Consider the following 52,913-nt stretch of genomic DNA (forward strand, 5'->3'; position numbering starts at 1 on the left):
TCTCATTGGAGTCCCCTCTGCTAGGCCAACAGGCAACTCTAACTGCCTGGGGGTACCAGAGGGAACCCCAGGAGCCTCCTCTCTCCCAGTGCTGTGACACCAAGGCTTCCCTCTGTGGACTTCAGAGCCTTGCCAGAGTTGCCAAACTCTTTCTTTTTGTTTGATTTATCGCTTTGCTGAAGTGGAAAGCAGTTACAGCTGAGACCATGGCAGAGCTGGAACAAGTTAAGCGGAGGCAGAACATGGTTTTGGAGATGTAGCAGATAGATATGGCCCTTGAGGATTTAACTCCTTGTAGACAGGGAGAAAAAGGGCTAGTGTGAAGAATAGCCTATGGAGATGCTGCTTTCTAAATGTACAGGGGAAAAATGTCCATACAAACTTGCAAGCATCCATACATTGACAATAAAGAGCAGATATGGTCCTGTTTCAACTTTCTCTGCTATGCAGAGCACCTGCTGAGTTGTTTTGGTCTTACAACTAACTTTGACTGTAAACCATGACTGTTTGCATCATGTCTGGCTTTCGCTTTGAAGACACACAAAAAGCCTATCCAAATGATTGTTCTGAGGAGCAGACTTGAACCCTGGAAAGCTTACAAGCCTGAACGGTGCATTTGAAATGCTCCGAAAAGGTGCTGAGCTCGGGAGGCAGCCGTCCATACTCTTCCCCTGGGGCCACCAGCCACGGCTGAACAGTGATGGCACCGTGTCGCTGGGTGCAGCTACAATGGACACTTGCGCTGCTTCCTCAAGGAAAGCAACAGCAGCACCCAGATGGCTCATGTCCCAAGAAAGAGCTCTTCCAGCCTGAAGCCCTGTCAGGTTCTTCTGCATTTCAAGCAGAGGGACAGGAGCAAAACCCAGGCAGCTGTGACCTTCACCGCACTGTCAGTCGTGTGCCATGGAGCTGGGAGCTGTATTGTTCAGGCTGTATCCTTCAGAAAGCCTCGTTAGGGCTGGGCGGTGAGCAGGGATGGAGCCCCTGGGTCCCACTGGAGCTCTCTGATGCAGAGCTGCTCTGCGGCTCAGCAGCGCGACATGCACCATAGCCATGACTGCACTGAACCCTGCTGGACATTTTTTCCCCCCCTTCTCTTAATTTCTCCTCCAAAACTCTCCTCTTGTCTTTTCTGTCAGCTGGGTGGAAGTGCATCCCTGCTGCAGCAGCATCCCGTTCCTCCTGTGCTCTCCTGCAGCAGAGCTGCCGCCTGCTCAGAGCCCACCGGGCAGCTTTTGGTGCAGGTGCGGGCTGATCACATGCACACATGACCCTTCACAGAAATAATTTCTGTGCCTCACTTCTGAAAGAAAACCCAGCAGAGGGAGCCTCATCCCTTAATGTCACTGTCCTGGAGAGGTGCAAGGAGACAACCAGCTCTGGTGGCTTTCCAGCCACCAGTGGGAGATGCATTTATTCTTCATTAAAAAGGTGGGGAGGTAAAAATTACTGAGAGACAGAGAGAGAGAGAGAGAAGCTATGTCTAGGGATGAAAATGTTTCAGCCCAGGGGCTGGTGAAGGGAAGAGATGCAGAAAGCTGAAGGCTTGCACACTTTCTGCAAGCAAAAGGAGTGCGGCCCAAACAGGTATTAAAAGTGAAGAGAAACATTTATCCCCACATTAGAAATAACACTGAAGGGATAAAGGCATTGAAACAGCTTAGTGCCTTAGTGCTCACTCGTGCCTTGGTGACCACATAGGGGTTCCTGAGCCATTTGTTAGCCTCCCCTCGCTCCAGCTGCCCTGCGGGGACGATGCTCTCCTGCCCTGGAGAGGTGACAGAGGCTCAGCCAGGTCTCCTGGGGAGGTGTCCTCCTCCCCGGGGACGGGTGACGTGCACACAAGCCGCTCGGATCCGCCTGTTTCAGCATGTACCTGAGTTACACCCATCTACTCAAGAGTGCATCGCCAAGGCTGTGCTGCTTGTGGGGTTGGCTCCAACAATAGCAGTAAGACCCAAGAAAGTGGGCAGGAAGCCATCGGCTGGGCGATCGCATCCCTTCCCTCCTGGGCTCATCCAGGCAGGAGGAACAGCTGCACAGCTGCACACCAACAAGCTGCCATTTAAAATGCTGAAAGAAGAAACTCCATTCCTTCCTCCTTCCCTGCTTTTCCTCCACTCTCCCTCCCTCGTGCTGCTCACAAGAGCTGAAGCTGGCGGGTACATTTGCACCAGCACCACCCCTCTCTCCGCACCACTGCGGCTGAGCACCCCTCGGGGCAGTGCGGTGTTGGGGACACCAGACACCGAGATGTGCGGGGATGGTGCAAGAGGTGCACGGGTGCAGGGACACAGAAGCAGATGTTGTGAGTGAGGGGAGGAGAAATGCAGCCTGCCTTGCAGGGAGCATGGACAAAAGACCCAAGGAAACCACCCAGCATTGCGCTTTGCTCTCAGGTCAGTTGAATACCTGAGCATTAGGGAATGAGACCCATTTCATCCATCCCTTGTCCCATAGGAAAGGCGCTGCCTTCTGGAAGCTGGTTTGCAAACACTTCTTGACACATACGTCTCTTTACCTTGCTGGGTGCTGCGGTCAAGGCTGGTGCTGAGTCAAACACAAAGGATAATCGATACTTTTGCAGTGTGCCGGTGGTCTGTGTTTGGCCATGGCTGTGTCCTTCCTTTCTGTCCGTTGCTGTGCTCATCTCACGTGCTGCACACGCATTCACGCCTTGATGTCAAGTTTTCTTCTGGAGCTCTATTCAGAACAAGCCATTTATTTCTATCACCTCGCTCCCCCGTGAGAGCCAGCGCCGCTGTGCTCAGGGCAGGATGGGGAGCAAGGGGCTCGGTCTGTCCTTGCAAGACTCATGAAGGAAGGGGGGCAGGCAGGGAAGAAAATGGCACCTGCCATTTTCAGACAGGCACCTGGGCACCCTCCTCCTCCTCTCCCCCTGGCACCGCTCTTTGGAGTGGGGGGACATTGGCTGCCTTCCCACCAGGGCTGGTGGCCAATTTACCTTGTTCCTGGGCTCCCCTCAGACAGGGCTTCCCACTGCCATGCAGGGCACAGCCAAAGTCTCCCTGACAAGGGTGTTTGGCCTTGTCTCTCCCCTGCACACGAGGTGCCAGCAGCCTGTGCCACTGCCGTCACTGATGCCGGCTGACATCTCGTCTCCTCTGGCCAGTGCTTCCCCCGTAGGAAGAGCCTGGGGTGGAGCTCGGTGAGCTGCAAGCAGAGGTGCCCTTTGGCATCTCCGGCTGGGGACAAAGCCTGACCCCAGGAAGGCTTGTGAAGCCACCCGTGCCGTGGGTCCAGGGAGCAGGGGTGGCTCCGAGGGTGCTTTGTGCTGCTGTATCTGCACCAGCCAGCGCAGGCACCGGAGAATGTCCTGCCACAGGCTCTGTGCAAATGCCACAGGCAGCCTGTCCTCTCTCTCGCTCAGGCTCGGTGAAACGCCCCCCCCGAGCACGACGTCTGTGGTGTGAGCGTCCCAGGTGTCACCCTCAGTCCCAGCTACCGTGCAGGGTGGCTTGTGAGCCTCTCTCCCTGCTGCATTGGGAGATGCCTGGGCATTTCACAGCTCCCCAGCAGTCTCGGTGCTGCTGGGGCTGCTTGTTCTTTGTGCTTGGGCAGCCTGTCATCTCTAGGAGATGAGAGGTACAGAACTGCCTAAGGGGCCAAATTCCTGTGTACGATTGCTGTACTTGATACATGCCTGTTAGTGTGTGTTGCATATTTGCTGGGTGCTGGTCCAATAGTTATCTGCTACTGTTAACTTAGAAATGGATAACGGAGTTATTGCTTCAGCACGGCTTTAGTCATGAAGTCAAGAGAACCTACTGACGTGTACGTTTTTAACCAAATTGTGCTTGAGTTCATTTTAGTTGGTGGCAATAAGCCACAGCCTCTCACTGGCCCAGGAATACAGCGCTGTCATGGCTTAACCCTAGCCAGCAACTAAACACCACACAGCAGCACAGTAGGTGGGATCCTTCTGGTGGGATGGGGGAGAGAATCAGAAGAGTAAAAGTGAGGAAACTCGTGGGTTGAGATAAGAACAGCTTAAAAATTGAAATAAAATAAAGTAAAATAGTAGTAATAATAATAATAGTAGTAATAAAAGAATATACAAAGCAAGTGATGCACAATGCAATTGCTCACCACCGCCAACTGACACCCAGCCAGTCCCTGAGCAGCAGTCACTGCGCCCCTGCCAACTCCCCCCAGCTTATATACTGAGCTTGACGTCATATGGTATGGAATATCCCTTTGGCCAGTTTGGGTCAGCTGTCCTGGCTAGGCTCCCTCCCAGCTTCTTGTCCACTTCCTTGCTGGCAATGCTTGGGAAGCTGAAAAGTCCTTGACTATGTAAGCACTACTTAGCAACAACTAAACCATCAGTGTGTTATCAACATTATTCTCATACTAAATCCAAAACACAGCACTATACCAGCTACTAGGAAGAAAATTAACTCTATCCCAGCCGAAACCAGGACAAGCGCACTGTATCCATCCCCTGCTGCTGAGAAAGACACACATTTTCTGAAGATCCCAAATGAAATCTCCTCTCATCCTCTGTGGTGTGTTAGAATTCATCAAGGATTTGCATCCAGTCTGGCAGCATCCATCCCAGAGGCAGGCGTCAGATGTGCCCCTTCAACATGCAGAAAGCTCCAGCATCATGTGGCCTTCCTGAAGGACTGAAACCTGCCTAGACAGACACAAATATATCTGCTGGTCCACCAAATCCTGCACAACCCTTGCCCTGGGCTGGGTGCTGGGTGAAGAGATAGGTACTAAAATGGGTATTTCCCTTTGGATCATGATTCATCTCCTTTTTTCTGAAACAGCCTCCGTAGTCATCTGTCAGTAAGTTCAGCATCACAGTTCAGGTTCAGGAATGAGTCAAGCTGAGGCTGTTCCTCCATGGCAGAGAGAACCACGGTGTCTTTGAAAGAGAAGAGGAGCGTATGGACGTGCTGCTGAGCTGTTAGGAAATGGAGACATGAGCAGAAACCTTCTGATCCACTCTGTTTCTTGGTGTGCCCACTCCCTTTGGCAGAGCTGAAGCTCAGCCATGCTTTACTCCTGCAGATCATTTCTCATGTGCAACACACCCCTGGGCATTATGCTCATGTTTTCTAGAAAGATCACATTTATCTCCAAGCATGGGTCAGCAAACGGTCAGGGCTTTGAGGAATGATTGCCTTGCTGCACTTCATCGGTTAACAGCCTGGTTTGGGTTTTTTTTCTGTAGAAAAAGGAGAAAAAGATGAACTCCTGAAGGCATGATAGTCTTGTTCTCAAGCCCCTCCTGAACCTGTGCTACAGGATCCTCTAGGACAGGCAGCGTTATCTGGGCAGCTAATGGTGGACAGACGTGATGTGAAGACCTCAGCTGGTTGTGATGCTTGAGTGCCCTTTTCTTTCAAAACGTGAGTGCTTTACCTTCTCTAAACCCAAGCACGTGGAGGATTATGGAGACCGAACATCCTCAGAGAGTGCCAGCTGAAGAAAGTGATAAATGTCTTGGTGGTGCAGATGCGCATGCACGTGTCACACGTTCATTAATGTTAGTGGGAAGTCTGCCTGGATACCAGAGTATGGTGAGGAACACCAGTATTTACTGGGGTAACACAGCAGCCATTGCTGTTTGCTTGGTAGTACTCTTCTCTTGCATATATTTCATCCTACATGGTAAGTCTGACCCAGCTGCTGACGTCAGGGTTACACTGGCTGCACTGACTGCTGGAAAGCACATCGGACCTGCATGGACAGTCCCGGGCCAGCTGCAAGACGAGAGCAATGTTGGGTCGGGATAAGGTCCCAGCAGATGCATTCGACAGCAGAGGCTGTGAGAACCCAAATCACGCTACTGCTATTCTGAGGCGGGGATTTCTGTGATCTGGCTCTGTACATTTGGGCATTTCAGCCAAGTCAGCAGAAATACAGATTTATGCAGAAGAGCACGGACATACAGAAGCACACTGCTCAGAAGCCGTGCGTCAAAACTGGCGTAGTACAGCAGCAGCTTTGCTTTGCCCAGCACTATTTGCTACCTTTGAGGTACAAATATTAACGAAAAATGCATGCCAGCCCCACACGTTACAGTTAAAATTGACATATTCAGACTAAGAATATAATTCTCTTTCAATTTCCCAAACTTTTTTTACATCCGGACAGAATACTTAAAAGTCATGTTTATTTTTTTTCTGTTGTGATCCTTTATGGATCCTCTCCTGGCATAGTTAGTAATTTCCATGGTGCTTCATAACTGGTATACTAAATCATTGTTTTCAAGAGGCTGAAAATAAAGCAGGATTATCCTGGACACGATACAATTACCACGGGTTTTGGGAGTTTTGTGCATGCTAATGCAGGCCCATCCCTGCGCAGGAGCATCTTTCAGCCAAGAGAGGTGCGGAAGACAAATACCCTTCATTAACTTTTTGGGTTTTTTCCTTGTAAAACTTTTGACTGGTTCTGACCTCCGGGTGTGGCTGGATGTTACCACAGCAGATAGAGGCAGAGTTGCGCTGCTGGCTCGGAGGACTCCTTTGGAAAGGATCAAGTCAAAAGCTCCCATCCTCATCCCCAGACTGCATGCAATGGCCTGAACGAGTGACTTGAAAGCCAGAGATTCTGCCAAGGATTTAATTAGTGTTGTCTCCATATTGCCTCGGGAAGGAAGCTTCAGCGTAATCCCGGAAAAAGCCAGATATAGACTAGTTTCATACTCCGGGATGTCGTTTTGGAACAAGATGCTGAGACTGTCATTCCCTCTGCTAAAGTGGCAGTCCTGCGGCTCAGAGCTGAGAGGTGTGGAAGAATCTGCCAGGTCCCACTTCACGCTATTTCCCAAGGGATCTAGCAACACCGTAAGCTAGCATGTCCTCATATATCCCATTTTTTGCCGGTGTAGTTCAACAGCGCGGATCTTTAAACATACCCTTTCGCTCTCTACAAGTGCTGCACAGGTTTGCACAGTGCAGCAAGTGACATTTATGCAAGGTGAGCCCCACTGATGCCACTGCAACACTCCAGCCTGTCAAGGCCTTTCCATTCAAACATGCAGAGCATCATGTGTGGCATCAGACAAAGACTCCATCTTTCTAGCAGAGACCCTCTGTAGAAGGGACCCTCTGGTGCAAATAACACCAATAAATCAAAAGAAAATTAGTATGTATTTTAGGTTTAAGCTTGAATGCGGGTAACAATTACTCTGGTCTCTGTTTTAAAATGACATGCTAAAGCTAGAAAAAGAGAATATCTAACTATTTAATGTGCCAACGTCAACCTGAATCCTCTTTAACCTGCATCATCTCAGCAAAAAGAAAAAGCAAGATCAGGATATAAAGCTAAGTAGCAGATACGAGCAGGACCAATATAACAACTGTGGTGGATACTTTTTATGCAAGCAGCTGAACAGACATGGGGTCTGTGCAGCACGGTCTAGCCTCAGCAGCAGCTGGGTGCTTCTTGTGCTCCCAGCTCTTGGGATGACCCTAAAATTTGGCATTACCCTCAAGCTGCGCAGCAGCTTGCACAGACTCAGGAAGATGCCTCCTGATTTCCTGTGCTCTCAGTGCCCTCACAGACACTGGCAGGGCAGCAGACTGCTCCCAGGCTTGTCCCTTCAGAAAGGAAAGGAGCTCTGAGACCTGCAGGGGAGCTCCTGGCCACCCGCAGCGACACAGGGCAGGTCCTGCCAGCTGTGCAGCCTCCGGATGTGGGTCTCACCTTCTCCCTTTGCACAGGAAGGCAGCAGTAGCAGCTCAAAGCAGTTGGGCTGGGAGGAGAAGTTGTGGTCAGGTCCAGCTCGGACCTCCTGGTGTTGTTGCTGCTGCGATAGAGGAAGGCAGCTGCCTCTGGCAGGAAATTCTTTGAGCTGCAGAAAGCATCTCCCGCCTGCCTGCTGGAAGGGTTTGCAAGTGGTGCTGAGGCAGCAGCAGGGGGAAGATGCCCTTTAGACTCTAATGAGAACTAGAGAAGTGAAAGACTTTGCAAAGAAGGCTCTGCACGTTTATGCTACCCTGCACGTTTATGCTACCCTCATGCCGCAGGGTTACAGCCCTTGTGGGGAAGCCATGGGTCACAGCCTCACTCAAACAGCTACACAACAACAATCAATGAAACCTCTGAAAAGAGGGAGATATCCCCTAGCAGAGATGCTCAGCAGCACCAGGGAAGGCTATCCTCTTGCCACCTTGGGCAAATGGGCTCCAGCACCTGTCCCAAGGCATGCACACAAGGCCTGCAGGATGGGGCTGCAGAGCTGCAGAAATCGTTCCCATCTCTTGTGCATCAGCTGAGCGAGGTCTGATCTAGAGGGCTCATGCTGTGAATCTGCAGTGGAGATAGCTGGTGCTGTCCTCCTGCCCACCACCCTTTGGCTTTGTCCTGAATTTTTGTGAATCCCCTTCTAGAGCACCTAAGTGTTCGCATATACAAAAAAAGCCCGGTTGCCCAAGGGTGGTATGGCACCCGAAAGGCAGGAGCTGTACTGCTGTGCCTGGCTGCGATCCTGCTGCTGGGACCTAGGCAGCAGCTGAACCTTTTCCTCTGGTCACAGTCTTTGCTTTACAATTTGGAGAATGTGTGTCATGGCCCACATGAGGCAGCATATATTTCTTACACACCTCCTGTTACTGGCCCATTCTTGTGTAAGATTGCACCTTGCAGATTGCAAATAGGAGTGCACATTAAAATAGTAAATCCTATCCAAAGACGACTGGCAGTTTAAAAGAATTGTATTTTGTGTTTTGTTTTGCTCTACTCTAGGAAGTAAGCCCAAGGGCACTCAGTATGTGTGGAAACACTACAAGGGCAGAGTCTTACAGGAAATTAAATTTCTAGAATAAAAGATAATCTACTCTCCGCTTCTTTTTCCCAGGGAAGGAGGAAGAGGGAGGGAGAGAGAGGAGGGAGAGAAGAGGCAGCTGGGGTTTTGTAGAACTGCCCAGGACAAAAGAAAATGCACAAGCTAAAGAATTAATGATGAAATAGGTTCCTCAGGTGCAAGGATTGTGCAATTACACTGCATGCAGTATCTTTATTATAAAACTTCAAATATGGTGATATCTTGTAGGGAGAAACAGATCAGGACTAAAAGCTTCAGAACACCATTGCATTTATCTATCAATATTTGTATATATAAAAGATATATATATATATGCACGTATAGGTATGTGTATATATTTGTGTATATATACACATATGTGCATATATATATATATGTATGTATATGTACATCTATATGTATATGCGTGGGTAACCATTCACGTATTAATCAGTCATTCACAGTTACCAAGTAGGAACAGTAACTGGGAGGTCAACCCCAGTCGTATGCTCAACAGCAGCGACCATACTGGCATATCAGTTGCTTAAAGTGTTCAAAAAGTTCCCTCATGGGAAAGTGTGAGTGTTGTCTGGGTTTTAGGCATCTCTGGCCACTCAAACCAGCCAGTCCCATCCGCTTTAGATACCACCTGAGTTACAGGGCGCTTGGTGTATTTCCCGTTTGTGTCTCTCTCCAGCCTGTTTCAGGCATCCACAGAACAACCAGCCCCTCAGCCTGCGGGTCAGGGCTCTGCTGAGAGCCGCCACCATCCTGGCCCATGGCTTACCAGCCAGCGGGTTCACAGGAAGCTTTAACAGATGACTCTTACTGCTCTCTCAGCTCACACTCAGTATTTTTTCCACTCTTCAGCCTTTTTTTCCTGGTGACTATTTCTCCACTCATCCCTAGGGCACTTGTTCATTCACATAAGGGTTTTTTCTTGATACCCACAGTGTCATTTCTAGGCTACAACTTCCAAACCCTTCCAGCCCAGGAGCTGCAGGCCCTGGTAGCAGATGGGGAGTCAGGATCATACCTCCATATATTCCTCCACATTGACTTCAACAAAACACATGCATAGCATTTATTTCTTTGTTGCTTATCTAATTGCTTACTCACTAAGCTCTTTCTGGGCTGGAAGCCTCATTCAGATCTGTCAACTGGGAGCCAGGCCCCAGCATGATGCCTTAAACTTGGGCACCGTTTCCCTCCAAAGAGCGGGTTCCCACTCCTGCTGTGAGCCCCGTCCCTCCCTACGAAGCCAATCCACTCTGCTGAGACGAGGGAAGGAGTGGCCAAGTGTCCCGAGTTCAGAAGCATAAACAGTTCCTTTCAGTACTGAATCTGAGGCGGGGGAAGAAATGTTTCTAAGGCACCCCTCCGTGCTGCTCGGGCAGTGCAGGAGTCTGCTGGTAATTTCAGCCTCCCTTTCACAATGCAGGCAGGGCAGGACATGCCAAGGGAAAAGGAGGAAGATGCTAAAAAAGATGCTAAAAAGTAAGAACCCCCAAAGCATCCATGATAGAAGCAAGCTCAAGAAGCTGCTTCCACTTTTCCTGTCCTACAAGGTTGCCCAAACAGTGCATCCCTGTGGATGTCCTGCTGGGAGGATTTCTCAACTTCAGGTTACCTGTTCAGGATAAAAGTTTTTGACTTGTAGCTCTACAAGACAGTGCCAACAAAAGATGACTGTGAGGACGTCGCGTGCAGAGAGGAGTGCTTGTCCAGGCTGCGCCCATTGAAAGCACTGTAGTCTTTGCAGATCAACAGAAAACGTGCACATTTTCTGAAAGCTTCACGGAGATGCTTCTTGAACTTCTCACCCACGAAGGCGTAGATGACCGGGTTGAGGCAGCAGTGGATGAAGGAGAGTGCCTCAGCCAGCTCCATGGCTAGGTCTAGCCTTTGGCTTGTCTGGCAGTCATCGATGATGTACATATTCCTCAGAGAGTCCAGAAAAAGCACAATGTTGACGGGGGTCCAGAAGAGGAAGAACACAATGACGACAATAAAAACCAGTTTCATTGCTTTGTACTTGTTCTGAGTATGGCACTTCTGCAGGTTTTTCAAAATGCTGTGGTAGCAGAAAATGAGGACACCAACAGGGATCAGCCACCCCAGGACATTGACTTCAAAATTACTGAAAGTCTTCCAGCTATTGTTGCTGTCAGGATAGTGAGGGATGCACTTAGTCCGGTTATTGTCATTCATTTCCTGGAAAAAAATTAAGTCTGGCGCTGATGCTAAAATGGCGACTGCCCAAAGGACCAGGCTGGTGATAATGCCATGGGCAGTTGTCCGAACCTGTAGAGCATAGACAGACCGGACAATGGCCAAGTACCTGTCGACGCTCATGATGGTTATGAAGAAGACACTGCTGTAGAAACCAATGAAGTAAGCTGAGCTGATGATTTTACACATCGTATTTCCAAAAGTCCACTGGTTTACGATGGAGTACTGAACCAAGAAGGGAAGGGAGAAAACAAAGAGGAGGTCAGAGATGGCGAGGTTCAGCAGATACACGTCAGTCATGGCCCTGACTTTCTTGAAGACTGTTAGGACCCAAATGACCAAAGCATTTCCCACGAGGCCAGTCATAAACAGTAGGGAGTACAGCACTGGAAAAAAGGTAGATGCAAATGCTGGAATATTTTCAAGATCACAGCTGATGTCCAGTTCTGGGTAGAAGAAAGCATATTCATAGGCTCCAGAGGAGTTAGATGTTGGTGACGTGCAACCCACCTGTGCAAGGACAATGAAGTTCATGAGGCTCAAATCCCAGATTACCCTCTTAGTAAATATACGAGGCACAAGTCAGCTCATACCAAGCCTCATGAGGACAAAACAGCTGTGCCTCAGTTGTGTTGGAGGATGCAAACGAGGAATGAACATGAGTGACCAGTCCTCCCCTGGAAGATCTGGGATGAGGTTCTTGCACCAGAGGGGCAGAGGAGATCAAGGAAAATGCAGCTGTGGTGGTAAACCAGAGGTTACCAGTATCCCCTCGCCAGCTCCGTGTGGAGTGCCCAGCCCCATGCCTGCAACCCAAGTGGGGCACCAGCGCCAGAGACAGGGAGCATCCCCAAACCAGCAACCAAATGGGCATGGCCCAGGGGCTGAGAGGCCCCGACATAGGTTTTGGGGTCCTATTCCACATTTCCTTCAGAAAGGAGAAAGGGAGCAGGGTTCAGGGAGCAACTGACATGTAAATGCTCATCTCCTAAAAGCTGTGTTTCCGGTTAGCTGGGTGCCAGAAATAGCCCTTCATGAGACAAGTCACTTTTGCAGAGGATTCCCTGCACAATTCAAGCAGGTTTTCAGCGGTAAAGGCACCAGCACGTACAGGTCACCTGTGGGTGCTGCACGTGGCATGTTCTCTCCACCCCAGGTGAGATCAGCGGTGGCAGCTCTAGCCTGAGGGGCGACTACCCAAAGAGCAGACCCGGCTTTCTGTCCCTTCCTCCCTCCTCCCAAGCTTTGCCCTCTTGGCCTGTGCCAGCACAAACTGCTGCTGCCAGCAGCTCATGCCCACCAAGACTTCACTCTGCTAACAGGGATGGCTGTTTTTTCTTTCAACACCAGCGGCTCTGCTCTCCTGGCACCTCTCAGGATGCACCAGCAGCAGCAACTTCCCTGCTCCCTGGCCCCTCGCAGCCCCCCAGCAGTAACTACTGCATCCCTGGGCAGCACCTGTGACAGCAAACAGCTAAAGATGATGGGTGGCAGCACATCTCCCGGTCAGGATGGACACTCCTAGCACTACCCCTACCCTCAAAGACAGCCTTCTTCCACAAGCACAGTCTCATCAGCCAAAGGTATTTTCACTCAATGTCTTTTTTCAGAGAACAACAATCACACTGATTTCTTCTAAACCCCGTCGTCCCTACTAGCACTATGTGTCCCCATAGGCAAAACTGGACCTCTCAGATGTGCTACTGGCCTCAGCTTGCAGGGCAGCAGCCCAGCGGGGAATGACTCACCGACACGTCCTCGGAGCTGCCTCTGCCCAGCAGGTACGTCAAGTTCCCCTCCATAATCCAACACTGTGTCTGAAAGAGTGCCAAAAAAATGTCTTTATATCACAAGTTTTTAAGAAGCGGGCATACCTTCAAACATACATGCCATCAGTATTTACCTTAGCTTATGTTGCAATGCCAAGTCACAGGCAAGGTCCTCACCGTAGCAGTGCAGAGTCATAAAATGCCTTTTCCTCTGTGTGACATGTGTTACACTGAAGACATATAAAATGCCAAGCCAATGAGTTCAGCCTCTGTACTTGACACTTAGAGAAACGGAAACGTGTCAGGTTTATCTTCTGAATAATCAGTAACTTTTTTCACTTTGAGTATTTATACGAACGTCAGTGGAAGAGATTTGCAATTTTCCGTGTCTCTGAAGTGCTCCCGTCCCTCACCTGGGTGCCCCCGTCCCACCTGCTGCTCCTGCTCTGCAGTCCTCGTGGCTGGGAGAGAGGAAGCAGCGCTGTCTCTCCTCTGCTCCAAGGATTTTCAGTGAAGATGTCTGTGGGGATGGCCCAATGCTGCCAATAGCCAGCGATGGCAAAGGGCATCATGTTTGCTTTAACATTTTTCCGTGGAAGGCGCCTTCCCCCTGCACCCTCCCACACACAGACAGAAATACCCAAGGGAACTGGTCATAGAATCATAGAATCATTTACGTTGGAAAAGACCTTTAAGATCATCAAGTCCAACCGTAAACGCAACACTGCCAAATCCATATCACCCTTCTTTCCCCAAACATGCACCCTGCAGGACGCTTTCGCAGATTAACAGTGAAGTAAAGCCCTGAACAGCACTGGATTTCCACCAACTCTGCCAAGTACCTGCTGGGGCCTCATCCTGACCCAACACATCTTTCATCCCACAGCTGTCTCCAATCTCCCCCATAACACAAGATATATGGGAAAGAGCAGCACTACTGAGCAGCAGGCAGCATTTGAAGTGTGTGTTAACTCCTTAAATACTGCTGCTCCTCACTATAGCCTGGTGCTATTACTGTAATTCAGGCAAGTCACATCTCCTTTTTTTTTGTTTTTGAGCAAACAATACCTCACTGGGTATCAGTCCATAGATGTGCTGCTAGAGATCCCCATGTGGAATGGTCTATCGTCTCTCTCAAACCCTTTGAATGCCCACCTTCATTCAACATCGCTCCAAAGGCAGAGGGATAAATCTCCATGAACCGAGAAAATCTGCAACTATTCCACATGTGACAGTGGGTCGCTTTCTTTAGCCGTGATGGGCGGTGTGATATTGGGTCAAAGTTTTACACGTGAATCAAGCTATATGTATATGATAGTCTGACTGACAGTGAAGCTCTGCTGGGTATTAACTCTTGCAATAGGTGAAACCAGAAACTGAAGCCAGAAACAAACTCCTTTGTCATAGAAGTTACTGGCAGTGTTGAAGTGGGATTTCCATTATCCATTTGCAGGTTTAAAACGGCACTCACATCTCTGTCAGTGTTGGTGGCAGAGAAGATACCCACGAATTATGCAATGTGGAAAAAGGTGGCAACCAAACAGGAATTTGGTCCCTTAGGCAGTTCTGTACCTCCCATCTCCTAAATAGAGACGACAGGCTCCCCAAGCACAAAGAACAAGCAGCCCCAGCAGCACCGAGATGCCCAGGCATCTCCCAGTGCAGCTCACAAGCCACCCCATGCGGTAGCTGGGACTGAGGGTGACACCTGGGACGCTCACACCACAGACGTCGTGCTCAGGGGGGGGCGTTTCACCGAGCCTGAGCGAGAGAGAGGACAGGCTGCCTGTGGCATTTGCACAGAGCCTGTGGCAGGACATTCTCCGGTGCCTGCGCTGGCTGGTGCAGATACAGCAGCACAAAGCACCCTCGGAGCCACCCCTGCTCCCTGGACCCACGGCACGGGTGGCTTCACAAGCCTTCCTGGGGTCAGGCTTTGTCCCCAGCCGGAGATGCCAAAGGGCACCTCTGCTTGCAGCTCACCGAGCTCCACCCCAGGCTCTTCCTACGGGGGAAGCACTGGCCAGAGGAGACGAGATGTCAGCCGGCATCAGTGACGGCAGTGGCACAGGCTGCTGGCACCTCGTGTGCAGGGGAGAGACAAGGCCAAACACCCTTGTCAGGGAGACTTTGGCTGTGCCCTGCATGGCAGTGGGAAGCCCTGTCTGAGGGGAGCCCAGGAACAAGGTAAATTGGCCACCAGCCCTGGCGGGAAGGCAGCCAGTGTCCCCCCACTCCAAAGAGCAGTGTCAGGGGGAGAGGAGGAGGAGGAGGAGCAGGAGGAGGAGGAGGCAGATGCCCACAAGGAGCAGAGAGGGCTGCAGCTGTCCCTGGGTAGCCACCCTGCAGGCAGGACAGTGCCTGGGCTCTGGTGCTGCTCCTGCTGGCAGCGTGCTCAAGTGGCAGCGTGCCCCAGCCCTGGACAGGGTGCCCCACTCTTGCCTGCCCCCTCCTCGGCCTCACAGGCGCACTTACGGTGTTATGGCAGAGAGAAAATGTGAGTACCAGTATGAGATAAACATAACCTGTTTCTTCTGGACAGAGCCTCAGCAGAAAACTTCCTACAGGCACTGCAGAGCCAAACCCTCCTGGTTACAGCAGGGTCCTGGTCTGCAGCATGGCAGCACACGTCCCCCTGGGGATCCTTTTGGCTCAGGTCAAGAGCTGGAAAACGCATTTCTTAACTCGTAACCACAAATTTGGCACCTTCAGTAGCAGAGGGATGCTCGGCTGCAGCGGTGCAGGGAGGGGTGGTGCTGGGTGCAAACACACCTGCCAGCTTCAGCTCTGCCTCTCAGGGCTCGCCAGCAGCACCTTTCCTGCAGTGACGTCAAGGCCATTTGCTAATCTGCCCGACACACGTCATAACATCACCTTGCTCATGTGCTCTGGTGCGCCCACTGGGCCGTGCACCATGAGCCACGTCCGTGCCTCCGCCACGTGTGAGTGCGTGTGCGCAGTGTGCTGGGGTCTCCCTGTCTGTAACTGGGGTGAGGCTGGTCCTTGGTGCCGGATGGTCACGGTGACCTGCAGATCCCTCTAAATGGGCAGGGATCCTGTGGGATCCTCCTGTGAAAGATGCCCTCACGGCAAAACGCATGCAGGGCATGTGGTCCACCTCCCTGGTCACGGCCAGATTGACTGCGTCGGTGTCACCCCTGCATGATGCTTGTCAAACCACCAGAAACACCCGCTGTGGAGAGGTGTCCATTCCACGGCCCCAGACCCATTGGCTCTGACGTGGAGGTGGGTTTGTTGTCCAGTGCTGTCACTGGAAATGATCTTGCGGGAGGGGTCTCTCCTGCACTGGCAGTGCCTCAAAGCAGTGTTTGGCTCTGCAGAGAGGCTTGCATCCCTCAGCAGAGTCAGCGACAATTCGCTTTCCAGTTCCTGTCTCTCAGCAACTGGGGAAATTTGGGACCGTGGTGAGACCATAGTGTGAGGCATGGGGGCAGAAGGGACCATGGGTTCAGACAGAAGTATCCTACACCTTAAGCCAATAGTGTCTGGGCACCCCACCTGTAGCCACCCCTGAGCAGGGACCAGTCTGCACCCAGATCATGCAGATAATTTTTGCCTTCCCCCTTTTTTAATGAAGAATAAATGTGTCTCCCACTGAGTTGAGCTGTCTCCTTGCATCTCTCCAGGACAGTGACATGAAGGGCTGAGGCTGCTTCTGCTGGGTTTTCCTGCAGAAGTGAAGCACAGAAATCATCCCTGAAGACATGCGTGTGATCAGCGGTGCTGCTTCACCTCCTCATTCATCGTGAATCTTATTTTAAAGAAGCAAAACTCTTCCAGGTCCACAGCAAGACAAGAACCTGGAGACTGCCGTTACTGCCAGGGTTTCAGGCTGGAAGAGCTCTTTCTCAAGATGTGCACCGTTTGGTCACTATTCTTGCAAGTCCCTGCTTTGCTTCAGGAAACAACGCAAGTGCCCATTGCAGCTCCACCCAAAGACATGGAGGGAGAGGATCCAGCCACACCACCCTCAGCTCCGTACAAAAGCACAGCTCCATACAGAAACGTTTCAAATGCATCACTTGGGTTTGTCAGCCTTATTAGAGTTGTTAAGCTCGCTCCTCTAAACAACCATTTAAATGTGTTTTTACTGTGTCTTCAAAGCAAAAGTCAAACAAGATGCAAACTACTGTGGCTAAAGTCGGAATCAGTTCTGAGAACAAAACATCCCTGTAAGGGCTCGGGTACCTAACCAGTCCCACCCAGCACAGCAGAAACGCCAAAGGAAGCCAACCAAAGGAGCTTTTTCAAAATGACATGTATCTCCAAGCCAGCTTCCTTATATAATCAGTGATGATGTATTAGGTTTACATGGCAAGGTTTTGGTAGCAGGGGGGCTGCAGGGTTGGCTTCTGTGAGAAGATGCCAGAAGCTGCCCCCATGTTGGAAGTAACCAGTTCCAGCTGACTCCAAGGCAGACCTGCCACTGGCCAAAGCTGAGCGCATGAGCGACATTGGTAGCATCTCTGTGATAACATATTTAAGACAGGGTAAAAAATGCTGTGCAACAGCAGCTGTGGGAGAGGAGTGAGAACATGTGAGAGAAACAGCCCTGCAGACACCAAGGTCAGTGAAGGAGGGGGAGGAGGTGCCCCAGGCGCCGGAGCAGAGATTCTGCTGCAGCCCCTGAAGACAATGGTGATGCAGGTTGTCCCCCGTGGAGGTCCATGGTGGAGCAAGATGTTACCTAGGGAAAGGAGGGATGGGGGGTGAGCTGATCCTCTTTTCCATGAGTTAGCAGGCAGAGTCAGTTAATGAAATGTAAGACAACAGCCACTCCCCAGAGGAGGGAACTGCGTAATGAGAGAGGAGCTGGCAAAAGGGAAGAGGGAGTCCCTAATCAAGAGCTTTTGCTAGCCCGTGTATTAGATTTTCTCGGAGAAGTATATTCCCTCTTTCTTAAGAGGCTGCCATGTGACAAAACGAGCAAACACGTGGCTATTGCTGCGCCCAGGATTTTCTTTCAAAGAACAGCCCACCTTAGCTGGAGTGTGACATGTCTGTACCTGCCGCCCCTTACCCGGCCAGGGCACGGCAAGCTGGCACGCGAGTTTCTCAGAAAAGCAGCTCCTCGAAGCCGCTGCCCGCTCCTCCCAGCCTCCTCCGGCTTCACTGATAAGAAATGGCTGGCTCTGCGGGCGCAGCGAAGACACGCAGTCTGAGGGCTGACGCGGATCTAAAATAGAAGCGCCTCATTTTGGCGCCTCGCTCCTTCAATGCTGTGGAAGCCCAGCCCTCCTCAGCTCCGGGCCCAGGATGTGGAAGACCGAGTGGAAACACTAGTGGTAAGAAAGTGTCAGGATTTTGACCACCACAGTCTCCGCAACGAGACGGTTGGGGGGGGGGGGCGGGCAGAGGGAAGACATAAAAACTACCCGTTATAAACCGTCCCCTGCTCGCTGCCCGTGTCTGACAGAGCCCACTGGGACTCAGTGGCTGGATATTGAACAGCCATGAGATGTAACAAAAATGCGATCTCGGGGGCGAGGCGGCAAGCTGCGGCTGGCTGTTGCTCCCTCTCAGGCTCGGGCCCGGCGCTGGCCGGGCGCCTGCACGGCGGGGCCCGCCTGGGCGCGGCCGCGGAAGGCCACAGGCAGGGCCAGGCGCTGCCGGAGGGGGGGGGGGCGCGGGCGCGGCGGGCGCGGCACGCGAAGCGTTAAGGGGAGGCGCATGCGCCGTGCAGGGCTGCGCTCACACCCGCCCCCCCCCGCCCCCCCCCCCCCCGCCTCCCCGGTTTGGCTCGGGGCTGGCTGCTCGGATTGGCCAGCGGGGGCGGAGCGCCGTGGACGTCACTCGTGCCCGCCGCGCTCACTGGCTGCGGAGCGGCGCTGGGATGCCGGGGCGAGAGGCTGAGGTAGTGACGCGCGGCCGGGCCGGCCCGTTGGGACGTCGGTAACCGACCGTTGTCACCGGGCCCTCCTCGCTCGCTCTTCTGAGGAGAGCCCGGCGGCAGCGCCCGGGTGGGAGGCGGCGGGGGGCTCGCTGCGCCCCTTCTCCTCCTCCTCCGTCGTGTCCCGCGGCCGCCCGGCTCTTGGGAGGCGGGCCTCGGGGCAGCCTGAGGGACGTAAGGCGGCAACAAACTGTGGGGCTGCCCCGCCGGCGGGCCCGTGCGGTGGGGGCGTTGAGGGGCGGCCGCTGTCCCGCCCGTGCAGCGCGGCCCGAGGGTCCTAACGGGTTTTCGGAGGGGTGTGAAAGTCGGCGGTGGAAGGCAGCCATGTGCAGCTCGCTGCGAAAGACACATTCGTGGCTTTTGAGTGTGCCCCTCCAGAAACCACCGTGCTGCAAAAATCTTTTCTGACGTGATTCTGCTCTAAGGGATGTAGAAACTCATTCTTCATTAACAAAACACTATTATGTATTTTATTAAAAAAATCTCCACCTTGTGGTTTGTTCCTCCTGCCTTATCACCCGAGAAGTGCTGAGAGGTGGCAGCCAGTGTGGATAGGAAAGGCAGACCTTAGCTGAGCAGGCTGTGCTGTGCTTTAGGTGCATTTGAGCTGGGTTTGGGCGGTGGGCAGTTTTAAGGGGGAGCTCCGCTAGTGCCCGTGGCAGTGGGGGCCCCTTGGTGTGCAATGGGGAGAACGGGTTGGAGGCTCTGCCAGCAGGGTGCGAAGCAGAGGTGGATGGGATTGGGGCTAAGGCACTGGTAGTTGGTGAGATGGTGGGAAGGGGGCACCCATTTCCTTTAACATGGCAAATGGTTACCAAATGGCTGCTAATACATTTGACGTTCAGAAAACTCTTTCCAACTGAATTGCAAGGAGTTTCTGGAACAATCTCCCAGAAAAAGCAGAGGGACCAAAAACCACAAATAAAACTTGATCAGGCAGAGCATGATCTGAAAGGTCTGAAAAAGTTTTCTGTGCCCTGAGCAGCAGTCCTCAGTTAATCTCCCTTTCCTATAACAAGCGACATATCAGCTGCTATATTTCCTCTTGTGCCATTCTTAATTAAGCGGTAATTTAAAGTCCTCTTGTTCCAGATGCATCCAGTCCTAAAGGCCTTCGTGTGTGGCTCCATCAGTGGGACTTGCTCCACACTCCTCTTCCAACCCCTTGACCTGCTGAAAACACGCTTGCAAACTCTGCAGCCTGCTGTCAATGGGTGAGAGAGTGGGGATGTGTATGCATGGTGTGGGGGTGCTCCACCGTAGGCTTCTGCCTGATTTGCTGGCTGGGGCTTGGAGTTCAGGTTGTAATTCAGATACTGAGAGTCTTTCTGAAATAGGAGGTATGTTTTTATAGCATGGAGAAGGATTGATATTTTGCTCCAGGAGAGAGAAAATGGCTGCTCTTGTGAACACTACTTTAATAACATGTGACCAGAGCATTTGTCTGTATGCATCTGAGAGACTGGTGTTTCCTGGAGTGACCACCGTGCAGTTTCACAGGGTGTCCTCTGCCTGAAAATCATGTGTGGTTGCCACATAACCTGTCCACGTGTGCAGCTGCTCCCATTTGCCTGGTGTAGTCAACTGTGACTACATCTGCTGCTGCTAACAAAGGAGTGAGTAACTAAAGATGCTAATGAGAGAGGTCTCTAACGTGTGTTACAAGTGGTGGGAAAGCAGAAGGTGACAGAGAAGCCCTGGAACGAGTGACCAAGGAAAGCCTCCGAGGTGCCGGGGTAATGCTCAGAGATACAAGTGAAAGGGGGTGGCTGCAGAGTACGTCTGCCAGAGAGCATAAGCAGGTCACCTCTGCAGTTCCTGTCTTGTCTTTCTTTCAGGTCTGGTCGTGCTGGGATGGTAATGCTGCTCTTTAGGGTTGTTCGTACCGAGAGTCTTCTGGGGCTCTGGAAAGGTGTCTCTCCAGTAAGTGGCTGTTTTAACCCTGACTTCTAAAATTAAATACATAAATAAACCTACCATTTATTGCTAACTATGGACTGGATTTAAATAGCCAGCTCTTGTCCAATTATGAATGAAGCCATGTGATTTAGATGGTTAAATCCTATTTTAAGGAGTTAATGTTGTGAATTCCACTGATTAGGTCATAGCAGTCACTGTGGATTTGCAGTCCTCAGCAGCTGAACACTTGAATACTATTGCAAATGTGGGGTGGCAACTGCACCAACCTCATTTTGTTTTGGAATATCTTGTTCCTAGAAAACTGCAGTTGAGGAATGCATTAAATCTTGACATCATTTGAATCAATTGGCTCTCAATGCTGTAAATGATTTTTACCTTGTCTTCTTTCCTCAGTTAGCTGAGGAAAAATCACTAAAGTGATTTTTGTTTTGTTTTGGTGCAAAGCTTCTTGTCAAGTTTAACAGTCTCTGAAATGTTCTGTAGTACATTTTGTGTTATGTGTGCTTTTTCTTTCTTCATCTGCTTCTGTTTCTTCTGAAGTCCTTTGCAAGATGTATTCCTGGGGTTGGGATTTACTTCAGCACTTTGTACATGTTGAAGCAAAAGTTTCTAGTGGACCGTTCACCCACAGCCCTGGAGTCTGTCTTTCTGGGTGCCACCGCACGTGCAGTATCTGGGATTTGCATGTTGCCAGTGACTGTAGTGAAGACCCGATATGAGGTGAGTGTAACTTTCTAATTAGTTCCCTGTTAATGATGTCGCACCCCTTCCTCATGATGAAAAAGAAATTATTCCGTCTGGAGAAGGCTGCTGCCACTTGAGTACAGTCAGGGATGTAGTCCTGATTTCATCCTGGTTCACACATTGTGCAGGAAAAGCCATGCACTGATTTTTAGGCAACAAGTGCAAGATGAAACAGAATTAACCCTGAGATTTTTAAGTTTCAATTGTATACAATGTGTAATTTTAGCGTCTTTCTTATTTTACCTTCTTGAAGGATTGTTTTAAAGGCTGAGGTAGGTGGAACCCAGTTTTTGCCTTGGGCTGCCCTCTCTGCTGCCATCACTAACACTTGTTTGGACAGGGTGGCCTTGGGGCGTGTGTAGGGCTCCTTGGCCTGTTCCTGGCACATGGATGACTGACTGTTGTCTACCCTTGCAGAGTGGAAGATTTGGCTATGGGAGTGTATATGGAGCTCTGAAGGATATCTATCAGACGGAAGGGGCTCGTGGCATGTTCAGTGGGCTCACCGCAACGCTGCTGCGGGATGCACCCTTCTCTGGGATCTACCTGATGTTCTACACGCAGACCAAAAACTTCACACCTCAGGGTAAGGCTGCACATTGGAGGCTGTAATGGGAGATGTTTCTTTTCTCGCATCTTGCCCTGCAGTTGATTGCCTGCATCTTCTGCTTATTGCCCTTTACCTCAGTAGTTAAATTAGTCTCTTGTAGGGCGTTAGGTGGGACATTCGCATTTTCCTATGGAGAACTGTAGACCTGTAGCTCAGGTCAGTGTAGAAATGGAAATTGGCCCTAAATTGATTGATTGTCTTTATGGAGACTGATGCATAAGGTGGGTTAGTGAACAGTTGAAAGAGAAGATGTGTTCAGCCGTCCTTTCTCAGCTAGTTGTCTTGTATACTGACCAGTTTCCACTAACCCGGGGTTTCTCTGATGTTAGAACTGGCTGGGGCAACACTTGCACAATCTTTCCTTCTCTGGGTTCCTGTCAAATTCAGTTCTCCAGCAAGTGAGGCTTTTTAATAGTGCTAACTTTTGACTTGTAGCCACTTTTCCACTTGAAAGGTTTCTCTACCCTGCATGGATTTTAACTTCTCGTAGACCCCGACGTTGATTTAATCATTCAGTACCTTTTCACTTTGTCACGCAGCATGAGTATTCCTGGCCTGTTTTGTGTCTGAGTGCATTCCCTTTGCTCTGTTGCAGACCAGCTGGATCCAGTGGTCATGCCCTTGCTGAATTTTGGCTGTGGGATCTTTGCGGGAATCTTGGCCTCACTGGCAACACAGCCTGCTGATGTCATCAAAACACACATGCAGCTGTCCCCCCACAAGTACCGCAGGACAAGCCAGGCCATTGCCTTCATCTACAAGGTGAGGTGAATCCCTTCTAATATGCACAACCACAGCCTTACTTCTGATCTCCTCGCCTGAAGCATAGCTATGATAAGAAAGTTGTTGTCTTTTAAAGCAGGTGAAGAAATGTGACTGCTTGATGTGCTCTTGCAGTCAGGCTAATCAGTGTCAGCGTTTTCAGAAGCTGAGGTGGGTCATGCTGTGGGAGACTGAGGCTGAATCTCTTGTCACTGGTTTATGTGCGGACTTGTTCAGTAATAACTGGGAAGTACTGTGGTTGATGGTCTGAAAGCAGTCAGAGGCTTCAGTTCATTCCTGGCTTTTCCTTGTAATTAGAGAGGATATTGTCACTACTCAGATGTGTTTCTTCCTCCTTTTGAATGGATTGCAAGGCAGTGAACTTGCTCCATGGTTATTCTTGCCATTCTTCAGTCCTGTATCTGTTTTCACAAAATTACAGATGATGGGGAATTGGAGAGCAAGCTCAGAGTACTGGAACACAAAGGTGGGCATATTCCAGCAATTCCGTCTCTCCACAGGCCTGCTTCATGTTTCAGGCTGGTGAATGATTTCACTTCAGTTTTGTGTGTTACATACTGATTCTTACACTGGTAGTGATGGAAAGCGGTTAGCTTATTTCAGCTTAACTTCATTTCAGCTTAGCTTAGTATGTAGGCTTGGAGGAGCTGTACTTACAGCTGCTGCTGTGTGTGGTTTATCGGTGTAGGCACATCTATGATTACCACACTGGGGCAAAGGGTTTCTTTAGTATGTAGTGTGAAATGCCAGTTTCAGATATAAGCCAGCTACAAAACAATTCTTTGCCCTTTGGACACTAAAAGAGAAAGAAATGCCCAGATCTGTATCCCAGGAATGGGATGGAGATGTACTCAGAGCCCACCTTTCCCTTCCTGCCCTCAGAAGGGCAGATCTTGGCAAGTTTGCTTTGTTTCCGTATTGAACTCTGTTCCTAAACAGGAATCTGTTTATTTGTGCATGGATTTTTTTGTGCATGGTACGTTTTTCTCATATCAGAATGTTTTTTTACTTCAGTACTTACCAATCTCAGTTTTTACGAAACAGCTAAGTGACTTTTGTAAATATGAAGCTCTAAGATGAGGACAAGTAATTTTCCTGAAGTGTCTTTAAACTGTTACACCCTCGCCTTCTCTTTGTTGGACCTGAGTGTGGCTTTCCCCATCCATTGTCCCAATCCTGGCATTCCTTTCTCCACTCACTGCTCTTCTTCCTTTCTTGGGTAGCCCTGCAATTGCACAGCGCTACAGGTTCTTCCTAAACATTAAATGCTATTTAAGCCTGGGTCTTTCAGAAACTGATCTGGGTCTGAGCTGAAATATATCCCGTGCTGTTCCATTTAATAAATGATGAGAAGTTAAAACACTAGAGGCAGATTATGATGGGTTGCTGTTTGTTTATCTCCTGTTGCAGGACTTCGGGTTGGTCGGCTTTTTCCGAGGTGGTGTGCCCCGTGCCCTCAGGCGGACTCTGATGGCAGCTATGGCATGGACGATGTATGAACAGATGATGGAAAAAATGGGCTTGAAATCTTGACTGACTTGCACAAGAAATGACCAGCTTCACTCCTTCTCCTGCTTGCTGTGATCAACTGGCACTAGGAAGTTCCCAGTTCCATGGAGGAATAAGCCTTGCTCAGCCAGGAGGAAGAAAGCCTTTCTGAGATAGGGGATTAGGCCTTTTGGCAAGTAGAGGAAGGAAGGATCGGATCTTTACGTCATTTGGTCAATGCATTCCAGAAGGACTGCACTTGCAGACTGCCATGGGAAACATCAGGGTTTCCATAGCCTGGTAACTATGCTGAGAGAAAAGCCCCTTTTAAAAATAGCTCTGTGCTCACCACCTTTATGCAATGAGACATTGCTGAGCAAAAGTGTTTGAGGAGAAAGCAGTGATTGCAGAACCTGCCAGCCTGTTCCTTGCTGGTCTGGCCAGTAAGGCCACAATGACCCACCGTCTGATGTAGATCCTCCTTCCACATATGCTTTGTTCTCACAGGGGAACATTGCAGACCACGGTGGGAGACAGGATTGCTGATGTCACAGGAGTGGGTGGAAGAGAAATGAAGTGCAGAAGGAAAGCTAGGAACACTTTTGTACTGTACATGATAGCAGAGAAGGTAACTGGAATCTCTTTGCTGTGTCATGTGTTATTATGTAGTTGAGCATCTTAACACTCTTGAAACGTGCTTCTGCCCCTACAGCAGTGTTTGCACAGGAATTAAGAAGCATAAGGCACTTTAGAGTTGATTGCTACCAAAGTTCTACTTGTTCTCTGAAAAACATTTTCTCTGCTGCTCTGACTATATCAGGAACACTCGAGTATGTTTTTTTTATCCAGTTGTACTAGAGACTTATTTGCTTCCTATTATTCATTTGTTAATCCTGGATCAACACCCTCAGTGTGAGCTGGTCCTTAAATGTAGCTTTTAGGGTCATAGCTCATAATGCATAAATGTATAATGGAAGCAGATATAGATACTGACACTTCAGATTTCCCTTAAAAGCTGCTGCTGATTGCATGTGGAGTATCTCTGGATTTGCTCTTTTCTGTAAGCTTTCTCCAAAGTTTGAGACCTATGAGTGTTTGGTAGGAAACTTTAATTCTCTTTGGGCTCCACACAGACCCTTCACAGTTTCCCAGCTGATAATTTTCTCTTAGCAGGTAGTCCATATTTCAGTATTCCTGAGTTTAGGCTTAGAGATGAATACACTTTTTTCATCCACTGTGCCTTCTTCCTCATTCCTAGTTTGTTACAAAGACCTCATAGTGTGTGCTGTCCAAACTTGGGTACAGCCTGCTCCGCTCTTCACTTGTGCCTCTGTGCTGGCTGGCTGGATTGGGACTCTTGCAGCTCCGTTGGCGTTGCCGCAGAGCTGGGCATAGAAGCCCTGTTCTGTAGTGTGGCTTGCATAGAAGCCCTGTTCTGTAGTGTGGCTTGCAGAAAACATAGCTTTGGCTTTTATTTTCTTAAATATCTAGGGATATTACAATTCACTTTAGAAACAGAGCAGATGTCTCTAAATATGAAGACATGACACTGTAGCTGTGTGAAAAACCGGTACTACCTACGTATTGTTCGTAAAATTTAGAGTAATTTGCACAATCACTGCCTGCCCTGGCAACCTCCTGACCACAAGAGTAGAGGGGACGTGGGTTGTAAAAGATGTTCTTTACCAGATTCCAACTCCAAGAAGGTTTGATGACTGATGTGAAAGTTAAGTCTGAATAAAGCGTAAGGGGACAGGCTGGAGGCTTGGAAGGTGCTGCCTGTTTTTAGCCTCAGCCCATCTGCAAGGGGAGACTGGCGCTACACAGTGCAGCAGTCTCCAAGAATGGTGGTGGAGCATCCTGTGTGCACGTCTGTATGTTAATAACAGAGCACTGCATCAAATCATTCCATGTTGTGACTGACAAGCTGTCACATTCCCTCTGCTGCTTCTCACTGTCAGGCATGTGGGCACATCATTTGCCAAATCCTAAATATGAAGACCTTTTCCTTTCTTTTGCTGTCCTTCCTACCCTTAATGACCTGAACTCGTGAGGGTGCATGAAACAGTGGTAACTGCACATCCTGCTGGTTGTTACCCTGAGCACTACAGGCACAGAGAGCTGGAAAACCAAGTCTAGGATTGCTGACCGGGTGGAGTAAACCGGCAATTACATGAGTTACCTCATATGTCTTTTACTTCCCTATGCATGGGATCAAACCAACATATTATACTGGAAGCCTGAATTTATTTGGGGCTTTCTTAATCTTTCTTAATCTTATCTTAATAACAATCTTTCTTATTGTTCATCCTGGGCTGTGGCAGTCAAGGGCTGTGTATGGTGTGGCTTGCAAGGTGCTTCATGAATATTTTAGTTCCTGATTTAGCAGTGGCAAAGCAGTGTGCAACTTGTGCAGACAGAAACTTAGGCTCTTAAAAATGAGGCAAACGAGCAAAGAATGCTAGGTGATAAATCTTGAATTAAGTAACGTCATCATCAGAAACTTGAAAAGCAGGAATGCTTCAGTGGCTTCTATGCCCTATACTCCTGCCTGGTCACATAACAAAGGAAGAACTAGAGAATTTATTCTGATGTGCCGGTGTCTTAAAGTCTACCTATTTTTTTTGTTTGGTTGTTTTTTTAAATCTGGATTCAGGCCTAAAGCAGTGTTACCTTTTCCTTTGGGAAAGTTCTTCCATGCCCCTCACTTTGTGGAGAATGAGGAGGCTCTTCGTTGTTGCAGTAGAGTGGAAGAGTATATACTTTTGAGTTGTGAATTAGCCTGGGCTCCTTTGAGTTTAAGAAATAGAGAATCTAAACTGCACTGTGTTTCATCAACCCTTGGTGCTGCAAATCCAAAAACTTCTCTACCTGTGAGCTGGAGAGAGTGAGTTTTGCAGTGCCAGCTTGTTCGTTGTTTTTCTTTATTATTTCTTGTCTCCGGTCTCTCATATATGGGGGAAGGGAAAGCCTGAAGTTCTGTTTCACTGTCTTCTGAAAGGTGTATCACATAGGCAGGAACAAGATTATTTCTCAGCTCTGATCCTTACCATCCTTCACCCTTCTCCCCTCTGCAACAACACTGTTTCTAATTTATTGAAGTTACTTCTTGATAGCTATAGCAAGTCAAGAAGAACAAGTGTGTGGACTTGAAGTTTAGATATATTGCCCTTGAGGTTGTATGCTTCTAATTAACAACAAATGGTCACTGTACAAATGCAAAGTAAATCAAATAAAAGATCAACACAGGTGCTTAATCACCTACCTGCATCATGCCAGCAATTCAACACTAACAATCCTATCAGATAATCATTTCCAAAGTCATCTTAGCTTGGATTCCAGAGGAGGTGGTGTGATCCCTTCTATATATGGCAGGATTGCAGTCGGATCTCTCTAGGAATGACCTCCATTGCTGGTGATACTATTAGTGAATGTGCATTGGCTCTGCTTGCCCCTGCAGCTGTAGTGCAAGAACACAACCGGTGAAAATGTTGATGCAGTCAGTATTTAAGTGAAGTGTAAGGATACAAGAGAAATAGTCTGATTATTTATGTTTTAGAAACTTCACATTTCCATTCTTCCTTTGCTGATGATTTTTTTTTTTTCTTGCACTGTTTGAACTGGAGCTTTGGAACATTGCATAGGTTTGGGTAATTATGAGTGTTTATGTATTTATATAAAATATTTATGTGAGAAGGTGTGTTATATGTTTCTATTAAAAACTGATCGCCAAAATGAACCATGTCATCTCTTCAGTGTTTCTTTAAAAAAACCAAACCAATCAAGCCCACAAGGGATGGGATGGAATAGAGGCTTAAGAAAGCAAAAGAAGTTTCCCAAGGCGACAAGACTGTTGCATGAGTTCAGAGCCCATACAAGGCCATGCCTATTCTCTTTTTCTATGGGGTATAATATACACAGGCTGTGTAGTGCTAGTACGACCTAAATCAGCTTTACTTAAATGGAAAAAACACATAGCAATGGAGAATCTTGTCTTTTTCACAGCTTCTTTTGCCTGCCTGCTGTGTGTAAAGACTGAGGGAAATTGAATCTCCGTACCAGTTGGTGAAATACCCGTCTTTAGGACAGTGGGGTTTTGAGCACTCTGTTTTTAATCTCCGGCCAACCAGGTCGTTGCTACTCAGGCAGTCTGATCTCGGTAGGGGACCAGAAATTATACCTGGGGTGTAATTCTCTACTGCGAGGCATAGTGCAAGGTGATGCTGGATTGCTGGGATCTCCTCTTGCTGTTGCAGCATGGTCCTGGGATTCAGTAGGAGGCAGGCTGTGCTAAGCAAAACATCAATATTGTTGATACCAATATGTACATCTTCCACATGTGAAGATCCTAAACCTCTCCTCTTTTCAGATGTTGCCTAGATGATGCATTCTTAGAGGGAGCAATTTTCATGAAGAATTATCTGTCTGTAACAGACTTACCAGACAGTCCTGGTGTGCAGCTTTGCCAGCTGGACCCGAACTGCTTGTGCAGGTACCTGATAACCAAATTAGGCTGGCGATAATGCCTGCTCTTAAATGCAGGGCTCCCCAGAGCTCTCCTGCTGCCTTGGAGAACCACCTCTGGTGTAGAGGGTGTTTCTGCTCTGTCGCGAATGAGTGGTTTAGAGGCCACTCAAAGAATCACTGTTGATGGTATTAGCAGAAAGTGATTTTAACAGAAATCTATAAAAGCGCGACTTAGCAGAGTTCAATGGCAAGGTTCACTCTATCACTTACTAAACAGATGAAGCATGCAAAGGAAAAGAGCATGGGAAACTGAGACGTCCTTGGCTAGTGTAAACACCGCTTAGCAACAACTAAAACATCAGCATGTTATCAACATTATTCTGATACTAAATCCAAAACACAGCACTATACCAGCTATTAGCAAGAAAATTAACTCTATCCCAGCCAAAACCAGAATATCATGTTAGAACTGAGTTGGGATGATTTACACAGAGGCTGAGAACAAAAAGGTTAAGGGAGACCCTCCCGTTGAGTCACGAGGTTCAGAGAAGACCCGGCTGGATCTAATCTTAGTCTCAGACTTGGGCAACGGTTTATGTCTGATACAAAAAGGGTAAGGAGGTCCTCCCGTTGAGTCACGACATTCAGAGTAGACCCAGCTGGACCTACCCCTAGTCCCAGACTTGGTCAACGGTATATGTCTAAAGATTATGTGTTTAGCAGCAGTCTAAGGTTCATTTACAACCTTAGATCATAAGATTTTAGCAGACTATATTTACTAGCAGGTACTTCCATCAATACACACACACGCACACGGATGCAAAGATAGATAAATATACAAAGATACACCTGTTAAAAATCCCCCTTGAGTTCAGTGAAATACGTAAAATGTCTTGGCATTTCTCAACGGGCAAAGGGTTGAGCCTCGAGGAGTATCGCAGCCCAGGTCCTGTGCCAGCCGCTGCCGGTCCTCTGAATATCGCAAACCTGAGAGTTTGCAAACTCTGAGGAGCGTTTCACTCAGAGGGAGATGCTGGGCACAACCCGCTGCAGTCCAGGAGAGCTCAAAGGGTCTCATTTAGGACCACCATTTATAGGTGCACAAGATGATTGACTTTAGTAATCTGTAAATTTCCTTCCTGGCCACAGTCCGAGGCGGTAGTGACTAAAATTCTGAAGGTTTCAGTGTTGTCACAACTGAGCTACAACTCAGATAAGATGGCGCCTGGGCCAGGCAGTGGGCGTACGTTCCCAGCCTCAGCCATGCAGAGTTTCTGATATGGTCGAGGCGCGCTCAACCGTCAGACTCAGTACACCAAGGCCGAGGTTTCATGGGAATTTCTGAGATCAACGAGCGGCCCAGGAGAAGGCGGGGGGGAATGTACCACCACATGCTCACGCTGCTGACAGCTGCCCCAGCTGTGAGAAGAGATTGCAGACGGGCTCCCTAACCCGCTTGGGTGATGGAGGGTGGGAACGATAAAAAAGGAACAGTTTAAAGGCACTGTCCTTGTAATAAAACACTGAATTACAGATCTCCCTTTCACCTAAAACCCAAGCAAACACATTGCTTGCTTTTTTATTTTTAATGTATTATGTGCCATGCATGATCACTGACATCAGTACTGAGCAGAAAATATGCCTCGTCTCACGCGCACACACACATATATGTGTGCTTTTGCAAAACCAATGTGGAGCTCTTGAATATGCTTATCCCTTCTAGCTGTGCTTCTGGTTTCAAAACTGATTTTCCACATTGCGCTGTTTCTTAATTTCCAATTTCATCACTATAAAATGCTTTGGGAGATTTTATCATAATGCATTAAGGAATTTTAATAAAAATGACAAAAAAAACAGTAAGAGGTTAAAATGAGACCTCCGCAACTTTTTTGAGAGATGTTAGGCAATTCTAGCTTTGTAGAACTAGAAATAAGAAGGGAATAGATTTGCCGAAGTATGTTTCCCCAAAACATGAAAGAAATAATAACAAACCTTTGGAGCACAAGCCAAGATGGTATTTACAAAGAAGCACGGTCTTGTGCAGCTTCACTGGAGGTGGGTTCCTCCATGGGTTCCTCTTTGTCTTCTGGAGGGTCCAGCTCCAGGGGTTCCACACCATCTCTGGGATGACACCCACTGGCACTTTCAGTGGGATAGATACTGCCCAAATATTTTTTTTCCTGAGCCTCTTCCCAAGATGCACCGTTTGATCCATTTGTCACAGGAGAGACAGCAGAGAACACCTCCGCTGCAGCCTAGCAGCTCTCTCCCACCACTGGGGCATCCTGTTACAGCGCCCTACTCCAGTTTGGGGGGAATAGACTGAATTCAAGGAGAAAGCTACCGGTAAACACTCTATGCTAAAATTGTTATTTGGCATTTCCATGTGTATCAATAAATATGTGGCTTAACTGCATGTGTGTCAGGCCCATAGATCTGAGAAATGCTTTTGTATCTGCCTTTCACATAGAATTGTTTTCTGCCCACAGGTTTCATACTTGATGTGATTTGTCTGCTCCTCTCTCACCCCCCCCCACTTTTTTTTTCTTTCTTTCTTTTTAAAATTAAAGCATCAGAAATTTCAATATTCCCTCCAGGACTGCAGATGATCCTCTGCCAAATGCAGCTTTTCTCTTGTGACACTTAATAACGTGTGATCTGAAAACATCTGCACCCAGTTGCTGACCCTTGCCACTCCATTGCAGAGTTGCCTAAAGCTCTGGGAGCAGCTCTCTGGTGAGGCAGAGAGAGGCTTTGTTATGCTCCAGGTTATGCACCAGAGACCCAGCTGACACACGGGGCCTGGCAGGAGCCAAGGTCCTAACCGTGAGCCACCGGAGCTCGGCGGGAGCTGCTCTGGCAGGTCAGGCATGGGCACGTACAGTATGAACCCCCTTGTGCTTTACTGGGACTGGGTAGAGGAATCAAGCCTCAAGCAAAACAATTCCCTAGCAATTGAATAAGGTGAGTAAGATCCAACCAGATAAATCTGGATAATAATAGAGGCCTTTTGGGGTGCACAGCCACTCACACTGAGGAATCATGTCAATAAAATCACGCATGCCCATCAGGTAAAGGTAGCAGAAATGCCAGATTTGCATATGGATGTAGCCACTGAATGCCTTGCTTTTGTTTTCTAGGACCTGAGCCTGGCTGAGCTGGCTTCTGCAAGCACAGTCCAGCCTATGGAGCAGGCATGCTACAGAAGCCATGCCTAGGTATGCTGTCCCAGCTGTCTGTGTGGGAAGAGATAGGGCAAGCGCCATCCCACCCCCTCTCCACGCCCTCCCAAACCTCTCGGCACACCAAACCAGAGCAGCTCAAACAGGAACAGCCCTGTCCACCTGAGTTACTCAATAACTTTGCCCACTGTGTGTGCTGTTGCCCACAGCTGTAGGGTAGCTTGTGATGAGAATGGCAGGGTGCATCACTCCAGGGGCTCTTCCAAGTATTTCACTGATTGCTGTCAGTGACTGACAACAGTTTACGCAACAGAAGTAGGAACATCTCTATCCTTCACATTCAAGCTCATTTAATATCAGCTTCAATATCTTTCTAATCAGATATGGTGTAAGAAGTTTCTCTCATTTAAGGAGTATTTTGAAGCTAACTCAACTTTTAAAAAACAACATCTGCCACACTCTGCATATAATTATGTAACCAAGTTCAGTGTGAATAGTGACAGGAGAGACATAGTCTAAAATACGTGATAAGACAGATACACTTCTACCTGAGGGACATGTTCATTAGTGACAGACATGTATTTTAAAGTGTCTCAGCACACAGTTAAAAAATAAAACAAACTTTCAGGTTGCTTAAGAAAATAATTATAAATACTTTACTGTCAAGCTTTAGTATGACTCTTCCAAGCCTTCTCATGGGCTGTGGAGCTCATGGTCTACCAGAAAGGGCCCAAACTGTAACAAGAAGAAATAAGTTAAGTATTAGAGATTCCAGAGGAGTCTGGAATGCTTACCAGCAGCACTCCTGTGGTAACATCGTACTTACTGCAAAATTCGTTACTGAACTTCCAATCATTATGTTCAAATATACTTTTAATACAGTTGGGTTTTGATTATGCAGGAGAACTCTCTAGACTAAATCCATTGCACACACTACAGTAACACCACCACCTCCCCTCTTTCCCCCAAGCTAATATTCACGTCGTGCTCCTGGTAGGAGGTACATGTTGTGTACAGCCCCAACAGGTCAGCTCTCACTGCCCACAGCGCACTTACCAAAGTGCAACCAAAGTCTAATCTGTTAGGTGCCTGTGTAATAGTTAATGTTCTTGCTGAGAGCTCACTTAACCATTTGCTGAGTTTCGTTTTACCTACCTTTGTCACCACCATGTGGCAAATGTGTGAACTATTCTCTTAAAGAATATTCTAAAACTGATCTGGTAATCTTGCTAATTAAGATCATCTAACAAGCATACAGAAAAGAACAGTGTGAGAGCCGGCTCCTGACTTTCAAGTTGAAGTTTTGTGGGAATGACGAAAAGTGACTGACAGTAAATGCACAAACTGCTGCTCACCAAAACAGGACAAGGTCTCATTTTACAGGAAGCGAAGAACATAGGTGAGATGATGTTGTAACCTGCTACTTAAATAATCTCCTCCAGAGCAACTCAGTGCGCAGCCATTGCAAAGGGGCTATGAGGAGGTTTGAAGCCCAGCCACGCTGCTATAGTTACATTAGATTAAAATAGATGAGAGAAAACTAAAGGACTGCTGTTATTAGAAAGACATGAACATGAATTATTACTTGCAGAAGGCACCGGCAATACTGTCTGCACCATCCAGAAATTTATCCAGATCTGGACGATAGCAAACATAACAAAGTAAATATCACTACTTTTCTTTTTTCTAAGAAACTCCGCTCTCGGGCCTGTGCTGCTCCCTGAATGTGACAGAGAAGAGGAAGATGACGGAGCATGTGAAGTCTGATCACTTTCTTCTTAAAAGCAAACAAACAAAAAAATCCCCCAAAGGGGAAATTATCACATTAACGTCCACTGCAGAACAGAACGTGTAAGTTCAGTGCCAATTTAACCTACTTCTACTGTAATTTTTACTTTCCCTAACAGACAGGGGCGGCCGTGGCTGCAGCTCTCCCAGCCGCCGCAGCACGGTGCCGGGCACTGCCAGCTCCCGGAGGGGGAACGGGAAAGCGGCAGAGATGCTACAGCCTCTCAGAGACCTCCTCCCCCTGTAAGCAACCCAGAAGCTACGTATACACTTCATCAAATAACCACCAACCCCTGAAAACGAGAGAGTGTATTTCAACAGGAAAACAGAATTCTAGAGTGTTACAATAAATCTTTGATTTCTCTCCAAGGGCTGAGAAGAAGCCCCAGGTTTGCTCAGAGCACAAAGCCTCAGCACACGGAAGAGGACGCTCCCATCTTACCAATTTCTTTCAGAACTGCTCCCAGAACGGGGGCGGGAAACAGCTCGGGAAAGGCGGCGGCGGCGGCGCCCGGGCCTACCCCCGCCCGGGCTCCCCGGCGGGCACCGCTGTCACACGGCCCCGGAGCGGCACTCGGCGCAACCAAGGCCGGCCCCGCCCCCGGACGCTAGGCGCCTCCTGCCTTAGCAACCGGCGGAGCCCCGCCCTTCCCGCGGCTCCCCATTGGCCGGGGAGGTTATATATAGACGTCAGGCGGAGGCGGCCTTCCCTTTCGTTCCGCGCCTGCCAAGGCCTCCACACGGCGTTGTCAGCGTGAGTCCGGGCCGCCGCTCGGGGGGCTCGGGGGCAGCGGCGGTGCGTGCGCCCCGCGGCGCTGTCGGCGGGCCTCTGCGCGGCCCTCCGCGGTGCCGGCGGCCGGACCTGGCCGAGCCGCGGGGAAGACCAAGGCCTGCAGGGCGCGGGGGGAGGCGGCCGGCACAGCCAAGATGGCGGCTGAGGCTCCTGGCCGGCGCGTTGGCCCGGGCCCTCGTGGGGCGGAGGGAGCTGGGAGTCCCCGCGTGGCTGAGCCGGGTGCTTGTGCCCGCAGGTTCCCTGTCGTCGCTTCCAAAGGGAAACCCCACAATGTCCGGAGGTCTCGATGTCCTGCAGATGAAGGAGGAGGATGTCCTCAAATTCCTCGCTGCCGGGACCCACCTGGGAGGCACCAACCTCGATTTCCAGATGGAGCAGTATATCTACAAAAGGAAAAGCGATGGTAAACCCGTAGGATGGGTGGCCCTGGGAGGGCAGCAGGGATTTTGCAGGCATAGCTGAGGAAAGCAGCAAAATGCTAATGCTTGAGCTCTCTAGCAGTTTCTCCATGGCCTGGAAGGTGCAGGCATCCTTAGTGATTGAATCATGTTACTCAGAGAAGTAGGACGAAATGTAAATTTCAGAACTTGGTAGATAATCACAGCTGGGTTTGGGCACTTCTGCTAGTTCTTGACTATAGTAACAAAATGGTTTTAATGTCCCAATACTTACTTCTGCTGTTTGTTTGCATTGTTCTTCAATCTGAGCTACACGCTATTAAAAGATTGAAGCTCATACCAGGCCGTGGTTCACGTTGATAGATGCTGGAAGTGTGCGACACTAAAACCATATGGGAGGATTTTCCTTGGAATAGCTTTCCACTAACTAGAATTTTGGAGTAACCATAGCCATGTGACAAGTTTAATGGCAGAAGAGTGCTATCCTGTTTTAGGATCTTGTATTTGCTGGTTGCTCTAAAGCCTTTTGTCACCAATAGGTATTTACATCATCAATCTGAAGAGGACCTGGGAAAAGCTCCTCCTGGCAGCCCGTGCCATTGTTGCCATTGAGAACCCAGCTGATGTGAGCGTCATTTCTTCTAGAAATACTGGACAGGTATGGACGTTTGTTGGTCAGGAGGCCTGCAGTCTTGGGAGCAGGACTCTTACCATGCATCATTGCCTGCCAGTGGCAGCTTGATGATAAAAGGGAGTAACATGAATTTTGGCTCTAGGAACACTTTTTTGGAAGCATGTTTCTTGTGTTACACTTGCAGGTTAGAAGAGATCAGTTGAAACACACCCCCCGTTTCTGTAGTTTCAGGGCATTTGATAACTTGTTTTTCTTTCATACCCTCCTTTGGGTACTTCCTGTTGGATTTCTGGCATATCAGTGCTCAGTCCCCTGGTGGCCCCCCCCCCCCCCCCAGTGATTCTATTGGCACTGCTTTTTGGGGACAATAAGGGCCTGATAGAAAAGTTTTCAAAGAAAGCATTTGCTCTGTTATTGAGCAAGGTATAGTAACTAGCGTATTTTTAATTTCAGCTCTAGATTTTTAGCAAAAAAATTCTGTCATAGAATGGGCAACAACCTTTAAATAAAATCTGATTAGCCACTGAATTTTATCTGTGAGCTTAGTTTCTTTGGAGTAATGCAGGTGGTGCCACAACATACAGGAAGATTATGAATGGTGTGGGGTGGATTTACAAAGGAGAAGCTTGGGTTCCTGTGGACTTGACCTGCACACTGTTAAAGCTTGATGCTGAGGTCAGTTTCTGGCCAGTGAGCTCTCAAGTGTCGGAAGTGTGCTACAGCAAACCGGATGGCAGGGTTTTCGCTAACGCCAGGAGAGGAGCTCCCTCTATGAATGGAGTCTGATAGTAGGCCCTGCCACATGCCTGAGAAGGTGAAAGCTGTCACAAGCGAGTACGAACTGCCAACTGCGATTTTAGTGGGCACAGCGACAGTTTGTGTATATTTCCTACTGAGCTTTTCCTGTAGTTCCTGAAGTTACGCTACTGGATAATGAAAGGATGTAGAAATAATGGAAGAAAATTGGCTTTGCTTTTTTCATAAGCTGTTTTATTCCTCCTTTCATGATTTGATTGTGAGACTTTGGAGTAGAGCTTGCAACAAAGTTAAGGAAAAACTGTATTCTGACTTTTTGCTTTGCTAATGGATATCTTTTTAACTCCTGGTGTTGATGTAGCTATTTTTAAAAGCATTTTTATTTTGTCTCATTCTGAATGCAGAGCTGTTGGTGAGCCCTGATTTCACAGGAATTGAAACAAACAGTTCAATTAAATTTCATGCGTGTTCACTGACAGTATACCTGGGTGAAATGCAGTTTGCCTGCTTCACCTTTGCTGTGGTCCATTTTGCAGCGTGCTGTTCTGAAGTTTGCTGCTGCTACTGGGGCTACTCCTATTGCTGGACGTTTCACCCCTGGTACCTTCACAAATCAGATCCAAGCAGCTTTCCGTGAGCCACGACTCCTGGTTGTTACGGACCCCCGGGCTGATCATCAGCCACTGACAGAGGCATCTTACGTCAACATCCCCACCATTGCGCTGTGCAACACCGACTCCCCGCTGCGCTATGTGGATATTGCTATTCCCTGCAACAATAAGGTAATGACGTTGTTGTGGCATCCAAAGCTGCTTCCTCCAGAGCATGCCCTAGGTTGCAAGATGGATGCTTTCTGCAGGGGAGAGTTGGCTTGTATCTCACGTCTCCCAGGGTGACAAGCTAATTAAGGCCTCTCGCAATGCCAGCAGGCGGGTGGGGAGGAGGACATGAGCTGCACACTGTTGGAGCTTGGAGCTGAGGCCAGTTTCTGGCCAAGGAACTCTCAAGTGTAGGACGTGTGCTATAGTAACCTGGCAGGACTTTTCGCTGACGCCATGAGGGTCTTTGTGGCCCAATGAGTGGAGTTTGATAGTCATTCTTGCCACAGTTTATGAATATGAATGAAAGATAAAGTGAACTGATGAAGAAACTGCTCTGAAATGTTACCTTGCCAGAAGCCACCTGAAAGGTAAAGTCTAGGGAGATGGGAAACAGTCTTTGATCTCTATCTAGATGTTGTCATTCACCACAACTAACGTAAGCCAAATCTGAGCATGTGTGTAAGGTTTGCTCATTGGGTCAAGTTTTCCTATTTCTTCGTTCTAGCATATGTGATGAGCATAATCCCTGTCTTTTGGACAAGATCCATATGGGGGAGTGAGCAGTATGAAACTCCATAGCAGGAGAATTGCTTCAGGCTATGCTGTATACAGCAAATTCAGATGCTGGTGATTGAAGCGCGCTGCGATTTCTGCAGACACCTGAAAATGCAACTGGGAACTTGAAAAGTTGCCCTTTTCCAAGTACATAAGTCTGGGCATTAGCAAGTAATGCCTTTCTCTTGCCAAGCAAGAGCCTTGGATTGAGTGCAAATAAGTCTTTTGCTCTTTTAAAGAAAAAAAGTGTTTTCAAAGGTTTAGCTTTACAGGAAATGTTACATTCTTCTGTTTCAGGGAGCCCATTCAGTGGGTCTGATGTGGTGGATGCTGGCTCGGGAGGTCCTGCGCATGCGTGGCACCATCTCCCGTGAGCACCCATGGGAAGTCATGCCCGACTTGTACTTCTACAGGGATCCTGAGGAGGTAGGAGACCTGTGGAAGGAAGTGTGGGAGATCTCCTGCTTCTGCTCCTGCCCTGTGGTCCTGCTGATGAGGACAGGTTTTGCCAATATAATAACTGGATTTCACACTTAAGGTGGTGCTTAATTAGTCTTATTTGTTGTTGGTTGGTGTGTTGTCTGGTATATGATAGTGAGCAGGATGGTGAGGTGTTTCTGGGAGACTTAGGCTATGCTTTTCCATTGCAGATCGAAAAGGAGGAGCAGGCTGCTGCTGAGAAAGCAGTTACCAAGGAGGAGTTCCAGACCGAATGGACAGCCCCAGCTCCTGAATTCACTGCTCCTCCTCAGCCCGAGGTTGCAGATTGGTCTGAGGGAGTGCAGGTCCCGTCTGTGCCCATCCAGCAGTTCCCCACAGGTCGGTTTGGGGGATGGCTGTGGGAAGCGGGGTACGCGTTGTAGCGGGGGGGGAAGAGCTGGGGCGCACTAAGCGTTGTTGTCTTTGTAATTGCAGAGGACTGGAGCGCCCAGCCTGCCACCGAGGACTGGTCAGCAGCTCCCACCGCCCAGGCTACTGAGTGGGTTGGCACTGCCACAGAGTGGTCTTAACTTCAGTCCCGCTATACTGTGAGAGAAATAAAGGCTGGTTTAATACACACCGTGCTTGGTGCTGCTTGTTGAAACTCGTTGGCAGGTGAAATACGTGGGTAGCGTGGGACACAGCCCTTGGCCAAGGGTCTGTAAGCCGCTGTTTCACCCTCTGGCGTGGAGCTGCGGGCTGTGGGCTGCCCGCTCTCCCCGGCGGGTTACAGCACCGGCGCCCGGGGCGGGCCTCCCATTTCCCGCCTTCCCTGGCTCCACGCCCCCCGGTGACGCGGCGGCTGCCTGTTGGCCAGCGGAAGGCCAACTGTTGGGCGGCGGTGCGTTTGCCGCCGGAGGGGAGGGTGGACGTCACCCGGTGACGTCCGGGGCGGGGCTGGTTTTCCCGCCGCTACCTCCGCGGTGGGCGGGTGAATCTCGGCTAGGCCGAACGCGGCCCTTCATCGCCCCCGGCCGGGGTTTCACCGGTGTGCGGAGCCGGGCGGTCCCGGGTGCGGGTGGGAGTGGCGGCCTGGGCGCACGGGGTGGGGAGGACAGCTCTTGAGTGGGAGCTGCTCCCGTGGTGAAACAGCAGTTCTAGCGGCCGTGTTACAGATTTCTTCCTCAAAAATACTGCAGTAATCCTCAGAAAAAAGTTAATTAATCTGCTTTAACTATTTTGAGGATTATATTATTTCTGCGATTAACAGCAATCATGGGAGGCAGACCCTTCACCAAGAGAAACGGGTTTTTTTGGAGGTTGAGAAGTATTCAGATTGGATCCCTTTTTCCATGTTGCTGTGGTCTCACTGTTCTTTTTCTAACTTCAGCCATGGTGATCAACCTGCAAAAAATGTATTAAATTGTTTTCCCTTGGCACATGTGCTCATTCGCTTTTACTGTAAGATGCAGATTAATAGTAAAAAAACCTAATCTGTTTTCCTGTTGTCTTTACCTATTAGATGCAAGGAACTAAAGATATTGTTAGTAATCAACAGCTTTTATCCAAGGCATGTGAGCATTTTACTAATTGGCCTTGAAAGGGCCCTTCCCATTCTGTTTGTGCACTATGTTTTTTGGACGTGCCTTTCTGGCACATCCTCTAGTCCTCTGCTTTCCAGCATCCAGCGGTGGGAGGCTCCTTCTTACTGCCTGAGGTCTGTCACCACGTGTCAGGTGGGGTGAGAGCCAGTTCGCTTTGGGAGTCCGGGTGGGTGCCGTAGCTGGACCAGGGACAGCCTGTACAGCAGCTGCTGATTCGCTCCCCAGCTCTGAGATTGCCCAAAATAACTTCTTGCCCTGATCTTTCTTTTCATCCTTCCACATTAAAAGTTTCCAAACTCAGAGCACAGGCTTACCCCTCCGTATTTTGAATGACTGCTATTGCTGTATCATCATTGTTCCTGTTCTTAACTGTTTTGTAACCTCCTTCATGTGAATATGTTCCAGATATTGAGAATATGGTGGTCATCAGACAGCTCCTGTGTAAGTGATGGGGCTGTTTTAAATCAGCGGTTGCTGCTTCTGATTACTTGTTACTGAAATATTTCTGGCACGTTACTGGAATGTGATTGTTTTCATCTAAGGATTTCCTCAAGTATCACTTTGACTTTTATGATAAGTGTCTTTTTTAGGACCAAGGACTGCCAGAGAGAGGTGGATCCACGCAGCCTGGGAAAAGAGGGTCAGGAGCCAGATCTCTGCATGTGGATTCAGAATTAATTTTCTGGGATAACTGAGGTGGGGCGGGAGAGCTCTTTTGACTGGAGCTCTGCAGAGGGGATGAATAGCAGCCCTTTAGAAAAGGAGGCAGCCTTGGCTGCAGCAGCAGAGGGCACACTGCAGGAAGGCTATCTTCCTCAGCATGATGGGGGCATAGGGGAGGTGAGGTCTCAGCACAGGGTGTGGAGGCAGCAGCAGAGACGTGGCAGGAGACCTCGCATCTGCTAGAGCTTCCCCTGTGGCAAATCCCTGGCGGATGTGATCTATTGAGGCAGTGCAGAGGGATAGGAAGAGGAGGTAGGAGCAAATCCTAGAGACAAAGGCTTATTCATTATTGCAATTTTTTCTGGCAAATGCAGCGTTGATGTTGAAAAAAGACAGCACAGAACTTGTAACCATGTTCTTCTGTGTTGATCTGATTTGATCCAAGAGGGCTTAGGCCGAGGTCTCTAGTGAAAACAATTTCTTTCCCTTGAGGGTCTGGCACTGTTCCCTTTCTCCATGACCTTGTCTTTGGTTTTGGTTTGGCTTGGTTGAACTGGGCTAGATAAGCTGCTTAGGATAGCCTTTCTCTTCCACATTTGGTCTCAACAGGAGCTAGCTGATGTTGCTGAGCATCACAGAACCCCTCTGGAGAAAAGAGCTGTTGAACAGTCCTTGCCCATATGCTACTACGTGATCCATGAATCTCATATACATATGTGATGTATTTCTAATTCCTTCGCTAATATGTGCCCCCATTACATCCTCTCGAGTAATTTCTTTGCCTAAATAATCATGATCTTTTTAGTGTCCAAGTAGGATTTCATCAAGGCTTTTCTTTTACAGGAAGCAAAGGGCTTTATGCACAGTTGAAGAGACTTGGCTCTGTTTACTTAAATCCAGGCTGCAAAAGTGTTCCACTCTTTCTATCTGTAGGCTGTTTTGCTTTGTGAAACAGTGAAAATGGTTGTAGGATGATTGATGCTGTCTTTTAGGAGCATGGTATACTCATATTGGAAGCCTGTTTACTAAAATCAGCGTGCAGCATGTAAGTAAGTATGCAAAAGAGAGCGAGTTGTGTGTGTGGTTGGTGAATTCACCTCACTGCTCCTCTTAGGAGGCTTTCTCCCCACCCAGGGGAGCATGCAGTTGGGAGTGGATCTTGTAATTTTAAATTTTTTTTTTTTCTTTCTTGGGTTAATAGCATCCTGGTGCAGATAGACTTTTCATGGGGTAAAGCACATGGTGAATCCTCAATTGCCATGAACTCGGCACTTTCCAAAGCTGTGTACCTTGAACCTTCTCAGGACAGATGAACCCTGTCGTCTTGAACACACGCGTCCTAGCAGAGGAAGAAAAACATTCCAGATTTGCCTCATTATTGCTGTAGTACCAAGGAGTTGCTGGGACATCTTCCCACTGCCCTGCAGCTTCCAAAGAGACATTGGCCAGCAAAATTTCTTTCCTCTAGCCAATGCTTGGCACTACCAGCTCGCAGCCCTTGCAGCCTAGAGTTTGTGAAAACCACAAAGCCTCTGAGTTTCTGAAAACCTCATCTGTATCGAGTCTGTATGACAGGTAAAGGTAGAACAGTGCATTACAGCTGTAGGTAGGAATGGGAATGAAGAACATCCTTGGTTATCAGCCCTGCAAAGAGGCTGGCTGTGATAAACACCTTGGGCATGGTCTTGCTATGTACAATCTCATCCACAACACTGATTTCCTAAATTTCTTGCTTCCTGGGATGCTGATTTCTGAAGCTGTTTTTATCTGCTCTTTTAATTCCTGTATTTTTAAGAATACTCACTGCCATTTTTCTACTGTCCAAATTTGAAAGTGTGTCCTTTTTATTCATACCTATTCCTGTATACATTCAGCAGTCACTGATGAATAAAACTACATAACGAAGGTTTTTTTTTTGTTTTAGTTATCTCTGTAGTTGAAAGAACATGAATTTTCTGGGCTGCTGCTTTATAAAGTGTTCATAAAGCCTGAGTTTAACTAGTGTGTCTCTTCTCACGTGAGAGAGTCCTAAATGTTTCTGTCAGTGTTTGTTTCACTGGCTACAAGATTACTGGTTTTACTAGTACTGTTCAAGCATGAATAAAATAAATCCTCTAAAGGACATTGGATGCACCCTCTGAAATAGTGGCTCCCTAACCCTACTTTGAAGGCCAGAGAAACCTGCTTTGGTTACAAAATCTTTGAGTTCATTTTAAATGCCATTGCACTACAACCAGAAGGGTTCCTGGGGTTGAGTCACACAGTTTACTCTCTTCATTTTGGAACAGAGTCTTACTAGTGACTCTTCAGCAGAATAAAGGGACCACAGCACACCTGTGCATCTAGTACAGACCGCCTTTCAGCAGCATCGTGTGCCCACCACACTTAGTGCAGGGGCTTGGGTTTTAACAGCAGGCAGCTCAGAAGAAGAGGGAATGAGGTGTATTGTATGAGCCAGGGTTGGATGCTGAGGACTGAAACAACTCAGTAAGTTTGCAGATGACACCAAGTTGGGCGGGAGCGTTGACCTGCTTGAGGTTAGGAAGGCTCTGCAGAGGGACCTGGACAGGCTGGATCAATGGGCTGAGGCCAATTGCATGAGGTTCAACAAGGCCAAGTGCCGGGTCCTGCGCTTGAGTCCCAACAAGGCCATGCGACGCTACAGGCTTGGGGCCGAGTGGCTGGAAAGCTGCCGGCTAGAAAAGGACCTGGGGGTGCTGGTTGAGAGGCGGCTGAACATGAGCCAGCAGTGTGCCCCGGTGGCCAAGGCGGCCAAGAGCCTCCTGGCCTGTATCAGAAATAGGGTGGCCAGCAGGAGTAGGGAAGTGATCGTGCCCCTGCAGTCGGCACTGGTGGGGCCGCACCTCGAATCCTGTGCTCAGTTTTGGGCCCCTCACTACAAGAAGGACGTTGAGTTGCTGGAGCGTGTCCAGAGAAGGGCCAGGAAGCTGGGGAAGGGTCTGGAGAACCAGTCTCACGCGGAGCGGCTGAGGGAACTGGGATGGTTTAGTGTGGAGAAGAGGGGGCTGAGGGGAGACCTTGTTGCCCTCTCCAACTACCTGGAAGGAGGTTGTAGTGAGGTGGGCGTTGGTCTCTTCCCCCAAGTAACTAGCGATGGGCCGAGAGGAAATGGCCTCAAGTTGCGCCAAGGGAGGTTTGGATTGGATATGGGGAAAAAATTCTTTGCTGAAAGAGTGGTCAGGCCTTGGAACAGGCTGCCCAGGGAAGTGGTTGAGTCCCCATCCCTGGAAGTATTTAAAAGACGTGTAGGTGTGGCGCTTAGGGCCACGGTTTAGTGGGCATGGTGGTGTTGGGTTGACGGTTGGACTCGATCTTGGAGGTCTTTTCCAACCTTAATGATTCTATGATTCTAACTAACCTTTCAGGTGCTCAAAGGGACTATACATCTACCCACTCTGCATGTGGGTTAGGGTTAGATTTAGGGTTTTGCAAAGCAGGGAGCTCAGCATAGGAAGAAGCATGGCACGTCGCACAACTCGGAGCTGGTCTGCCACTAGGACGGTCATGTCAAAGACTGGGGCAAGCTTCTGCCAAAATCACACACAGAGGCAATGCTCATTCCCGCACTGGAAATCCTGTGGTGCTGCCATAAAACCTGGAAAGCTGCTGTGAAGCTCATATCTGTCATTATCACCTGTTAATGCTGAATTCGTTAGCCTTGCCCAAGAATCTCGTTCTGGTCCCAGAGGCTGTTTGCCACATCACCTCTGGAGAGCTGAGGGGATGCTGGGAGTGAAGGAGAAGTCTGGATATTTGCCTTTTGGGTCTGAACTAGCTCAGGACCCATGCAGGGCAGGTGATGACTGTACCAGCATTTAGCCACTCTCAGGCGCAGGCATGTTAACAAAAGTGGCTTTCTGGGGGCAGGCAAAGACCTGAGCATCACTCCCGCCTGGCAGGTTTCAGGTGGAGGATGGTGGTGGGTTGCACAGTTCCAAAATGTGAGGGTGCAGATCATTTCCAAGACCCCAGTAGATGGGGCTGTTATTCCTGTTTTGTCCGCATTTCGGCTGCTGCTGGCGGCCTGGCCGGAGAGCTGGACAGGGCAGGCACTGGGTGAGGGAAGGATGGTCAAAAGCTGCTTTGTAAGCACACCTGGGCCTTTCGGGGTGACTCCCTGTGGTGAAAGAGATCACCTGCCCCTCCTAAATATCCCAGCTGTTATTCAGTCCTGTAGGAGAGACTTAATACCATTGCAAATCCCCTGGCTATGGGGGCTAGTGGAGAAGTGCCTTCAGCACCAGCCTCCATCTCTTGCAGCTGGAGCAGAGCTGGTCCAGCCAGCGCTTGCCCTGCCTTTCACCTGGCTTTTTGACTTCCCTTTAGCAGGATGGTGCCCTCTCACAAGGATCATAATACACTTTTTGTGAAGAAAAAAAAACCAAAAACCAAACCCTACTGGTTTTCTATACTAAGTGTTAAACTTGTTGACTCCATGCTCAGCTGCAAACCTTGATCTTGCTTTTAAATTTCCCTAAGGGAGCAAGTGTGGAATAGTGCTGGCTTCCAGTACAGAGAAACACAGTGCTCCTAGTTGAAGGTGCCTTGGAAGCTTTCTAGCTCGTCCGTCCTGCTTGGCTTATTGCTTCCAGCATTTCTAGAGTGACTCGTCTTCTCCCTAGTACTCCCAAAGCTCACAGGTATACAATTCGCTGCACCTATTGCTTAAATAGGGAAAAATTAAGCAGCACATGTAGAGAGGGAATCAGAGTGTGTACCATTTTCCTTCACTTGTTATTTTGCTGTTAGAGCCTCTAATTTGAGAGGCAAGATTAAAAAAAAAATAGCCACCACCACTTCTCTCTCCACAGTATCTTTTCTGGAGGCTCCTTTAAGCCACATGCCTGCTCCCAGCTGGGTAAGGTTTTACGAGCCCCAGGTGCCGGGGGCTGGAGCATTTCCTCCCCTTTGCTCACAAGGACTGGTGTGGGGTAGGAGTGAGCATGCTGTTGGCTTTTCTTCTTGGCTTTGTGAGGCAAACCCACTTTGTCTGAATGCTGCAAGCAGCCAGCAGTTCTCCATCAGCTCCTTTAGGAGGGCTGAGAAGTCTAGCAACTAGTTCCCTTGATTTCAAGGGTTCAACCCTTTGAAAATTTTTTGAGATTAATTTTAAGTCTTAGTTTTGTTTGCCTAAGCATGGCTTGGATTCCTCCTTGACTTCTAGGCTGCTCCTGCACCTTGTTTTAGATTTTATTTTCCTTCTGTGAAAGCTACATGTTACTGTTTTTGTTTCAAAATGAGAACTGGGATTTCTCAGACCATACCTTGAATATAGAAGCAGGAACTTCATTAAAACGTCAAATCTGAGACTTGTGATATAAAATGCTGCAAGTTATCAACGCCGCAAGTTATCAACACTGCGTGGTGCCCAGGTGGGATGAGTGCTCTGTGGAGCCATCCTTTTGCGGCAGCAAGTTGGTCTGTGCTGGCTCTGCTCCCCTGGGATCTGGGAGATGCAGGCTTCTCTGTTCAGGTAAGTGTCAAGCCTTTGCATTTATTTAATTTTTATTTTAAATCTTGTGAGTCTGTTCTTCCACCATTACAAGAATAGTGGATTGACCTTCCCTTCTAGTGTCCATTTGGTAAGCACCTGTGTTAGAGCTGTGCCTCTCCCAGCCTGGGAAAGGCTCGGCGTGCACGTGTGACCCCACGTGAGTCCTGGGACGCGAGGGCTGCCGTAAGACTCTGCTGTCTTCTGAGACTGTGGCTTTGTGATTAGTGACTCTTGGGGCTCTTCTGCTAATAAGATAATTGCAAAACAAAATATGGAGGAGGACAATGAGTGCCTCCTCTGGGGCAATGGAAGACGGAGGGGAATAGTGTAGGGACCAGGCGCAGAGCAGCCATCTCTTTCCTTGCTGAGGCTGGGGTGAGCTTAGCAGTCACGGTAGCTGCTGGAGCAACGTGTTGCTAGTACCATAGGGACCCCTGCGGCAAGCGTGCGCTTGGTACATCTTCCTGGGATAGGTGAGGTTTAATGGAGGCTGCCTAGGATGTGTTTTGGTGCTGCCGAGCCCCCGCATCCCACCTCTCCGGCGCTGGCAGGGTGTGTTGCTCACAGGATAGGTTTGGGATAAGCGGTTGCTGGGGGTTGAGGAGAGCTCTCCCACCGTGTTGGTGTTTGTGCACCCATTTAGGGGCTCCCTGGCAATAGGGGCTCTGAGCTTCAGGCCGGTGCCTTGACTGACCAAGGAACAGCGCTGTCCCCAAAACCACCCTGAGGCTCCCTTCTCGTCTGCGGCCAGGTGGAGCAATAGCCTTGCAAATAGTTTTAAACGTGTTACGTTCAGAGGCTCTGCCTTGCATCCCTTATTCTTCCATGTGAACGCGAGGCCGAGACGTGCCAGCGAAGGGGCACCGTGCTGTCTGCGGGTGGCTTGTGGCTGCCAATCCATCAGCGCCGGCTCCCCTTCACCCAGGGAGGATAACAATCTGAAATGCTATTAGTAAATGAACCGTCACTAAGAAGGGTTGAATCAGCACTGGGTTGGGATGCGCTCTTGGCTGGGAGGCGTGTGATTTGGCAGCAGATGGGAGGGAGCTGAGGCTGCCCGTCCCCGGGCAGGCTGCGCTGGAGGGGATGGTAGCTGTGGGGTGGGTTGGAAGGAGGAGGATCAGGTTGTGCCCGTGAGGTCTTGCTGCATTTCTTATTGGAGTGGCAATGAAGAGATGCAAGCTTTGCGTGCTGTTCAACCCAAAGAACCCAATTCCAGCTACGTGCAACCCATCTATATTTTTAGATGGATATGTGTCTTTTTCTCCTGGACTTTGGGATGGAGGAGTGCTGTGAGCAATGTGTCTGGTTCATCCCTGATGAAGTGATGGTTTTGGCTGTTTGGTGGATAACCAGTTCAAATACATTACTTGACTTTGGCTTCGATGGCACCATGGTAGCGTTGCATGCCCAGGTGGTGACTTGTCCTGTTCCAGAATAACTAGATTGGCTCTTCAGAGCCAACAAAAGGTCTTTGAAGCTACTTACCCTCCATGTTACTGGTGTTGGGGGGGGCCATAAGTGGCTGAAAGGGCATGTGCCTGACATCGGGCTTTCCCTGGAGATGGGTTACAGCAGATTTTCACTGCTTCTGCATGAGGGGACCAGCTCTGTCCACGGGTCAATGCTCTGGGCAGTGCAAAGGAGGTTTCCCCGCTGCTGGCTCTGCTGTGGCACAACCCCGTCCTGTGTGGGGATGATGGCAGATGTGTGGAAGGTTGAGCAGAGCTGCGGAGAGTTTCCCAGGCTGAGCTGCAGCCACTTGTAAGGGAAAGCTTGCCAGTAGTTCATTAGGTATATTTGTGTATGCAGCGTCAAAATGCTTCTGCAGCCTTCCCCTCTAAAAAGTGCTGGGCTTCCTGGGGAGCAGCAGCTCGGTTTGACAGGGCCCTCTGCAAAACCCCTGCAGCCCTGGCATTGGGTCCATTTCCCTGCCACAGCAGCTGCTGATGGCGCTGGGGGACCCACAATCTGCAGCGGTGCTGCTGTGATGGTGGCGGTGAAGCTCCACGTCGTGTTCAGGCGGTGTTTGTACTGCTGTGCCCAAGCTACCGTAGCAAAGTGCTCTGGCTAATGAAGAAGGCATGGTTTTTATTATGGGTTTTTTTTGCTCTCTACCTTGCCCTGAGCCCTCCTGGTACCTGATTTAAATAAATCTGATAATAACCTTCGTATTTTGAAGATCCTAAACATCTGCTTAGGCACTGAATTATTTACCGCTGCTGGTATGAAAAAAAAAAAGTCCCATATGTGTGAAATGTTTCTTAATTAGAGGAAGGTTTGGATCTGCAGCCTTTTGCAGAAGAAGCCTTGGTTCCCCTAAACAGCTTTGCTTTGAGGGAGGAAGAATGGAGAAAGGGGGAGGACACAGCTGCTTGGGATGTTTCTGCAGCTGTTGGGGTTACTGACTCATTTTTAATAATGTTCCACCTACTGCTAACCTGATCTGCACACTTGATCACTGTGATGGTTTGCCCATCCTCGAGCAGTCCAGGTAACAGCGCTATGCTGCTGCGGTTGTTTTTATTTTATCTTCAACTGAGCTGAAGTTATTTTTTTCTCCCTCCCACATTGCCAGAAGAGAGATGGCATTGGCAGCTTCTGCAAGCATTGCTCGGTTGCCACCAGAGAAGCTCTCCTCGCCTCCATTCCTGCTTTAATATCCTGCAGCTGTTTCCTTGTGAAACTTTTTCATTGCTTGTATGCAGCAGCGGTGGGTGCGGTGTGTCCTTACCCCCGTGCTGGCCCTGAGGTGCGTGCAGGGCTGCTGAATTTCTAGCCCATCCGCTTGCTATGCCTGGGGCCAAACCCTCCTGATTTCCCAGCTCTGTGAGCTGGGTTAAATGATGCTAAATCCTGTTCTGGTTTCCTCGCACATGAGCCTCCGGGGAGCCCAGCTGGGCTCAGGCCTGGGGGCTGTCATGTCCAGCCGGCACCCTCCTGCCCGGGTCTGGTCCCTGGGAGGTGGGGGAGACCCTCTGTGGTTGCCCCTCTCCTCCCCTTGGCTGCTCTGCCACCTTCGGGTGGCTTTTGCCCATCTGGCCTTTTCGTGGGGGTTTGATGCTGATACACACAAAGCTTTTGCCTGCTGGGGAATGGCATCTGTCCATCTGTCCCTGGGCAGCTGTGGGCTCTCCTCCCTCCGCCTGCACGCTGCTGTGGGAGGATGCTTGGTGCACCAGCCGCAAGCGCATCCCCTCGCTTCAGTGCTTTCCATTTTTGCCGTGAATCATGGAGGAGTGGTGCAGAAAATAATATCAATCCTGAAACACTTTAAAATCTGCTCGTCTTTATCTCAGTGCCTGTGTGGATACACGCATACGCAGACTGTCTCCCAACATGTGGGAGCTTAGTGGCCTCTGTTTGCTGAATACATGGAGGAGGTGGGTATATTCCTCGGTAGCACCACGTGGTACCAATTTAAGATTTAGAGACAATGTTCACCACTGGTTTTGCCCATCTATAGATGGCTGAATTGAAGGGGACCCAGGGAGTTAGGTCCTGTGATTGGAAATGAATGATTGCAGCAAAGCCAAGCCTCCCCACGTTAGCTTGCCGCAGCATAGCGTTGCGTTGGTATAGTCCATATAAAACACGATGCTGAATTCTGATTCAGCAATGATGACTATGTGTGTGAGAAATGGGCCGGGACCTAGAAATCCTCGGTTACCAGAGTTGCCTTTTTCCCTAGGGAAAATCTGTGTCTGAGCATTTGTGAGCAATAAAGCCTTGGCTGCAGATGAATCTGGGCTGCCACCTGACAACGGACAAGCTGCTGCCTCGGGGCTTAGGCAAGCAGCAAGAAAAGCATGACAGAAAGAAGAAAGAAAAAAAATCCCCACGGTTGTTAGGCTGGAGAGCTGATAACATTGCATGCAGCATGAATCAAAATGAGGGGATCACTCTTTAAAGCCTTTTTTGGTGAACACTTCATTTTTTTTGTCAGGACATCGCTACTTTGAAGAGACATGGTTTAGAGATGCAGTGGGGTCAGGCTTCAAAGGTCCCCATCTGACCTGCTTCGTTGGCAGCAAAAGCACCTGGTATGTGGTTGCGGAGAGGGGTGTGAGCATGCTGGGGTGCAGAGAGGTGGGCTGCACCCACAGCCTGCCGGGGTCAAGTCAGGGGCCCGTGGGACATTAGATCAAGTCTTAGTGCATCTTTACCAGCGTGGAAGCTGCTGTGGTGCTCCTGGTGCCGGCAGAGCCCCTGCCCAGCCAGGCGTGCTGAACAGTGTGCCTCGTGGGGTGGGATAAGATGCAAAAATACTGATCTTCATCACCAGGAATTTTCTCTGGGCGTGGGGAAATGGCCGTCGGTTGTCTTCCTCGCCTGGATTCGTCGGTGAAGGCTTCTCAGGGTAGGTTTCAGCAGGTGCTGGAGCCAGTGCAGCTTGTGGCCCCTGTCCCTATGATGGCTCTTGCGGTGTGTGGAGTTGTAGTTGAGAGGTTTCTTTAGCTTAGATGTGCAGATGACACCCCTCCTCAGCACCTTGAAAGAAACCAAAAATCCCTTCCCGAAACTCTGGTTTGTTAGCTGGTATGAGGAAACCCTTCTCCCCCTGCCATAAGCAGTGCTGTGCAATGAAAGACAGTGAAGATCCTGAAGAAGAAAGGAAGCAGATTACACACAAGACCTCTGTAGCTCAGAGTTTCAAGCAAGGTGACAATCTTGTGGCTGTGAAGGTTCAAAATGTGTGATAGATGGCTTTATTTTAGTGCAGGGTTGGCTATAGGATCAGAGGATGAAAGAGGGCTCAACAAGATAATCTTGACTGCTTGTTTGGAGTAAGGGAGGCTATCAGAAAAAAATGCTGTAAATGGTGGTGGCGTGCAATGCTTGTTCCCCTTTCTCTCCTTGGAAAGCTCCTTATAAGCTACCTGAAAATGCAAGCTCAGATGTTTCAAGGTTCTCTTTTGGAAGGAACTTATTCTCCTTCTGGATTGAAAAGGGATTTTTCTGCTTTGGAGAAGCCAAGGCCTCAGTATTATGGTACTGAATGCAAAATCAGTGTATTCTTTGCATGTACATGAGATATTTGGACCACTTTTCTGGCTTTATGAGCAAAAAATGTTTAGTGGCATCTACTATTTTTTGTTCATTGTGAGTACAGAAAGCAGTTTGTCTCATACCACGGCAGAGCACAGTATGAAAGAAATGGCTGAATGACATTTTTGACCTTAAGAGAAGTGTGCATGTTGGATTCCCTTTCACAGCTCATGTTTAGCCACGTGTTTTGCAAAATTGCCCTTTTAAATTTTATTTTTTATTTTGTTGAGATTCCTGTTCATCAGTAATGCTGAGCAGATGCTCAGTCTTTCTATGCTCTGTGTGGCCACACAAACTAAAAACTGATGCCCACGAGAGTTGCCTGAGAAGAATAATAAAAGAATTGAACTTAGATATTTCCATGTTTTTTACCAAAACCTTTTGGATGCAGCATTCGAGCTAGTGGCAAAGAAGATGTGAAAAATTTGCAATACAGAGGGCTTTTCTAGTCATATACGAATGCAAACTGTGCACTGTGTGAGATGTTACTAGGAGGCTCCCACTACACACCATTGAGCTTTTTTCATTTTTTCCTTTCCCCTTGTAGTTAACCTGAGCCCCAGGAGAAGCTTGGGATGGATATAGTCTTTCAACAAATGTCAGGGGAGAAGGAGGGGGAAAAAAAAAAAATCAATGCTGAATTCTCAGACAAGTACTTATTGCTGTTCCTAACAATAGAAAAATAAGGACGAAACCAAATGCTACTGAATACTCCAATGAGTTTGTGAAGTTTAACCTCCAGTTGCACGTGAGTAACTGGTAAATAGACTCAAAACTCAGAGAGCCAAATGATCATTTCGGTCAATATGAGGACCGAGGGCTGGCATTTGTACACCCTTCACAATTGTGCTCAAACAGAGGATCCCATTGTGAATTGGAGTCGGGGAAAAGAGTTGCCACCGGTCTGCAGAAATCTTTGTCTATACTGTAGCTCTCGTATCCTGAAGCCTCTGAGCTTGCAAAAGACATTGATCAATGGGTGAACCTAATGTATTATAATTAGAGACGAGCAAACCTTGAAAGATTAATTAGCTAATGGGCAGTTGTGTGCTCCAGAGATGACAAAGTGCTTTGTAATGCTCAGTATTATTGTAGGTCTTGGGGACCTCGTTCAGAGAGCATTCAAATCCTGGAATCTGGACCTAAGTCTGCCTCTGCTTCTTAAGTTTTCAAAACCTGTCTGGAGTTCTCTATGGCTTCTTCATAATGTTTCTTATTGCCCCTGTATCCCTTGTGCAAATAAATAAATATTCTATACTTTTCTTCCACGTGTGCGCACAGGTATGCGCGTGCGTGTTTCCAGCCCCTTTCTGTTTCCTAGCAAAGCTGAGATCTGAAGCCACACCTGCCCTTTCCAAATCGTGTTTTAATGTGAGATGAGGAGCGAAGAGGAGGGAAATCCTATTCCTTGTTACACAACCATTCCAGAGTTTGCAGGGCAGACTGGCAGACTGGCTGGGCTGAAATAAGGGCACCGTGTCGTTTCTGCGACATCCTTCTGGATTAGCAGGCTGGCAGCACCTTCCCCCAGCACTTTCCGACCAATATTTTCCACGGACACCTGTGGAGAAGGATGGGGGACAACAGCTTCTGTCTCCTGAAAAAAAGCCTTCTCTTGTCTGACTTTTCTCCAGTTCAATGACTGGGTATCTCTGCGGACAGAGGTGGCAGGAGAGGCAACCGCAGCCATGTTGCACCATCAACTCTCGCAGTAAAAAAGCAAGACAAGACCTTATCTGTGAGACCCAGCTCAGAGAAATGTCCTTCCAAGACCAAGAAATAAATCTGACAAGCAGCTTCTCACATAGAGGCTCCCCAGGAGAACGAGCGACCCTGACCATCGCAGCCTGCTTGGGAACAGCCGAACTGACTTTGAGCCGCGCACCAGGGACAGCTATTTCTACAAATAACCCATTGATTTCTCTGTATTTTAAAGCAAAATGCAATGATTTAATTTTTGAAGAAATTCTGAATTCTCCTTTTATTTGACTCTCGTTTGTATCTTCTGGAAGTACTTCTCTAG

The 52,913-nt window shown here is 48.8% G+C and overlaps 3 protein-coding genes, 1 long non-coding RNA gene and 2 other non-coding genes across 16 annotated transcripts; 4 read left to right on the forward strand and 2 right to left on the reverse strand.

Moving 5' to 3' along the window:
* Positions 1-7,689: 7,689 nt before the first annotated feature.
* LOC142079263 (C-C chemokine receptor type 8-like) lies at positions 7,690-18,420 on the reverse strand. Of its 7 annotated transcripts, none has more exons than XM_075143166.1 (4): positions 12,924-17,628; positions 12,769-12,837; positions 10,419-11,530; positions 7,690-7,864 (listed from the first exon to the last, which is right to left on the reverse strand). In XM_075143166.1, the coding sequence occupies exons 2-3, from the start codon at positions 12,820-12,822 to the stop codon at positions 10,451-10,453; spliced, it is 1,134 nt and encodes a 377-aa protein (XP_074999267.1). In that variant the 5' UTR covers positions 12,823-12,837; positions 12,924-17,628; the 3' UTR covers positions 7,690-7,864; positions 10,419-10,450. The 7 variants fall into 7 exon arrangements, with proteins under 7 accessions (XP_074999267.1, XP_074999266.1, XP_074999269.1 ...); XM_075143165.1 differs by having other exon boundaries at positions 7,690-7,922; XM_075143168.1 differs by lacking the exon at positions 7,690-7,864 and having other exon boundaries at positions 12,924-13,000; positions 13,222-17,628.
* On the forward strand, positions 17,858-27,984 carry SLC25A38 (solute carrier family 25 member 38). Of its 5 annotated transcripts, none has more exons than XM_075143172.1 (8): positions 17,858-18,095; positions 19,793-19,914; positions 20,539-20,623; positions 21,161-21,340; positions 21,782-21,950; positions 22,570-22,736; positions 23,179-23,223; positions 24,168-27,984. In XM_075143172.1, the coding sequence occupies exons 1-8, from the start codon at positions 18,027-18,029 to the stop codon at positions 24,288-24,290; spliced, it is 960 nt and encodes a 319-aa protein (XP_074999273.1). In that variant the 5' UTR covers positions 17,858-18,026; the 3' UTR covers positions 24,291-27,984. The 5 variants fall into 5 exon arrangements, with proteins under 5 accessions (XP_074999273.1, XP_074999275.1, XP_074999277.1 ...); XM_075143175.1 differs by lacking the exon at positions 17,858-18,095 and adding an exon at positions 18,714-19,296; XM_075143174.1 differs by lacking the exon at positions 23,179-23,223.
* On the reverse strand, positions 27,828-34,237 carry LOC142079266 (uncharacterized). Its single transcript, XR_012672584.1, has 4 exons — positions 34,125-34,237; positions 32,550-32,629; positions 29,596-30,167; positions 27,828-28,889 (listed from the first exon to the last, which is right to left on the reverse strand). It is a non-coding gene; the product is annotated as an uncharacterized LOC142079266 (long non-coding RNA).
* A 110-nt stretch (positions 34,238-34,347) lies between these two features.
* RPSA (ribosomal protein SA) lies at positions 34,348-38,696 on the forward strand. The gene is made up of 7 exons (XM_075143181.1): positions 34,348-34,436; positions 34,711-34,878; positions 35,413-35,531; positions 36,800-37,045; positions 37,937-38,065; positions 38,290-38,458; positions 38,555-38,696. Exons 2-7 carry the CDS (start codon positions 34,746-34,748, stop codon positions 38,647-38,649), a joined length of 891 nt encoding a protein of 296 aa, XP_074999282.1. The 5' UTR covers positions 34,348-34,436; positions 34,711-34,745; the 3' UTR covers positions 38,650-38,696.
* LOC142079841 (small nucleolar RNA SNORA62/SNORA6 family) lies at positions 36,154-36,313 on the forward strand. Its single transcript, XR_012672795.1, has one exon. It is a non-coding gene; the product is annotated as a small nucleolar RNA SNORA62/SNORA6 family (small nucleolar RNA).
* Positions 37,215-37,373, forward strand: LOC142079858 (small nucleolar RNA SNORA62/SNORA6 family). The gene has a single exon (XR_012672809.1). It is a non-coding gene; the product is annotated as a small nucleolar RNA SNORA62/SNORA6 family (small nucleolar RNA).
* Positions 38,697-52,913: the final 14,217 nt, after the last annotated feature.

Source organism: Calonectris borealis, chromosome 2, assembly GCF_964195595.1.
Source record: "Calonectris borealis chromosome 2, bCalBor7.hap1.2, whole genome shotgun sequence".
Taxonomy (NCBI): Eukaryota; Metazoa; Chordata; class Aves; order Procellariiformes; family Procellariidae; genus Calonectris; species Calonectris borealis.

Coding starts and splice junctions, on each gene's coding strand:
- LOC142079263 (XM_075143166.1), bottom strand. CDS start 12,822: ATGGAGGGGAACTTGACGTACCTGCTGGGCAGAGGCAGCTCCGAGGAC. Junction 11,531..12,768: donor GCAGCTCCGAGGACGTGTCG/GTGAGTCATTCC, acceptor GTCCTTGCACAG/GTGGGTTGCACGTCACCAAC.
- SLC25A38 (XM_075143172.1), top strand. CDS start 18,027: ATGCTGTGGAAGCCCAGCCCTCCTCAGCTCCGGGCCCAGGATGTGGAA. Junction 20,624..21,160: donor TCTGGAAAGGTGTCTCTCCA/GTAAGTGGCTGT, acceptor TTTCTTCTGAAG/TCCTTTGCAAGATGTATTCC. Junction 21,951..22,569: donor CAAAAACTTCACACCTCAGG/GTAAGGCTGCAC, acceptor GCTCTGTTGCAG/ACCAGCTGGATCCAGTGGTC.
- RPSA (XM_075143181.1), top strand. CDS start 34,746: ATGTCCGGAGGTCTCGATGTCCTGCAGATGAAGGAGGAGGATGTCCTC. Junction 38,066..38,289: donor TCTACAGGGATCCTGAGGAG/GTAGGAGACCTG, acceptor TTTCCATTGCAG/ATCGAAAAGGAGGAGCAGGC. Junction 38,459..38,554: donor CATCCAGCAGTTCCCCACAG/GTCGGTTTGGGG, acceptor TTGTAATTGCAG/AGGACTGGAGCGCCCAGCCT.